The sequence below is a fragment of the Adiantum capillus-veneris genome, chromosome 8, assembly GCF_014529385.1.
Source record: "Adiantum capillus-veneris isolate H3 chromosome 8, ASM1452938v2, whole genome shotgun sequence".
NCBI lineage: Eukaryota > Viridiplantae > Streptophyta > Polypodiopsida > Polypodiales > Pteridaceae > Adiantum > Adiantum capillus-veneris.
Genome location: NC_140938.1, coordinates 93,617,212 through 93,689,300, shown reverse-complemented (window position 1 = coordinate 93,689,300; position 72,089 = coordinate 93,617,212). Strand labels below are relative to the sequence as shown.

The 72,089-nt window shown below is 41.6% G+C and overlaps 3 protein-coding genes across 3 annotated transcripts; all 3 read left to right on the top strand.

The window, feature by feature from the left end:
- The first annotated feature begins 29,852 nt into the window (after positions 1-29,852).
- Positions 29,853-35,846, top strand: LOC147452568 (uncharacterized). Its single transcript, XM_086518201.1, has 8 exons — positions 29,853-30,741; positions 31,410-31,712; positions 32,323-32,577; positions 32,656-32,998; positions 33,843-33,893; positions 34,046-34,178; positions 34,933-35,600; positions 35,708-35,846. The coding sequence occupies exons 1-7, from the start codon at positions 29,853-29,855 to the stop codon at positions 35,545-35,547; spliced, it is 2,589 nt and encodes an 862-aa protein (XP_086374327.1). The 3' UTR covers positions 35,548-35,600; positions 35,708-35,846.
- A 481-nt stretch (positions 35,847-36,327) lies between these two features.
- LOC147452567 (uncharacterized) lies at positions 36,328-37,382 on the top strand. The gene has a single exon (XM_086518202.1). The coding sequence runs from the start codon at positions 36,471-36,473 to the stop codon at positions 37,380-37,382; it is 912 nt and encodes a 303-aa protein (XP_086374328.1). The 5' UTR covers positions 36,328-36,470.
- Positions 37,380-38,756, top strand: LOC147452566 (uncharacterized). The gene is made up of 2 exons (XM_086518203.1): positions 37,380-37,876; positions 37,993-38,756. Exons 1-2 carry the CDS (start codon positions 37,466-37,468, stop codon positions 38,224-38,226), a joined length of 645 nt encoding a protein of 214 aa, XP_086374329.1. The 5' UTR covers positions 37,380-37,465; the 3' UTR covers positions 38,227-38,756.
- Positions 38,757-72,089: the final 33,333 nt, after the last annotated feature.

The following is a 72,089-nucleotide window of genomic DNA, read 5'->3' as shown; positions in this document are numbered from 1 at the left end:
CACACACACACAAGCTCCCTTTACACAAAGGGAATGAGGGACACATGTCAGCTCCCTAGTCCAGATGCCCACAACGTGTACCCAAATCCTATTGGATGGCCATGGAGGTGGACCAATGAGAATTAGGCTAGAAAAAATCTAGTTTAATTAATTTAAAAACACTTAATAAAAGAACCAATAGGAATAAATCTCTCTAGAAGACTGTTGAACAGTCTCCCAGGGGTCCAATGAGCATTCAGCAGCCCAATGGCTTGCCTGATTCCTATTGGCCAGGAGACAAAGTTGTCCAATGAGAGTTTAGTTGCATTAATTAATTATCTAAATCTCTCACAAAAGGGGAAAGAGGGACACATGTCAGAAGACTATCACTTATGCTACTTAACTTTCATTGTCTAAGCTGGGAGAGATCCAATGAGGTGCTAGCAAGAGCAAATAGCAAGAGAGGTCGACCAAGAGAGAGAGAGAGGGGCGTGATTTTTCAAAGGCAATTATCACACACACTCACACAAGTCTATGTGTGAAGCAAGAGGAAACTCTCTCTCCTTCTCCAGCTTTAATGGAAAGCTTATCACCTAGTCCAAGCTTGTGAGAAGGGAGGCCTACACCAACAACTCTTGGCTTTGTGATACAAATCCAACCAAGACCCAAGCTTCATGCATGCTCATCTCCTCTACCATGCTAATTACTAAGCTAAGCTATGCTAATATGAGTGATTATGTGAGGAGATGTATATCTTTCTCGTAAGACTACTCCTTATTCCTCTCAATCTACTCTCATACCCCGCTAGCTCTTACCATCTTCGAAGGTGTGTGAGGTCTTGGTTATGAGACCGTGAGGGAATTTATGTTGTGTTTAATAAGTGTTTTGCTTAGTGCTTGATGTTTCCATTTTCATTGCACTAGCTAGTATTGTAGGAACACAAAGAATTGTATTGTAAAATGTCTCTCTTGATGGGAGAAACCAGAATGCAAAGCCTTTTGGAGGGGGGACTAGCTCCATGCAAATCTGGTCCTCAATTGTTGTCAATAGGTTAATTTCTCTCTCTTTTGAATTATTCTTCATGCTATCTAACTAGGTGTTATACTTTATGTTGCTCTCTCCACCCAAGCACTCTTGTCATTCTCATTAGGAATCTATTCTAATGAAATGCTCACTATGTTCATGCTATTTTCTGCTACACACAAGTTACTAGGACATTAAATGTTACATTGGTATCAGAGCACAAGGTTTCTCTTTTCTTGCTCAAGAAGGGAGGTCCTCAAGCTAGCTATAAATGGTTGGTATTATTAATTGCATGTGAGTAAGTAGAATAGGGATTTTTCAACTTTGTAGTGCACCTGTATTTGTGCAGATAACAGGGCATCACCGTCGAGAGCTATGGTCTTAATAGTGGAGTCCTACGGGGCTTGCATACGGCTTAACCACTATTGAGCTATTAGAAGCTTGACAGGAGCCGGTGCTATTTTGGTGTTGAAAAATCCTCTCTTCTATTCCTTGGAATTAATGGTATTAGAGCCACGGGTATAGTAGCTTGAGAGCTTTTTCTAAAGGGGTAAAGAGGAGTAGCAACTAGGGCTTGAAGTTTTAAAGTACACCTAAAAGTTGCTAGAATTGCTAACAATAGTAAAGAGAGTGAAATTAATGTTGATAACTTTGATTTTGCTAATGAGCAGGCTACTAGTGATGCCCCTATGCTTGTTAACTACCTTGTTTCTAGGCTTCAACAAGCCATGGGCAATCCATCCCTCCAAAGTGAAGTGCAATGGCAGGTTCGTGCTCATGGGATTCTTAAAGCTCCCCACCATGACCAGAGAGCACCTAGGAAGCCTCCTTGTGAGACTTCCAAAAGAGGCCTTTCTCCGATTGGGGAAAAAGAAGAGGATCCATACGAAGGGCTCAAAAACTTGTTCCTTGATGATGCATCTCCTTCCCAAAGGAGAAATCAAGAGCCTCCACCGAAGGAACAAGAAAGAAGTGAGTCTCTTGCCACCTTGGCGGAGATGGCTCCACAAAGACGGCGGGCTAAACGCTCTCCATCACCTCCAAAACAGAGAAGACCATCACACACTTCTCCACAACATACTTCAAAGAGGGATGACAAAAAGAAAGAGAAGAAAAAGGCGAGAAAGAGGACACCCTCTTCTCCATCTTCTTCATCCTCTTCCTCTTATGAAAGTGATGGTGCAGACAAAGAAGATCAAGGCAAGAAAAAGGCGAGAAATAGGTCACCCTCTTCTCCATTTTCCTCACATTCTTCATCTTTTGAAGAAAGTCATGGTGCAACTTTTGAACCATAAAAAAGAAGAGGCCATAGGAAATCCTATGCCATGTGTAAGAGGTTGTCCAAGCTCAAGAAGTTCAAAGAGGGAGGGAAGAGCATCTCTTTCCTTACCTACGATGGCACCTTTGGTGCTACGGACAAAGTCTTGGCCTTTATCCAATAGTTCGATGCAGCGTTTGGAGATGAGGGCTTCAGTGAGTCCTCTAAGCTACGCCAGTGAGTCATAATCCGGGTATGGCCTGATGCCAATAGTTGGATGAGAAGGTTATATTTAGGGAGGATGATGTGAATTTAATTAAGGAAATTTGTTCGACTTGGTTGCTTAAAAAGGAACTGGAAAGGCTAGGAATATAGGGGCTATCATGTGCATCTGTCTCCAGATGGTGCTATACCTCTCGAAATAAAATGCTTAGGAAGGAATGATTAAATTACTTGATGAGCCTTTCCCAAACACTTAATTTTGGGAAAATATTATGAAAGTGTTGCCATTTTGATAGCTTGTAACCGATTATCTTGGTCTGAATGGGGAGGCAAGATGAATTGGTTCAAACTAAATCTGTTGCATGATTAGTTAGGAAACTAGTTACAAGCTAATTATAGCAGATAAAGAAAAGAAAATGAACTAAAAGTTTCTAAATAAAGATCTCGTGGGAACAACCAGACGAATTTCCTTGAACGAGGGTATGCAACAGATTGCATGTTGCTTGTTGTTTGATGATGTTTTCTAGACTACTGTCTTCCTGATTTTGTAGTAGTTAAGTACTACCTCGGGAAGGGATTTTCATGAAATGGTTCGGTGGGTGGGCGGATCCGTAGGGTCAGATGGCTGGATATTGATTTAAAACTTTTATGTTAAACACTAGGACTACGTGGGATAAAAATGGGTAATCGGGGACGAGCGAGACCAGGTAGGATTGCAAGATCCCTCTTCTTAGGGGAAAGTGATAATTGTCGTGCCTGCTTGTCAGGAAAATTGGGTTATCGCCATGAACTAAGGGAGAACAAGAAAGCAAGAGCAGATCCTCAAGTTAAAAGATCAAGAGAAACAAGACTAAGGACCACGATTTTGGGTGCGAAAAGCTGTCAAGGACAGATTGATTATGAGAAGCGGATAGAATCATTGAATGAAGGGAAGTACCCCCTTGGGTTGGCATTTGAGATAGACCGGAGTCTTGTCCTAGTGTCAGTCCCAAGTGGGAGGGATACTTGCAAATAGATCTACGTCATTACCTGGAACGGTCTGGAGGACTGAGAGGTGAGTAGGGTCGAGTCTGGGTATGGTCCTCACAAGTGGTATCAGGAAAGTACCCCCTTGGATTGGCATTCGAGATAAACCGGAGTCTTGTCTGAGTGTCGGTCCCAAGTGAGAGGGATACTTGCAGATAGATCTACGTCATTCCCTGGAACGGTCTGGAGGACTGAGGGAGGTGAGTAGGGTGGCCCTCACAAGTGGTATCAGAGCCTAATTTTTAATCTTGGACCTTGGAATTTCGGATTAATGTATGAGGGAAAAACAACTCAGTCTATTCTACACCCAAATTTCAATAATATATTACAAAAGGAAGTCTTGATGTTCCAATAAATTATTCAAAAAATTTCAAGAGGGCTTGGGATCTGCCAGAAGAAATTCAACGGATTATCTATGAGAGGATGGAAATTGCGATGCTAGAGCGAAGGCTCGCTATGCTGGAACATTTTAGGAAGCTCATAAATGAGAGATTTATGAAGGTTGGAATTTATCAGCATTGGAAGATTGCATGGAATGGCAAGGATGACATTTTTGTTTACATCAATACAATGAAAAATTGAGTACTTATTCACTGAATTGAAGAAGTCTTGTTGAGCGTAAGAGTTGCGGATTTTCCAAGTTTCTATAGTTAGGACTTCATGAGAATTCAAGATTACTGTAAATCGTACCAAGATAATCTTCAGACATAAGGATTTTTTTGATTAAGTGAAGAATTGGATTGCCAAATTGCAAGTCATAAGAAAGAATCTTAAGGGTGCAAGTGATGACCAAGTGTGTTTTTTTAAGTCCGACCAAAAGAAATCCCTTAAAGATGGGAAGGTGCAAGAGATAAGCTCACAAATTCTGCGGATCCTTCAAAGACTTGAGAAGAATAAGAAAGCAAACTTATAAGTTAACCAAGAACTTTAAAGTGGGAATCTTTACTCAAGACTATTGTAGACGAAAGACCATTTGCAGAAATTAAAAGTACACAGTAAAGAGAGGTCATTAAAAAAAAAAATCATTAGCAATTGAAGAAGACAGACTGACATTTGAAGAAAAGGAAATACTGACAATACTCAATTTTTTCAAAAAGGGTTATTTCTTCAATTAAAGCCAAAAAGGATTACAAGGGAGATAGGAAGTAATTAGGAAGAGGCAAGAAAGTCTACAACTCATGAAGATCCTCTAATATATGGTCACATAACCAAGTATCGCAAGCGCCACACATGTTAGGATGCTCACCCTCTGGAATGGTTCTATGAGAAATAGCTTGAGCAATTTCTCGGGTATGAGCTGAGAAAAGAAAAGGACCTCTAAGAGGAAGACTCCAGATGGTATCTAGGAAAATCTTAGAATGGGGGATAAACTGCATAAGCAAGAAGAACCTTACGGAGAATCCAGGATCTCGTATCCTTTTGATGCAATAGTATCGAGGGCCAAGTCCCAGAGCCTCTGTAACCATAGCAAGTCGGGTATTGTTGCGAAAATGATCTCTACCCCAGAGAGTCACTCTTGTGAGATGTCGCCATGTTTTCCATATCGTCTGGCCAACACAAGAATTTGGCTGAGGAAAGCGGAGATCTTTGTATCGCTCTAAGAACTGTCTTTTAACTGTCTCGTCTGCACTCTGCAAGTGAGAGATGCATACAGAAAGAACCAAGTCTTCTTGCCAAGATGCCATCAGATAAGAAAATGACTAAGTTACAAGAGAGTGAAGATCGCAAAAATAAGAGGATAACAAGTGTTGATAAAGAAGATATTACCAATAGCTTATAAAGAAGAAGTAGCGTATGGAAGAAGCCACAAACGCGATGACTTATTCAAGAAGATGGCTTATTAAGAAAGATTTTCTATGACTCCAATATTATATTAGCAGATTTTTGGGGATGAAGAAGTGTAAGAGAGAAGTCAAGTTGAAAGCATTAACAAGAAGTTAAGTTGCAAGACGTATCCAAGAAGCTTTGTCAATTACGTATTTTATTGGAGTTGAGGACAGCTCTTTCTTTGTTGGGGAGAGATGCTGCCTTCAATAGACTCAAAGACTTCTTGACCAAGAGTCCTGTCCTCATCAACCCTGACTAATTCACTCCTTAGCTCTTCTTTATCCGAGGAAGTTCAACAACAAATTTAGGTAGACCCCTATTTTAGACTTTTTTTGCAAGAGATTCAAGCTCAGAACCAGAGGGAACACTTAACTGACTATACCTTAGCAGATGGTCTTCTTTACTACCTGGAAAGCTTCAGCCCCTAGATATTCCTCAGATGAAGTGGGAATTGTCTGAGTGTGGACTTTGTCACTCGTCTTCCAAAGACAACTGGAAATTATGATTCTAATTTTGTCGTAGTAGATAAGCTCACTAAGGTGTCTCATCTAATTCCAGTCAAGCAAACAACCACCATCATCGACATAGCCCAAGTATTTGTCAAAGAGGTAGTAAGATTACATGGAATCCCTACAAGAATCACCAGCAAAATTTACTTCTAAGTTTTGGCAAGCTATGTTTCGATCTCTGGATATCGAACTAAATCTCAACTCAGCTTATCATCCAGAGACTGATGGTCAAATTGAGCGAGGGAATCAAGTCATTGAAGATATGCTTCAAGCATACTACAACCAACAGCCCCATCAATGGATGAAGTTTCTTCCCCTAGTTGAGTTTGCTTATTGCAGCCTCAAAATGTCACCCTTTAAAGCATTGTATGGTCAGGAATGTTTAGTCCCTCTTCGATTAGCTGACCCAGCTCTTCATGTTCCTGCCGCTAAGTCTACCTTGGAAGAGATGGATCATCAACTTCTAGTCATTAGAGACAACCTAAAGAGAGCTAGTGATAGGAAGAAGAGCTACGCTGATCTTCACCACTCAGCTAGAAACTTTAGCAAAGACGAACAAGTTCTCCTCAGAGTCAAACCCAAACGAAACTCCTTAAAGCTAGGGAAATTGCGTAAGCTTGCATTCAAATATTGTGGGCCTTTGGAATCAAACCAATATCTCCCTTTTGTCCAAACCCTTGATCATATTTTTGGTTGGTTCTTCGGAACAACTTATAATTATTCTTCAAGATATCGATGGCACTTTTGATGAAATTTTTATGCGGATGTAATCAATCATCATATTTATGGAATTCAAGCATCTCTAGTTAGTCAATTCTTTTGAGATTCAAATTGTCTATGGTGTTTTACAATTCTAGTTGTTATGATACGTGAAATAACTGATTACCAAGTGAAATATGAGCCAGTAAGCTATAGACATAAGAGAAATAAGGATGGAGAAAATAAATTGGGTACACAAGGGAGGAGATATTGCAAGATTTAATTGAAAGATCAGTATGAAATCCTTTAACTGTCAAGAACATGGTATTAGTTGGATGATATCAATAGAGAAATGAGTCAACTCTCAAAACGGAGAAAAGGTTAAAGTTTAGGTAAGAATGGTAAGCGTATTAAGGCTAGACAGAGAGCGAAGTGAAGAAATGATCTTCATACCTAACAAGAGAAACACAATCCGGTCACACCAAAGGAAAAATACCTAGTTGAGTAAGATCACACTCAGTAATTAAAGTAACCCCGAGTCATTAAGACTTCTTTATGATTAAGACTTTTCAGACAGTGCTAAAAATAGGTCTATACCCGCTTCACTGTCCTTAAATCTAAATACCCTAAAGTTACTGACCATCTTCAATCATAATTTGACCGAAGATTGAGTCTGACTACTCTCTAAAGCATGTCCCGAGCTGAGGACAGCTCTTTCTTTTTGTTGGGGAGTTTGTAAGGTCCCTCCCTAAACCCTAGAGTCATTAGAAACTTTTTTCAACCTAGGAAATAGTTTAGAAAAGGCAAGACTGACAAAGAAGTCATGCAAACAACGAGACTTTACTCCAGAATGAAAAGACAAGGATATTTTGGATAAGAAATTACGTCGTCCCTATAGTTTTCCAAAAAGATTAAGATTATGTTTTCGTGAAGATCCGCGTGGGAACTGATCTAGATCGAGAACTAGGAGAAAAAGTGACTAACTTAATTGAAAGGTAAAGTTAAGAGATAAGAACTAAGGAGAAAATTGGGGTCCAATAGCATTTGAGAAGAGAAATGGGGTCCAATAGCATTTAAGAAGAGAAATAGGGTCCAATAGCATTTGAGAAGAGAATTTGGGGTCCAATAGGAATGGAGAAGAGAATTGGGGTCCAATAGGAATTGAGAAGAGAATTCCACCCACCATGTCCTATATAAGCATCCCCTCTCCTTTGTATTTTTAGATACACATATATTGCTAAGCTACTTGCATACTTGCCATGCTCAAGACTATGCTTAAGTAAATCAAGGTTTCCAAAAAACCTTGCTCTTGCTCTCTCTCTCTCTCTCTTGAAGGCCAAACCCTCAACTCTCTTCCTCTCTTGAAGGCCAAACCCTTGAGGGTTTTGTGACGAAGCTCCTCTCTCCTTCCTCTTCATCCTAAATCCCTTTCCTTCCTCCTTGAGCCTCACATCTCTTCAAGAAAGACTTCAACCCCACTTCCCTCTTGTTTGGAGGAGGTAATCTTCATTTCTAGTAGGATTAATTAATCCATGTGTTTTAATACTAGGAAGGTTTATGTGCATCATTTTAGGTTTAAGCTTTAATGGTAACCTTGGAATTAGGGTTAAGTATTAATGGTAGCTATGCATCATAAAGTTAAGCTTTAAAGGTAGATTTACTCTCGTAAGCTAAGCTTTAATGGTAACTTCGCACTTAGGTGTAAGCCTTAGTGACTACCTTCTATTTTGAGGTTTTAAGCTTTAATGGAAACCTTGCAATTAGGATCAAGTGATAAGAGTATCTATGCATCATAAAGTTAAGCTTCAAAGGTAGATTTACTCTCGTAAGCTAAGCTTTAATGGTAACTTTGCACTTAGATGTAAGCTTTAGTGATTACCTTGCATTTTTAGATTTTAAGCTTTAATGGAAACCTTGCAATTAGGGTCAAGTGATAAGAGTATCTATGCATCATAAAGTTAAGCTTCAAAGGTAAATTTGCACTCATAAGCTAAGTTTTAATGGTAACTTTGCACTTAGATGTAAGCTTTAGTGATTACCTTGCATTTTTAGGTTTTAAGCTTTAATGGAAACCTTGCAATTAGGGTTAAGTGATAAAGAGTATCTACGCATAATAAAGTTAAGCTTCAAAGGTAGATTTTCTCTCGTAAGCTAAGCTTTAATGGTAACTTTGTACTTAGATGTAAGCTTTAGGGACTACCTTGCATTTTTAATGGAAACCTTGCAATTAGGGTCAAGTGATAAGAGTATCTATGCATCATAAAGTTAAGCTTCAAAGGTAAATTTGCACTCATAAGCTAAGTTTTAATGGTAACTTTGCACTTAGATGTAAGCTTTAGTGATTACCTTGCATTTTTAGGTTTTAAGCTTTAATGGAAACCTTGCAATTAGGGTTAAGTGATAAAGAGTATCTACGCATAATAAAGTTAAGCTTCAAAGGTAGATTTTCTCTCGTAAGCTAAGCTTTAATGGTAACTTTGTACTTAGATGTAAGCTTTAGGGACTACCTTGCATTTTTAGGTTTAAGCTTTAATGGAAACCTCGCAAATAGGTTAAGTGCTAAGAGTATCTATACATCATTAAGTTAAGTTTCAAAGGTAGATTTGCACTCTTAAGCTAAGCATTAATGGTAACTTTGCACTTAAGTGTAAGCTTTAGTGACTACCTTGTATTTTCGGGGCAGTCACTTTTTAGAATGTGTATGATATCATGTGAGTTAACTGGAGAGGATTATTAAAAGACCAAAATGTATAAAAATGTATACTTTTATGTATACATTAGAGGGGGGTGGGGGTTTTTTAAATAGGTTCACAGTGTAAGTATAGTATGTATATTGGGTCTACGCCTTTCAATTAAGTGGAATCTGCATAGATTCCGTGTCCCATTTCTCTCTTGCTTAGCTGGCAAAACCATCGCGTCCTCTCTCCCCTGTTCCCACGGACCCATAGAGCTCCCTTTACCTCTCCGCAGGTGACCCCCCGCCACCAAGATCGCCCTTCTCAAGACCACGGAGAAGCTCCACCCCCCAGCTCACCTTGCCTGCTACAGCTGCCTCACTCGCACACCTGTCGTGGCCTGCACTCTCTCTCCCTGTCTCATCCATCTGCACGGGATGGCACAAATCCATCTCTCTGATCGCCCTCGCCTCCTTGAAATCCGTCGAATACACTCCCGTGAACTCCTTTGTCTCCTCTCACGCTGCTATAGTCTCTGTTGTACAGACGATGACGATTTCTCCTCCTCGCGGTCCTGTAATCTCCCTTGTGCGGCCTGGCAAGACGACCCTGTCCCCAATCGCCAAAAAGAATTAAGATAAGAAAATCTCCAACAATTCTCTCTCTCTCTCTCTCTCTCTCTCACTCTCTCTCCACCTGTCATCTCTTGATATCTTTCCCTTTTTATCAACTTTCGCCCTTAAGCTTCCCCTTGGGAGGATCTTTCTAGATTCCCCTTAATCACCTGCTTCACAGAATTGGGCACGCATACTGGGGTATTATTAATTACCTCTTGAACGCACGTGATATAGGGATCTTTTGATAAGTGACTGCCCCGGGCTTGTATTTTAGGTTTAAACTTTAATGGAAAGCTCGAAAATTCATAAATTATAGGATGACCTTCTAACTTCCTAAAATGGAAAGATAGGTACCATAAGAAAAGAGTAGTTGTCTAAGCTCGATAGAAGTAGTTCAATTTTTGGTATTGAAGAGTATTTCTAAAGTTTTCAATTTCAAGTTTGTTTGTAAATACGGGATGGGGGAGATAGGGGATAACTTCGTGGAATTGATCTCCGTGTTGTTTGAACCGAAAACTCTACCAGCTTCCATGGAGATTCCCCATGGATGGCAAAGGATTGCAAAAACTTGGGAATCGAAAAAAAACGGGGATTGAACTTAAAAAGTTGGCATTTCCAAAGAGACATTAACCATCAAATGCCTATGGCAAAAACTCGCTTGTATTTTCTAAATAAACTTGGCTGGTAGATAATTAATGAAAGTAGGAATTAAGGTTGATAAATGAATGAACCTGGAAATTACCAACTAGGAGTTAAAAAGGAATCTCGAGAGGTGATAGGGATAGCCCATTGCAAAACATAGATTTAACTAGGAGTTTTGAAGATTGCCTGGAAATGACCGGGAACCAAGATGAATCTTCTTGGGGTCAATTTGATTGAAAGGCCGGCCCATTGAGAGGATTATCTTGGGGAACTTGTCGGAGATTGGTCCTTTTCGGCTAGCGCAACGTAACCGGCAAGTTGTTATACCTAGGTCATTCATGTACGAGGGATAAGGCATGAATAGGTTTGTTTTATTTTTGCCTAGCTGGGTGAAGTACCCGTGTATCTTATTGGAAATCGGCCATAATCCGAGTATGGCCTGATACCAATAGTTGGATGAGAAGGTTATATTCAGGGAGGATGATGTGAATTTAATTAAGGAAATTTGTTCGACTTGGTTGCTTAAAAAGGAACCGAAAAGGCTAGGAATATAGGGGCTATCCTGTGCATCTGTCTCCAGATGGTGCTATATCTCTCGAAATAAAATGCTTAGGAAGCAATGATTAAATTACTTGATGAGCCTTTCCCAAACACTTAATTCTGGGAAAATGTTGTGAAGGTGTTGCCATTTTGATGGCTTGTAACCGATTATCTTGGCCTGAATGGGGAGGCAAGATGAATTGGTTCAAACTAAATGTGTTGCATGATTAGTTAGGAAACTAGTTACAAGCTAATTATATCAGATAAAGAAAAGAAAATGAACTAAAAGTTTCTAAATAAAGATCTGGTGGGAACAACGAGATGAATTTCCCTGAACGAGGGTATGCAACAGATTACATGCTGCTTGTTGTTTGATGATGTCTGATAGACTACTGTCTTCCTGATTTTGTAGTAGTTAAGTACTACCTCGGGAAGGGATTTTCATGAAATGGTTCGGTGGGTGGGCGGATCCGGAGGGTCAGATGGCCGTATGTTGATTTAAAATTTTTATGTTAAACGCTAGGACTACGTGGGATAAAAATGGGTAATCGGGGACGAGTGAGACCAGGTAGGATTGCAAGATCCCTCTTCTTAGGGGAAAGTGATAACTGTCGTGCTTGCTTGTCAGGAAAATTGGGTTATCGCCATGAACCAAAGGAGAACAAGAAAGCAAGAGCAGATCCTTAAGTTAAAAGATCAAGAGAATCAAGACTAAGGACCACGATTTTGGGTGCGGAAAGCTGTCAAGGACAGATTGATTATGAGAAGCGGATAGAATCATTGAATGAAGGGAAGTAACCCCTTGGGTTGGCATTAGAGATAGACTGGAGTCCTGTTCGAGTGTCGATCCCAAGTGGGAGGGATACTTGCAGATAGCTCTACATCATTCCCTCGAACGGTCTCGAGGACCGAGGGAGGTGAGTAGGGTCGAGTCTGGGTATGGCCCTCACAAGTGGTATTAGGGAAGTACCCCCTTGGGTTGGCATTCGAGATAGACCGAAGTCTTGTCTGAGTGTCGGTCCCAAGTGGGAGGGATACTTGCAGATAGATCTACGTCATTCCCTGGAACGGTCTGGAGTACTGAGGGAGGTGAGTAGGGTCGAGTATGGGTATGGACTTCACACTACGGTGGCTTCTCGAATTAATTTCCAAACAGGGATAAGAGAAATTCTAAGCCTATGAAAAACAAGGGTTCCAATGAGCCTAAGGGGAAGGACAATGTCCAAAAGACTCCTAAGGGCAATTCCAATAACCACAAAGCTAAGGAGAAGGGAGTTTACAAAGGCAAAACCAAACTCTCTCCAGAAGATCTTGAGCGTTATCGCAAGGATAACCGTTGTTTCAAGTGCGGCGAGCAAGGGCCTGCGTACCACGCTTGTCCCCAAAAGAACAACCACCATAAGCCTCCTAGAGCTACCTTGGTTGAAATCCAAGAGAAGGAAACTCACCATAAAGGATCTCCTCTATGCCATGCTTGGGGAAAGGTAAGATAACATGATTCTTTTATTCTCTTTGACCCTGGTTCTACTCACAATTTCATATGCATAGAGTTGGCCACCAAGCTAGGCATACAAGCCTACGACATGGGAGATGTCCTACCCGCAGATGTTGCTTTCAAGGGGCAAGAAGGTTCAGCCACTCCCTTAATCGGGAAATTGAGGCTCCATGTCCAAAGCTATGTGGACAAAGAAGACTTATTTATCTCTCCTCTCAAGCATGAGGATGTAATCCTAGGGGCGCCATGGTTTGATTGCATGGCTGCGAATGTTAAATTCCCTGAAAGGAAAATCTACTTTAAGTACAAGGAAAAAGATATGTACATAGATGCTAAGGAAATGGGTAACACCATACCCATTGTACATACGCAAGCTTTCAATAAGTCAATAAAGAGCTCTATTTCCATGTACATGATTTTTGTTAAAGATTCTCAAAATGAGCCTAATGCTTTAGCAAAAGAAAAGATAAACAACCACAAGGAATTAGAGTTATCCAATTTTCTCAAGGGGTTTCAAGATGTCTTTATTGACGACATCCCTTGTGAACTACTTCTACATGAGGCAATGATGACCATGCAATTGAACTTCTTCCAGGAAGTTCGCCACCTAATAAACCTCCTATAGAGTTTCTCAAGCTCAACAAGAGGAGATTATGTGCATGAGTTAGTTGAGAAGGGCATGGTTAGGCCTAGATCATATCCATTTTGCTCACCTGTGCTATTAGTGAAAAAGGAAGACGGCACATATCGTATGTGAGCACTAAATAGGATCACTATCAAGAATAGGTTTCCCATTCCACGGGTAGAAGACCTATTTGATAAGCTTCAAGGGTCCACCTACTTCAGTAGGATTGACCTAAAAAGTGGCTATCATCAAATAAGGATAGTTGATCAAGACATTGTAAAGACCACATTTCATACTACGTTTGGTCTTTATAAGTACATTGTCATGCCTTTTGGCGTGACCAATGCACCAGCACATTCAACCGCTTGATGGAGAAGCTATTCAGGCCTCAACAAACCTTTACTAGATTGTTCGTTGATGATATTATCATCTACTCTAATTCACTAGATGAACACAAGCAACACCTCCAGGTAATATTTCAAGTTCTAAGAGAGAATAAACTTTATGTTAACCGAAAGAAAAGTGAATTTTTCTTGCAAGAGATTCAGTATTAGGTCACATTATCTCTCAAGATCGCATCCAAATGGATCCATCAAAGTTAGAGGTAATAAAAGGATGGCCTAAACCAAGGAATCTTCATGAACTAAGAAGGTTTGTAGGTATGTGTGCATACTATAGACTCTTCATAGAAAAGTTCTCACAAATCGTGGGACAATTACATGACCTAACAAAGAAAATTGTTAGGTATACATGGTCTGCCAAGGAGAACAATGCTTTTGAAAATCTTAAAGCAAAGCTTATCTCTCAACCTGTGCTTACATTGCCGGATCTCTCAAAGCCATTTGAGGTCCAATGTGACGCTCGTGGTGATTGCCTTGGAGTTGTCTTGCTCCAAGAAGGGCACGCCATAACCTATCAAAGTTGCAGGCTTGACCCTGTTGAGAAAGCTCTAGGCATATATGAAAAGGAACTCCTCGTAGTTCTACATGCCTTAGACTAATGGAAGCACTATTTATTGAGGACTCCTTTCATTCTGCGAACGGATCACCAAAGTCTTAAGTACTTCATGACGTAGCCCAAGATCTCTGACAAACAAATGAGGTGGGAAAATTTCCTTTCGCAATTTCATTTTCATATTGCTCACATTGCTGGTAAGCATAATCAAGTAGCCGATGCACTCTCAAGACGGCCGGGAGTGAATGCGGTTTACATACCAACTCACAATGATCTATCTTCTACGATAGATGAGTATGCTATTGATCCTGAGTTTAGAGATGTGATTTCAACCCTTGCATTAGGGAAGAAAGAGGAACCATTTACTCTACAAGATGGTTATCTTCTCTATGGCAATAGACTATGCATTACTAACCCACTACATGAGAAAGTAATGTATGAATCTCATGCTCCTCCTTATGCGGGGCATAGAGGGATTCAGTCTACCCTAAAAGGGATTGAAACATATTTCTATTGGCCTACCATGAAAGCAAACATACAAGAGTATGTTTCTAAATGTGTGGTATGCCAAAAGACGAAGTTTTATAGCGGGAAGCAACTTGGACTGAAGTTCAACCTTTGCCAATCCCTAATTCACCATGGGAGAGCATATCCATGGATTTTATCTTTGGAGTGCCTAAGTCTATCCATGGGAATACGGGAATATGGACGATAGTAGACAGGTTCAGTAAACAAGCTCATTTTATACCTGTCAAAAAGACTATCAAAGCCCATCAAATGGCAACCCTCTTCATTTCATAAATATTCAAGTATCATGGCTTGCCAATGTCCATAGTGTCGGATAGAGATCCTAGAATGACCAGTAATTTTTGGAAGGGTCTCTTTGAGAATTTAGGGACAAGGCTAAACTTCTCTTCGGCCTATCACCCGCAAACGCATGGCCAAAGTGAAATAGCTAACCTGACAATTCTTAATCTACTAAAAGCCTATTTAATGGAAGTATATCAAAGATCCCAATGGGAGAAGTACTTACCCTTAGTGGGGTATGTCATAATAATCAATATCTAATTCTCCTAAATGATTTTCTCATATTAAACTGATCATTTAATGTGGGGAAGTGCCAGGGGAGAAAAAGCTAGAATATTAGTTAAGCTAGCAGACCGGCCACAATAGGGATCCAAAGGAGGGAAAATAGGGATCCAAAGGGGGGTCCATCTGCAAAAGATCCATGTGCAACAATGGGCTAAAAAGACCCTAAGGTTCATCCCATTAAGACTTCCAAAATGCTAAGGTTCCAAAATTCAAAGGTTGTGTCCAAAGGTCAACCCTAGGGGAAATTGGATGCTTTGTGTGTAACTAAAAAGTCTTTGCATATCCCTATATGGGAGGGGGCGAGCCCTTCTTCTAGGGGATGAGAGAGAAAGTCACACACACACACACACACACACACACAGGCTCCCTTTACACAAAGGGAATTAGGGACACATGTCAGCTCCCTAGCCCAGATGCCCACAAGGTGTGCCCAATTCCTATTAGATGGCCTTGGAGGTGGACCAATGAGAATTAGGCTAGAGTAAATCTAGTTTAATTAGTTTAAAACGCTTAATAAAAGAACCAATGAGAATTAAGTCTCCTAGAAGACTATTAGACAGTCTCCCAAGGGGTCCAATGAGCATTCAGGAGCCCAATGGCTTGCCTGATTCCTATTGGCCAGGAGGCTAAGGGGTCCAATGAGAGTTTAGTTTAATTATTAAATTACCTAAAGCTCTCACAAAAGGGGAAAGGGGGACACATGTCAAAAGGCTATCACTTATGCTGCTTAATGGTCATTGGCTTGACTTGGGGAGGGCCAATGAGGCTGGAGCAAGAGCAAATAGCAAGAGGGCTCGCCCAAGAGAGAGGGGGGGCTGATTTTTGCAAGGCATTATCACACACACACACACACACACTCACACACAGTCTATGTGTGAAGCAAAGAAGACTATCTCTTCCCAAGCTTTAACGGAGAGCTCATCACCTACTCCAAGCTTGTGAGATAGAAGCCTACATCGACACACTCTTGGCTTGTGGATGCAAATCCAACAAAGAGCCAAGCTTCAATGCATGCTCATCTCCTCTACCAAGCTAATTACTAAGCTAAAGCTATGCTAATATGAGTGATTATGTGAGGAGATGTACATCTTTCTCGTAAGATACTCCTTCTTCCTCTCAATCTACTCTCATACCCTGCTAGCTCTCACCATCTTTGAAGGTGTGTGAGGTCTTGGGTCTGAGAACGGGGATAATTAAAGTTGTGTTTGTTAAGTGTTTTGCTTAGTGCATGAAGCTTTCATCTTCATTGCACTAGCTAGTCTTGAAGGAACACAAAGAATTGTATTGTACAATGTCTCTCTTGATGGGAGAAACCATAATACAAAGCCTTTTGGAGGGGGGACCGGCTCCATGCAAATCCGGTCCTCAACTGTTGTCAATAGCTTAATTTCTCTCTCTTTTGAAAGTATTGTTGATGCTATCTAACTAGGTGTTATGCTTTTTGTTGCTCTCTCCACCCAAGCACTCTTGTAATTCTCATTAGGAATCTATTCTAATGAAATGCTCACTATGTTCATGCTAATTTCCGCTACACATAAGTTTTTAGGCCATTAAATGTTTCAGAGTATGCCTACAATAACATTGTACATACTTCCACGAGAAAAGCACATTTCGAGGTAATTGAGTGAAGATCAAAAGTCTCTTGTTACTTAAGGTACACGGTAAGAGCTTCGTTGCAGATGAGTATAGCCGAGACGTACAAGAATCTTTCCAAAAGATTAAGGATACTATCTCTATCTCATAGCAAAGGCGAAAGGCTGCTGCTGATAAGCACAAAAGAGCCCAAGTCTTTAAAGAAAATGATTGGGTCTTACTCAAATTTCCCAAGGCTCGATAAAGGCACACGACGGGCAAGAATCCTACGGGACACCAAAAGTACTATGCTAAGTTAGAAAAAAGGTAATATGGTCCCTTCCAGATTCTTAGGCCAATCAATGACTTGGCCAATCAACTCAAGTTGCCCAGCCATTGGCTCATACACAATGCTTTCCATGTGAGCCTACTAAAGCCTTACAAAGGAGAGCCACCTCAAGAACCAACGATTGAAGACCCACCGAAGATCGAGGACCAAGAAGAGGTGATGTAGCCCGAGTCCATTCTCCGACATGAAGACGAGGTATTAAGAGGCGGTAAGACTATCCGATGATATCTTATTAAGTTTAAGAATTATCCCTATGAAGATGCTAGATGGATGCAAGGCATACAATTAAAGGATAACCTAAACCTTGTCAATGATTACAATGCTACCCTAGAGTAAGCAAATGTACAAATGTTTAAAATGAACAAAGTTTTTGTTTTATAGGACTCTCTTTTTCTTTATTGTGCACAAAAATGAAGTAGTATGCATGATTAGATCAATTTTGCAGAGACGACGTCTCCCAAATACCAAGTAGAGCTTGCCACTCTACTATGGAAGATTGATAGGATTAATGTGCAGACATGCTTGCGGAAGCTTAGGCTCTCAAGCGCCAAATGGACTAGTCATCCATTCTGGAACGATGTCGTAGGGTAACATAGGGATCCTCTAATCGCTAGGAAAAGGACTAATGAATATTCTTTATCATCTCTACCACATATTCAAGGACGACTATGATTTCAAGAGAGAGATAATTTCATAATAACTAATATCTAATTCTCCTAAATGATTTTCTCATGTTAAACTGGTCATTTAATATGGGGAAGTACCAGGGGAAAAAAACTAGAATATTGGTTAAGCTGACAGACCGGCCACAGTAGGGATCCAAAGGAGGCAAAACAGGGATCCAAAGGGGGGGGCATCTGCAAAAGAGCAATGTGCAACAATGTGCTTAAAAGACCCTAAGGTTCAGCACATTAAGACTTCCAAAATGCTAAGGTTTCAAAATTCAAAGGTTGTGTCCAATGGTCAAAAGCTTAGGAAATTTGGATGCTTTGTATGTGTGTAAAAAAGTCTTCCCAAGTCCTACAAAGGAGGGGCGAGCCCAAGAAGTAGGGGATGAGAGAGAAACTCACACACACACACACACACACACACACACACACACACACACACACAAGCTCCCTTTACACAAAGGGAATGAGGGACACATGTCAGCTCCCTAGTCCAGATGCCCACAAGGTGTACCCAAATCCTATTGGATGGCCATGGAGGTGGACCAATGAGAATTAGGCTAGAGTAAATCTAGTTTAATTAATTGAAAAACACTTAATAAAAGAACCAATAGGAATTAAACTCTCTAGAAGACTATTGGACAGTCTCCCAAGGGGTCCAATGAGCATTCAACAACCCAATGGCTTACATGATTCCTATTGGCCAGGAGACAAAGGGGTCCAATGAGAGTTTACTTGCATTAATTAATTATTTAAAGCTCTCACAAAAGGGGAAAGGGGGACACATGTCAGAAGACTATCACTTATGCTACTTAACTTTCATTGACTAAGCTGGGAGAGGTCCAATGAGGTGCTAGCAAGAGCAAATAGCAAGAGGGGTCGACCAAGAGAGAGAGGGGGATTGATTTTTTGAAGGCAATTATCACACACACTCACACACAAGTCTATGTGTGAAGCAAGAAGACTCTCTCTCCTTCTCAAGCTTTAATGGAAAGCTTATCACCTACTCCAAGCTTGTGAGAAGGGAGGCCTACACCAACAACTCTTGGCTTTGTGATACAAATCCAACCAAGACCCAAGATTCAGTGCATGCTCATCTCCTCTACCATGCTAATTACTAAGCTAATCTATGCTAATATGAGTGATTATGTGAGGAGATGTACATCTTTCTCGTAAGACTACTCCTTCTTCCTCTCAATCTACTCTCATACCCCGCTAGCTCTCACCATCTTCGAAGGTGTGTGAGGTCTTGGGTCTGAGACCGTGAGGGAATTGATGTCGTGTTTAATAAGTGTTTTGCTTAGTGCTTGAAGTTTCCATCTTCATTGCACTAGCTAGTATTGTAGGAACACAAAAAATTGTATTGTAAAATGTCTCTCTTGATGGGAGAAACCATAATACAAAGCCCTTTGGAGGGGGGACCGGCTCCATGTAAATCTGGTCCTCAATTGTTGTCAATAGCTTAATTTCTCTCTCTTTTGAAGTATTCTTCATGCTATCTAACTAGGTGTTATACTTTATGTTGCTCTCTCTACCCAAGCACTCTTGTCATTCTCATTAGGAATCTATTCTAATGAAATGCTCACTATGTTCATGCTATTTTCCGCTACACACAAGTTACTAGGCCATCAAATGTTATAGCAAAGGGCCATGGGCTCTCCTATAATAGGTTGGATGGGAGGAGGATCGAGGATTCAGTCTCCCCTCGGCCTTTCACTGGTGTGAGGAGCGAGAAAATCCACAATAGTCTTCCCATCCTAACACACTTGATACACACTAATTCTTCAATCTTAAGGGTGGGTTCAGATTGTCCCAAGACCTTGAGCGTTGCTAACCTCGTGCAGTTCACACAACAAATAAAATATACAATATTCTACTAGCTTAGCAAGAAAACTATTGAATCGACATATATGTTGTGGGCTCAAAACCCAAATCTGTAGATGTCACCCTCTTTTGCAGTGGCCATGGCTTGGGCGGCCTCAACTAGCTCGTTTCAAACTTTCAGTGACCAGTCTACATTGATCCCCCCCCCCCCCCCCCCCCCCCAACACACACACACACACACACGATCATCTCCTCCTGCTGCTCTCTTCTGTCTCTCACTACAAGAGGTTGTGTGCTCTTGTGACGCTGTTAGCGACGGAAATACACTGGGTTTTTATAAACCCCGGCGTCGCTAAAACCGTCGCTAATAGCGTCGCTACGAGAGCGTCGCTATATGCGACGCTATAGGCGTCGCTATAAGCGTCGCTATATAGAGATGCTCATAGCGACGGTTATAGCGACGTTTACACAGAAGTCTATAGCGATGCTCATAGCGACGCTACAGAGCCATAAATAACGACGGTTATAGCGACGCCCGAGAGAATTTTTTTTTGGTGACAGGGCATTGAATGCCCTGCCACCCATCAACCATATTGTACTTGATTCACTTTTTTAAAAAAGTGCAAGGGTAGATAATAGACCCAAAATAGTCACCCACAAGACGCATTGTTTGCAAAATTGACAAGCATAAAATTGACAATTGTACACATCATAGGCAAAATGAATTGATTGGCAAATGTAATAATGACAATTGTACAACATCATAGGCATAAAGAATTGATTGGCAAAATGAACTGCGGTGATAAATGTAATAATATACATGGTTCAAAAAGACGTATAAAATCCGTTTCATGATACATGAGAAACCCTAAACTAATGCTATCTAGCTACGGCTAAACTGACGTCGTCTAGTCAGACGTCTCATCGCGTCCAAGCGGCGTATCTGTCGGATTCTGCAAAAAAAGACAATAAGACAGCTTTCAGTAAGTATAAACATATAACGACATTTATAAAACAATACAAAAAATAGAAAAGAGTAAACCCTAATACTAACCATGCCGCTGCGAGAACTGAGAATGTCCATCAGGGCGTTTAAGCCCTTCCTGCCTGCGTACTCACGCTCGTACGGTGTGGGATCACATCCTGTCATCGACCACTGTCAAAAAATACAAAGAATTCATTATGTTAGAATTAAAAAACTCATAAACCCTAAACTATCGAACATAAAGAGCAATGCAAAAACACTTACAAAATCGGCCTCAAATGATGCCCATCCACCGCTCCCCAAGTGGTGCGAGCTCCCTGCCTCTACTCGCGCTCTGGCTGCATCCTTTTGTTGCTTCCACTTGTCGGGATTCTAGCGCGCTGCTTTCTTCGCATTCTTCCAATCTTCTTTGGCCAGCCAATCAGGCCTGTTCCACCCATGCTTGATTGCTTTTTGCACTTCGGAACGCTTGTGTTTGCAGTATTCGCGCATTCGAATCTTCATCAGGTCTTCATTGAAGCGTTGATCCCATGTTGGAACGGGAAACTCATCATAAAGTATGCTGATGACTCTATTTTTTAAATCACTTGGTACTTCACTCCATTTGTTTAGTATGTAGTGTCTAAACAGCTGAGAGCAAAGACCATGCATGCGCGAGACCACCTTCTTGCCGTCATCATCCATGATGATGCCGCCGCTGAAGTCGACGGAGTAAGGCAAGCCCTCTGGCCGGTGACGCGTGAACCTGGGTGTCGCGGCAGGGGTCTCTAGCGGCGTGTCAATGGGGGTACGGACGTCAGGTGTCTCCACCGGCGTCTGGGCCCCGAAGCGAGGAGTGTCGAGTGGGGTGGCTCCTGGCGGAGTAGGTAGAGGCGTGTAGCTGCTAGGAACAGTCAGCCGTGCAAAACCTGGCATAGATGGCGATGCTGTGGCTGGTGTGGGGGCGGGCAAAGAAGGGGAGGGTAAAGAGCCTCGTCGAACACGAGGCGGTGTGGAGGCATCGGTGGCGGAATCCCCACAACAACCGCCACCGCCACCACTAGAGCGCCGGTGTCTAGACGAGTGTGAAGCTCGTCTCGTCGACGCCGAAGCTTCGGAGCGCGCCGAATGCTCCGAAAGAGAGGGAGATGCGGATGGAGTAGGAACGCGCGATGATGCGCCAGAGCGATGACGCTCCACGTACCACTGTCTCTGCTGCGGTGACAAAGAAGAAAGAAACTCCTCATCATCCATACCTGCATTAAACACACGAATATTTAAACTTAATATTGAATGAATAGAGTAGACAATGACACAAAGACCATTAAATACAATGACGTAATGACGCATATAAATACAATGATGCAATGAATTGAGTGATAGAAGAGGCAAGTCGAAAACTCAGAATTTTCAATCAAAAGATGTGAGCGCGAGTAGAAAAGAGCGTTATACACCATGGAAGGTACTTAGAGAGCCAGAGCTTTTACAACACGGAGCAAAATTGTTCAAATACAATATTTGTGGCTTTAAGAGATCTCTCTCTCATCCTCGCATAACTCAGCATAACTTCCTATATCTATATAGAGCTCTCCGTTTAAACACATATCCTCTGTTTCATTTTGTAGCTCCTCTGCATGCACCCCATATAGAGTAGTAGCATCTTGATGCTCGTCTGGCACCACCGCAGCGGCTTCTGATTGAGCATCTTCTCTAATCTCCTCCATTGATGCCGTTGTGATTGGCACATGGTAGCCTTCATACGTCCTTGCACTATGAGGGGCTACCTCTATGACGTACCACCAGTTTGATGTAGACTTTGTAGGATGAAATATTACCTGCCAGAGCCACATAACTTACATGAGAGATTTCAAGCACATAACTTGTAAAAGGGGGATGTTAACTATTTACATACTTACTTGTTCACAATGCTCGGGTAGTACGAAAGTGTCTCTTAGGTCAGTCCATTTCTTAGTAGAATCCACCTCAAGAAAACCAGACTCTCCTCTACGCACAGTAGCGTTGCGACCCTCCATGATTATCTTGAACCATTGCACGTCGAACAAGTCGACAAAAAATCCTCTGTAATTGATCCTCAAAATCTCTTGCAGCGTGCCGAAGTAAGTGAGTTCCGCCACCACAGGATCTGCATCAGAGGAACGTCGTCGACTAGACTGTTCAAATTTTGCCATGATTCCACAATCTTGAGTAAAACGCTTTTTGTCGATTCGTTCCACCCTAAAATGTCGACCTTTACACCATGCTGCTGTGTATGAGTTATACTACAACGAACAAAGATTATGAGTGGCCGTTCAAACGTTTAGAAATAAAGTCACTAGCTAGTCGTACATTGCAAACTTACCTTGGTCGCGTAACCCCAAGAGTACTCCCACTCTTCCTCAGTCACTTCGTCACCGCATTGTTGTGCGCTTTTCAATTGGTTGTGCAACCATCTTAAGCTCATGAAGGTTGGTAGGCTCTCCAGAACCGTCGGATAGTGCATCGGTGGTCATCTTCCCCGTCTCCACTCGATTCGTGCCCTTTTGTCGCTCTTGCTTTGCATCCTCATATTGTGAAATCCACTTTTGCATCACTGGATTGTGAAGCATGCAAAATCGGTTGATTTTAGCCTCTATCTTCCGTCATCTTCTTCTCAACACCGAGATTGCACATGACAATCCCAGATATGCGCTCATCATCTATGGTTCGCCATAGCGTGTCCCGGGCTTTATCAAATCCGTCTAGCCACTCTCCAATGTACACTAGGGACTCTGATACCAACCAACCTTCTGCCATGCTACCCTCCGGATGTGCCTTTTGACGCACGTATCCCTTAAGCGTTTTCATGAAACGTTCTAAGAAGAACATCCATCTGGAATGAACTGTGCCAGCTATTTCCACCTCATCAACTATGTGAACAAGAAGATGCACCTGAATGGTTAGCATGGTAGTAGGAAAATGTTTCTCAAACATGCACACAAGCTCCGCAGCATTTAGTTTGGCGAATGGTATGGAGTCTACGTTGATCTCCTTTTGTGAGATCCATTGCACCAGCTTTGCAAGTTTGTAGATTGTGTTACGGATGTCGAGAGACAAACATCCCTCAATGGCAACCGGTAAAATAAACTGTAAAGTATGTGCAGCAATGATATTAAAGTCCACATTTTATGCAATGATATTAAAGTCCACTATGAACGTACCTGACACATTTTATGCCAATCGTGTGACTTCAAACCGGTAAGCTTTCCTTCTTTAGTAAAACACGTTCGGAGCGAGTGCATTACGCCAGTGGGGGTCCGCAAAGATCGAATGGTCTCTTTTACTTTGCGTTCTTGGGCTCCTGTGAAAATCCATGGTGCTTTAGGGAGTTTTATCGATCCATCAGACGCTGTTTGCGGCCAATATTGCTCCATACGATCCACATTTCTAAGGTCAACTCTGGCTCCCAAAGTATCTTTCTTGCCGGTCAGATGGTCCCATAGTAGATTACCCACATTCTTGAATATGTGCATTGGATCGAGCAAGTGATTGATCATGAGTTGGGGCCAGTATGGTAACTCGTACCATAGAGATAGTCTCTTCATCCCTGGAGGCAATCCGTCATCGCACATCTCCTTCTGCTCTAACCATGCTTGTGCAGACATCCTTGGTGGCTCTCTTCCCAAAAAGCTGTCGCGTAACAGATGATTCTCTGGAAGATACGCTTGATGACCTTCGTAGATTTGCTTCTTCAATGAGGGCGCCCTACGTGCATTCAGTCTAGGTCCACACGTGACACATGCTCTGTATCCGCTTGTTTGAAGCCCTACATGTATACACATGATAATAGATCAACTATGGGAAAAAACAAGATTTACAGTGTCTGAGTGAGGAGTGTCAATAGATCACCTGAGCATTCTGTTAGCCCCGGATAGTCATGCATGGTCCACATTAGAATGCTTCTGATCAAAGCATTCCGTCGTCCTATGTGTCGGCTCATATCCACCACCTCTATGCCAATCCACAATTGTTGTAGCTCTTCCAATAGTGGACGAAGATACACATCCATATTCCCCACTTTATATCGCCTTGGCACAATCAAGCTTAGCCATAGGTGCCCCTTCTTCGTAGTCAACCACGGGGGAATGTTGTAGTTGATCTTTGACCAAATGGATTTACGCCATCCATAGCCAGGCCTAAGCGCAAATTTCGAGCTTCCCTGGCAAAATCCGACCATGTTCCATCTATATGTTTCCAGGCTGCGCAATCTGCAGGAATTCGTAGGACACCATCCAAAGATTTATTCTCCTCATGCCATGATGCTAGGGCGGCCATGGACTTACATTCGAAGAAATGCTTGATGCGAGGAAGAAGAGGAAAATGTCGCAAAACCTTTTGTGGAATTTTTGTCCCGTGGAGATCTACTCGATATCTTTCGGAATCACATTTCGGACACTTCTCCATGTCTATGTATTCCCCTTTGAAAAGAATGCAGTCATTAGGACAAGCGTGGATAGAATTGTAATCCATCCCCAAGTTTCGCAAAATCTTTCTTGCTTCATCTCGGGAATCTGGCATCACATTGTCAGCTGGTAGTATGTGCTCTTTAAGCAATCTACACGACATAAAAATACGATACAGTCGTGTAAAAATCTATCAGATCATTATACATTTAGAGTTTTATTAAAGTAAACTAATTGTAATAGATCACCTGAAAAGCGCTGTGACGCTAGTGTCACTCCATCCAAACTTTGCCTGCATGTTGAGAAGAACCAGGAGTGCTATCAATCTAGACATACGTGCTCCATTATACAATGGCGTATCGGCTTCACTTTTCATATCATCATAGATAAGCCTTTTTGAATCCATGATCGTCTCGATCATTTCATCAATCTCGGGCTCAAACACTGCCTCGTTGGGAATGTGCTCTGCATGATCATCCCCCGAGATGTCAGAGGCTACATCTTGTGGCCTCACATATGCTGCTTGACCAAAGCGCCTGCGAACACGTCTATTGGGTTGCAAGACTGCTGCTTGTTGGCCAGCGTCAGAGTCCGACGAGTTATAATTGGCAACAACTCGATCTATAATAGATGGATCGAACTCGCCAAATTCGCGAACGGGCTGCAAAGAAACACGTCTTGTCCGTCGCATAGCATGCTTGCATTGATTACAAGGACATAAGACCCTCGTTGAGAGATAGGTGTTTCGGTTGGACGGTCCCACATCCTCGTCACTACTCATAATGAGGATAAAAATCTTATAACCTGGACAACAAATTTAATATTCTATTGGCATTCTTCGTCTTATCTCTCTCTCTCTCTCTCTCTCTCTCTCTCTCTCTCTCTCTTTACCTCACATTCTCTAGTCATGTCCAATTCCCGCACACCTCGGTCTAGAGGTGCACGGAGATCAGAACCACCGGGTTATAATCTCGTCTTTATTGGTCAATACCTATATTTGTGGGTACAAGAAATCTACAGACCCACGTCTACATGATACTGCATGTAGTGGACAAAACCCCTTTGCCTCTTCTCTAGCTGTAGCACTTCACAGCATCTTAACATCTTTTCACAGTAGATCTTTTCACTGTTCGTCTAACTCTAAACCCTAAACCGTAAGTAATTCTTGTGTGGACTCGATCTAACGTGTAACATTTAATGGCCTATAATCTTATGTGTAGCGGAAATTAGCATGAACATAGTGGGCATTTCATTAGAATAGATTCCTAATGAGAATTACAAGAGTGCTTGGGTGGAGAGAGCAACAAAAAACATAACACCTAGTTAGATAGCATCGACAATACTTTCAAAAGAGAGAGAAATTAAGCTATTGACAACAGTTGAGGACCGGATTTGCATGGAGCCGGTCCCCCCCTCCAAAAGGCTTTGTATTATGGTTTCTCCCATCAAGAGAGACATTGTACAATACAATTCTTTGTGTTCCTTCAAGACTAGCTAGTGCAATGAAGATGGAAGCTTCATACACCAAGCCTAACACTTAATCAAACACAACTTGAATTATCCCCGTTCTCAGACCCAAGACCTCACACACCTTCGAAGATGGTGAGAGCTAGCAGGGTATGAGAGTAGATTGAGAAGAAAAAGAAGTATCTTACGAGAAAGATGTACATCTCCTCACATAATCACTCATATTAGCATAGCTTAGCTTAGTAATTAGCTTGGTAGAGAAGATGAGCATGCATTGAAGCTTGGCTCTTGGTTGGATTTGCATCCATATGCCAAGAGAGTGTTGATGTAGGCTTCTATCTCACAAGCTTGGAGTAGGTGATGAGCTCTCCATTAAAGCTTGGGAGGAGATAGAGTATTTTCCCTTCACACATGGTCAAGTGTGAGAGTGTGTGTGTCAATGCCAAGCAAAAATCAGCCCCCCCTCTCTCTTGGGCGAGCCCTAGCTGCTAATTACGTCTGCCTTTTGCCTCATTGGACCTCCCCAGGTCAAGCCAATAGGAATTAAGCAGCATAAGTGATAGCCTTCTGACATGTGTCCCCCTTTCCCCTTTTGTGAGAGCTTTAGGTAATTAAATAATTAAACTAAACTCTCATTGGACCCCTTTGCCTCCTGGCCAATAGGAATCAGGCAAGCCATGGGGCTCCTGAATGCTCATTGGACCCCTTGGGAGACTGCCCAATAGTCTTCTAGGAGACTTAATTCTCATTGGTTTCTTTTATTAAATGTTTTTAAATTAATTAAACTAGATTTACTCTAGATTAATTCTCATTGGTCCACTTCAAGGGTCTTCCAATAGGAACTGGGCACACCTTGTGGGCATCTGGCCTAGGGAGCTGACATGTGTCCCTCATTCCCTTTGTGTAAAGAGAGCCTGTGTGTGTGTGTGTGTGTGGCTTTCTCTCTCATCCCCTAGCTTTGGGGCTCGCCCCCTCCCATGTAGGGATGTGCAAAGACTTTTAGGGCACACACAAAGCATCCAATTTTTCCTAGGGTTGACCTTTGGACACAACCTTTGAATTTTGGAACCTTAGCATTTTGGAAGTCTTAATGGGCTGAACCTTAGGGTCTTTTTGGCCCATTGTTTCACATGGCTCTTTTGCAGATGGCCCCCCCTTTGGGTCCCTATTTTCCCTCCTTTGGATCCCTACTGTGGCCGGTCTGCTAGCTTAACCAATATTCTAGCTTTTTCTCCCTTGGCACTTCCCCACATTAAATGATCAGTTTAATATGAGAAAATCATTTAGGAGAATTAGATATTGATTATTATGACATTAACGTAAATAAGCGTAAATCTAAATAAATGTAAATCTAACTAAAAATAAACCTAAATCTAATTTAACGTAAGTCTACATCTAACCTAATCTTTAACGTCTTTTGGGATAGTTTCCTACGACGTTAAAACTCTCTTCTTCTTGTGTGTGTGTGTGTGTGTGTGTGGGGGTAAACCTAAATAAACCTAAATAAACCTAAGTCTAATCTAATATAACATAAATCTAAATCTAACGTAAATTATGTTATATTGAAAACAAAGAACTAAACTAACAGGGATTATAAGAACCTTAAAACTGATTTAACACATAATTTTTCACATAACTCGGCAAGAGTTGGCATTCTCATCACTAAAGATGTGAGAGTTAACTTCCGGCGGTGACGCTGCCTCATCTCCATCGACATCTGACGACAGCAATTGGCGCTTTAGACCGTTCTTGCTCTTGTTACTAACTTTGAAGTTGCTGTTGAATGACTAGAGATTGTCTAGATGGTCATTGTGTCGGGGATGTAGTGACTCTTGCCGCCCTGAAGATCCACCTTCTTCCCTATCTTCTGAAGACATTTCACCAGTATTTTTGGATCGACGGAGCCCACCATGAGTGAAGGCAGCAATACCCTTTATTCCATTGAGAGCTTTCTTCACCCGCTTCATGCAGGCATCGCAGTCTATGGAGACCTAAATCTAATCTAATATAACGTAAAGCTAAATCTAGCGTAACTAAACGTAAATCTAATTAAAAATAAACCTAAATCTAATCTAATGTAACTTAAATAAACCTAAATTTAATTTAACGTAAGTCTACATCTAACCTAATCTTTAACGTCTTTTAGGATAGTTTCCTACGACGTTATAACTCTCTTCTTCTTGTGTGTGTGCGCGTGTGTGGATGTGTATGCCAATAAAAAGAGATAAATGGTATAACCTTTCTATCACCCATGCCAAGTATGATAGATTGGTTATGCCATTTCCCTCTTGAATAATAGGTCTTGAGTTCAACTCCTCGTCGGCTAGATCTTTAGGTCTTTTAATTTTAATTAGTTTCCTACGACGTTAAATTAGTTTCTCTCTCTTTCTCTCTCAATGTGTGCGTTTTTTTGTTTATGCATGTTTTCTCTCTCTTTTCCTCTCTCAATGTGTGCGTTTTTTGTTTATGCATGTTCTCTCTCTCTTTTCCTCTCTCAATGTGTGCGTTTTTTGTTTATGCATGCTCTCTCTCTCTTTTCCTCTCTCAATGTGTGTGTGCATTCTTTGTTTATGTATGTGTGTGCGTTTTTGTTTATATTTGTACTCTCTCTCTCTCTCTCTCAAAAACACTATGTGTGTGTGTATGTGTGTGTGAGAGAGAGAGAGAGAGGGAGAGAGAAAGAGGGGAAGGGAACATGAGAGCGAGGAGAGGGAAGGAGCATACCTGGCTCTCCTTCCTCTCCTCGTGTGTGTGTGTGTGTGTGTGTGTGTGTGGAGAAGAAAGAAAGAGAGAGAGAGAGAGAGAGCGTTACCTGCTCCTTGCTTGAGGGCGCCGAAAAACTCAAATCTGAGATCTGAGTTTTTGGGTGCTCTCTGTTATTTTTTTAGCCCAGTCGGCGTCGCTATGAGCGTCGCAAATTTACAAGTAAATTTGCGACGCTCATAGCGACGCCGGGAAATTTTTTTTTGAGCGTCGCTGTGTGAGCGTCGCTAATATGAATAGCCTCTTGTAGTGTCTCTCTCACTTTGCCTCCCCCTCTCTGTCTCTCTCTCAATAGATGGGGGATTGTTGGATGATTAATCCATGTCATCACACAAGTCAGCAACCCACGCAGCACACACGTGGTCATATGCCAAACGGCGCCATGCACCTCAATGAATCGCATGAACGTGTAACTGTCTCCATAATTGTATAAAACCACTACCTTGGCAATAGAAAATATATCTCATTCTAGCCTATCGCCTTCTTGGGTGCCTCAGTCTTAACACCCTCCTTCTTTCTCTTTCTTGCTCACGCCTCTGCGTGCTCTCTTTCTCTATTCCTTTCTCTCACATGGTATCAGAGCAGCAGACGACCCTGGCTGCCCTGTCCCAAACCCCACCAACATGCCTCCTGCGCATACCTTGCAGCTATGGCGAAGAGCCTCATGGCTGGCTCTCCTCGCAGCCCTGCGGCAAGCATGCATACCTCCTGCTACGCAACCTCTGCTATGGCAAAGCGCCACACTCCCAACCCGGCCCGACGGTGATGCTACCATCATTGACATTTTCCTTGGGAACTTGGATGTCGAAGACCCTATAACTGCAGACGATGACCCTGCTGAAGACGAAGACTCTCATGTAGATGACGACCTGCATGCTACAAAAGCAGATGTTGTTGCCGCTGGTGCCGCCACCCTTGCGGCCATGCCATTCGTCAACCATGCTGAAGATGACGCTGCAGCTGCCGTAGGTCCTACCTCAACACCTTCAGACGCTGATGCTGCCGCAACCGTACCTGCCACCCTTGATGCAACCGCTGCAGACGAAGTGCGGGCAGCTAGCGATGCAACTATGACTGACGTCACGCCTGCGGCACAACCTGCAGACGAGCCTACTGCGGTCAATATTGCCATCACCCCTCTCGAATTACCAACTGCTACGGCCAAGAAGGATGCCCTTGTTGTTGCGGTTACTACAAGTGTAGCCATCATAGCAACCATTGTTGTCGTTGCGAACCTCGTTGCCATCAAAACTGATGGCACTCACGTTGCTGTCGCCCTTGTAGCAATCCCTGCAGAAGCACCAACGGCAGACGAAGTCAACCCTGCTGCAATTGAAGAAGCAGTTGCAGTCGGCAACCTTGCTGTCGACAACGACCCTGATGCAAAGGCCCTGGCAGACGGACCTCGTGGAGACAAACCTACTGCGGCCAAGATTGCCGCCTCCCTTGCAGAAGAGGACGAGGCAACCCAAGACGCCGCTGAAATTGTCGCTGCTCCCAATCTGGCTATTGGTGAAGCGGCCTGCATGACTCATCCCTTCTGGATGACTGTACCATGCCTCCCCGCTGCTGCTGAAGGTCATCTATGGCACTTTGAACCTCAAGTCACTTATCTTGAGGCTCACCTCCCTAAAGCCAACGCCCGCAGGACTTCAGCCTTGAGGACTTCAGCCTCGCGGTCTCCTCCAGCTTGCAACACTGCACTCTCCCACCCTCTTCATGCTGCTTCTTATTCATGGAATGCTCCTGTAGCGCCCAAACTTGCTATGCACACCACCTTGCCTTGCAATTGCAATGGACACAATGCAGATGACCATTCAACTTCCTCGGCCTCACTCCCGGCTGCCAGCCCAGTTTCTGGAGTCCCTCCAGGCAAAGAAACCACCATGCTCCATTACCATGAAGCAATCTACCAAGCTCCATTTGAGGCTGTCAGCTCAGCATGCAATGCTGATCCGAACGCTGCTCCAACTTTCCTTCAAGCTACCTTGAATGCTTCTTCCAATCCAGCATCCATATTGGATTTACTTGATGCTTATATTGTTGTCCTCTTTCACCTGAGCATCATTTCCACCCTCTACCCATTGAGAGACCCCTCCACACCAACACTCAGGGCGCTGATACAAGCATGTATACCTTTCCTTCGACACTTACCAAAGCCATTCATCTTTCACTGACAGACAGAGTGCTGCAAGGTCACTTGCAAACAACACAGGTTTTCCTAACATCATGGCCTTCCATTGCCTTTGATCCCGGCGGACATGTTGACGCAACCTCTCGTCCCGAGCTACTCTCTTCAAACTATCACCTTACCATGCAAGAGATGCTAACAACCTTCCTTGACAGCCTACAGCAGGCTGTTTGCCTCAACGCTCTAGTCCTACCCATCTCCATTCTCATATATCAAGTGGCCAACCTCTACAATCTACTCTACTACCAGTACACCTTATCCTCGACATTGACTAACACTCCCAAAGATGGATGTATGCTTTCATTTCGCTTGTGGGGGCGAATATGTGGTGTTCAAGCTCTTGAAGGCATACATGTCGCGGACCAGAAAGAACCAATTAAAGCCCGTATAAAACGAAGATCCGAGTTGCTGGATTTCTTCATGGAAAAGTCAACAATTGATCCAGGCCAATCAATTTGCAGTTGAGATGTCAAAATTGCATCATGTAAATTTTGCATAAGCATGATGTACAAACCTCACGCATGTAGCCTTGCATTCACCATGAATCTGTATCGCATGGATGCCCTTGTATGACGACATGTCTTATGGGGGCGTGTTGGATGATTAATCCATGTTATCACACAAGTCAGCAACCTACGCACCACACACGTGGTCAGATGCCAAACAGCATGCACCTCAATGAATCGCATGAACGTGTAACTGTCTCCATAACTGTATAAAACCACTACCTTGACAATAGAAAATATATCTCATTCTGGCCTATCGCCTTCTTGGGTACCTCAGGCTTAACAGCTTCCTTCTCTCTCTTTCTTGCTCACGCCTCTGCGTGCTCTCTTTCTCTATTCCTTTCTCTCATAGGGATGTCCGTTCGCTCTTTTGCAATACTCGAGATGCCCAATTAGGCGCACAAGATAGTGATGCACAGAAGGATCTAGATGAGAAGAGCAGCTTAAGAATATCTGCACAGCAGCGCCGTGATGAGACCCATGTCCCTCACGACATTTTTCTTTCCCACAGTGGAGCGCAGAAAGGTTTCGTTAAGGATCTCTACGAAGAGCTGAGGCGGAATACCTTCACCACCTTCTTGGATATAGAGTACCATAGCTTGCCCCCCGGAGAGCATTTTCCCGAACACATCTTGAAGGCCGCAAAGAGCTGTACGCTTGCATTGGTAATCCTGTCAGAGGAGTTTCTGTGCTCCAAATGGCCAATGACTGAGTTGTGTACCTTTGTAGATGCCATGGCCAGCTGCTCCTCCGATAGCTTAAGGCTCTTTCCCCTCTTCTTCAAGCTCGGCCCTAGGAATCTCAAGTGTACGAGAAATCTTGAGAGATGGCGGGAGGCGTGGAGAGCCCATGCTGAGCAAGATAGCAAGCACCGCATCGATGTCTCCAAGTGGGAGGATGCTTTGGAAAAGCTGTGCTCACAGAATGGCATCTCCTTTGAGCAAGCGTCCGAGGGCGAGCAAAGGGCGAGCAAACTTACATCGACAAGATTGTGTCTGCAGTCTCTGAAATCGTACCTCCTGCTTTCATCTTCGATTCAACCTTCATTGCTGGCAAAGACCGCCTGTGTCAGGTGAGAATTAGCCAACTAATTGGTCTTTCCATTAATCTAACAATTGTGTCATCAATATGGATGAAGCTGGGCGTGATCTCTTTCTTCCAGTGAAAGACCATAGGAAGATAGACATGCTCATAACCACCCAACTTGCCTATATATAGGCCCCTGGTCCTCTGGCTCTTAACTACATATAGCCCTTGTACTACATATGTATCTGTCGGCCCTTGGCCTAGGCCATGCCCTCCTATAGTCTTCCCCTTGACATGACATTACTCCCCCCTTGGAGAAGATCGACCTGAACAAGGCGTCACTTGAGAAAACATCAGTGCTCTTAAGAAGAAGTTTCCCAGTTTTGTTTTCGAGAACGAAAACTTTTTCTTGCGGGGGGAGTAATGTCAGGACAAGGGTCACGGACCTAAGGGGCACGGACCTAAGGACTTAGGGCAGTCACGGACTACGGCCAGGCGATTGGACTAGGCAGTGTAGACAGGGGATCCGTCTAGGACAAGAGGCTAGGAGCCCACTTATATAATGGGATGTTGGGAGGAGGATCCTAAGGTCTAGCATCCCTAGTTTTTACACAGTAGGGCCGTGCCTTCCTATAGTCCTCCCCTTGGCATGACATCCAGCTTGTTTCCTTCTACTTAAATGCAGCCTCATGCGTTTCCAGTGCTTGAAACTTCTGTCAGGTTTCCATTGATCTCACAACTGCATCATCATGCATGAAGGGGCTGATCTCTTTCCTCCTTGTTTCCTTCAGCTACTTATGTGCAGCATCATGCGTTTATAGATGCTTAAAACCTGGGAAAATATTAGACCACTAGCAACTACAACATGATGGACTGCGTGATTTGTGTAGGTCGTTTTGGATAAATTTGAGCATATGGAATGCCATCATCAGAGAAGCAGAGTAACTATCTCTAGTCTCGAGTCCGCATGTGCTTCCCCAACAAGTTCACCACGCAAGGTCACTTGTCTACTGGGTTTGTATGGGCTTCCAGGAAGTGGTAAGTCCACATTGTGTAATCGTTTGATAGACCACTTCCGACCCTTGTTCGGCAGCAGAAAGACTCTCTACTTGGAATTCTCTTCTACTCCATCGGAGGCAGAGGTGGTGAACAAACTTAAGGGGCTCCTCCGTCTCATCAAGTTCCGAGATAGAGTTGAGCTTGATGGAGCTTCAAAATTAGAAAATGTACGTCTCTCATCTCTTGCTATCTTCAGTTTCTCTCTTCTTGTACTAGGGAACACATCTAATAATTGTCAACTAAATGCAGCACTATATGTTAACATTATTGTTTGAAAGATTAGCACGCTGCACCACATAGCATGGGTGACGTATTCTAGTGATAGTTGTGCATGACAATTATCTTACAAATGCGACCTCATCAGCTCTCTTCCTCTTCGTAACGTGACATCGAGTTCAAGAAGCACTTGATCAACGTCTATGAGAGACAAACGTGCTCTAGTCTCTAATCTCTTGCCGCGGGGGGGGGGGGGGGGGGGGGGGGGGGGGGGGTAGTATTACTTTTCGGCAATTCAATGTAGTCACAGAATCAACAGTAATATTGAACAGACCTCAAGTGCTTGATAGACATTGATTGAAAAATCAGCTGAAGATGATCATGGAGAGTTGTAACTTTGGCATAATATTGACATTCTTCTTCTTTTGAACCATCCAATTTGACATTTGAGTTGTTTGTCACATCTTCAAACAGAGATCTAGTAATAATCATCTGTGAAGCAAACACCATTGCTCTTTTGTGAATTAATATCCCCCTCATGAGGCATTGCAAAACCTGACAGGTTTCCAGAAATGATCACTGGCAGTCAAACTTTGTGCTCATGTCTTTTTAGTGCAATTCTCTTGCGTACTTAAAGAGGTTAATTCATTAGAGCTTTAACAACAAAATTTCGACTTACGCAGCTCATACTTTGTTATTCTGCAGGTGGAGTCTCTCCTCAAAGGATGTCGCTTATCTAGTTGCACAGTGTTTTTAATTGTGGATAATATATCTGACAACACTTGGGAAGCAGTACAAAGGATTCTTCATCTGGGTTTCGGTCATGGTAGTAAAATAATTATTATATCGCACACTTCTAAAGTCCTACGCAGGACTCTTGATTCACTCAGAGATGGGCTGCATTGGGCTTGCGATAGTATGGCCGTCCCAAGCATCAACGAGACGGAAGCCAGTGAAATCCTCATGCGGACTACAAGATGCTGCTATGGAGCAGCTTTTACCTTATTTAAGAGTCTTACCCTTAAACAAATGGGAACTGTCAAGCGCCTTGTACACATGTGCAGACATGAAGATGTGTGGCTACCCGTGGTCATGAAGGCTGTGGGTGCTAGGCTGCTTAAGTACGAAACCGGAGATCTGGAAGAGTGGGAAAGAGATTTAGAAAGCTTCTGGACAAGGGTGAAGACATATGAACAGAGTGCTGTGATTGAAGCGCTACTTGGGGACAATTTCAAGGCACTAGCCAATGAGCACCGCCAGCTCTTATTTTTGGATGTGGCTCTATTCATCTTGCATTTGAAGAGAATATTGATGCAGTGAGCGAAGCGTTAAGTATGATGCATGAATTCAGCATTTCGACATTGAAATCGATGGTATGTTTATTTTTCTTTTGTCCCTCTTTGTAAGTATGAATGAGAAATGGGGAGTTTCAGAGCTGACTAGCTTGTTATTTGCTTTGTTGGGTTTTTGCCTCCTGCAGATACAAGATCTAGAGAGGCATTGCTTCTTGACTGTTTCCGAAGATGGTATAGTCAGTGTTCATGATGTGTATCTAAAGTTTGCCAAGGGTATTCAGGATGATCCCTCCAAATATATCAGCACTTCGAGAAGCTGGCACTGGAAAGAAATCCAAAGTGCAGACGCCAATCAGTCGGTACGGAGTTGGGAAGCTAGAGGTACGCTAAGGGCCTTGGTCTTGGAAGTGGGAGAAAGCTGTAAGAGGGTGGATCTACAGGGATACTCAGGCCTGAAAGCTGTGGGTTTGACAGACTGCAAGTCATTGGCAGTGCTTGGACTGACAGGCTTGAGCTCACTTAGGACCTTAGAAATCAGGAACTGTGCTAGTTTCAGGCGCTTGGAGTGCCATGATAGTGACTTTGCTTCTCTGAGAAATGTAGGGAGATTTAGCTTCAAAAATGGGAGTACTAGTGCGACAGAGCAAGATGATCAGGAGAGGGAGCAGCTGGTGTCGTATTATTGGCAGCCCATGATGGTTGCCAAAATGGTGAAGAGAGTGATTGGCCCCTTGATTAGACAGCCTCATTCGCTTGAAGTGGGGGCCATGCTAAGCCAAATGAGAAGCCTGCAGGTTCTCAACTTGGAGAACACGGGCATTGCTAGGTTGGAGTGCGTTGGCAGCATGCGGCCTCAACTCCGAGCTCTGACTGTTATCGAACAACTCCTAGAGAGGTTGGAGTTGGGGTGCCTGCCAAAACTTGAACAGTTCCACTTTTGTGACGTTGATGAATGGAGGTACCTCCTGGTACTCTATTGATATTTGGGGAATGGAAAAAAATCCATTGCCAAGCAGATCATCAAAAATTTGGAGACGCAAGGAAGGAGATGAGAGGTATGTATTGCCAGGTAAGGACTTGTTGCTGAGATGCCCACAGTTGAAACAAGTGACGCTGCAGTCCTCTTTTTTCAGGCAGGGACAGCTGGGCTCTCTGCCTGCTGGCCTTGTGACTTTGAAACTACATCACTTTTACACAGCCACAGAGCTTCCAGATCTTTCGTCATCAGCACACACACTACAAGGCCTGGATGTCTTTGACTGTGAGAAGCTAGAGAGAGTGAATCTTGACACTAGGTACCTTAAAAGCCTCAGAACCCTCGAGTTGTGCGCCTGTCATAATCTGGTGGAAGTAAACGGGCTTGGGTCCCCTCCCAGCCTTCGTGTCTTGAAAGTTTGTGAGTGCAGGAAGCTTGAGAGTGTGAAAGGCTTCGAAAACTCAGAAATGCTGGAGGAACTCAGTCTTTGTGGGTTGGCAGAGTTGAGGGAGATTTCAGACTTCATGAGGTCGTTGGGGGCGTTGCGTGAATTAGGTCTAGGATCCTGTCCCAAATTGGCGACCTTAGTAGCTGGTGAATATGATCATTTGGAAAAGCTCACAGAGTGTCGGGTTCCTTATAATAATATGGCCTTGGCTCATTACTTGTGTGGTATGGGATCGAAGCTCAAAACGTGTGTGGTTAGCATAGTCGAATATGGTGGCAACTGCTGTTTCGACCTTTCCAACTGTAAGGAGCTCCAAAAGTTTGTGATGCAGTATTACGGTAATCATGCAAGCTGTGCTAGGGCGAATGGCCAAGTGAAGGTGGAGGGCGTGGACAAGCTTGAAAAGCTTCAGGAACTTCGGTGTCATCAATGGTAAGCATAGCATTTGGGTCTTTCAGTTTCGATCTCTCATCGACGGGGAGGGACTCGTTCTTCAACCTCAAGTATTTTGGGAACGATATGCTAGGATTACAGTTGTGGGGTTGTGATGTCCTCGACAACCTGGAAGGCATCGTAGATGGTCTCGTCTTTCTGGGCGTTTTCTATCTCGAGGATCTTTGTAGTTTGAGAAGCTTGCGAGGTGTAGAATCTCTCGAATCTCTCATCCAACTTCGACATCTATATGTTCTTAACTGCTCAGTGTTGGAAGAGTTTCCTTCCCTGCATGCCCTGGTGCATAGCATGGAAAGGCTTCCACTCAGCAACTTTGACAGCTTAGAGTTTATATCTTTTCGGGGCTGCAAATTCGCAAGCGATGTGCAGAAGATGGCAGCATGGGCAATGGACGAGGCGGCATGTCCATGTCTTCGTGCGGAAGCGTTGTGTTCCTTGGTGGAGCTATACTACCAGTTGGACAGACACATTAATAAGGTATTTAAAGCCGATTCTCATGTTCATCATGTAGGCCTTGCCATTTATATGATTTTGTCTCGAGGAAAGCTAGTTAGTGATGGAGTGGATGGTACTGCGGGTTGATATGGATGCAGGAGAAACAGCAGCTGATAGTAGAGGTCTTGTGGTGGAGCATGGTGAGGTGGATGCCTTCCAATAATGACAGCTGCCTGGATTTCTCACGGCTCGAGCGAGCGTGGGTTAAGGAAATAACATGGCGTTGGAAAGCATCCAAGGAGGAGGAGCCATTTCTCAAGGCGGCGGTCCAGGAGTTGGGCAGTTGTATGCAAAGGGGGCATTCTCCCCATCTTCATCCGCTTCCTCAATAACACCCATGTTGTCAAGTATAGATGCATGTGGTTACCTAATGCTTTGATACCACGTTCATTTAGGTCCTATTGGGACCCAGTCACATGAAGCTGCCCTACAGGTCTCTTGCTCGGTTTTCGACTCATCTTCAATGGTCATCATTACCAAGAAGTCGTAGGTCAACTGCTTGGGGAGAGGGTCTTGAAAAGGTACGAGCTACACGAGCAGGGCGGCTGCTCTTTCTCACCCATGATGGTCATAGATGAATCAAAACATCCCATGACTTTTGAGGAAATGCTTCCAAAATGTTTCATCTTTCGAGGTGATGTGACCAACGTTGGACGACCTATGATGAGAATCTTTCCTCTCTAAGTTAGTAACCTATGGAATGGCAGGATAGCACACAACACGACCAGGCTTTTAATTATAATTTGCGAATTGTAACCCAAGAGCTCAGATGACTTCTAGCTATTGATGTGTGTTTCGTGCAATATGCTATGATTATATTCTACAAGAATAATCTCAATTAAACATAGACAACTTCCTTCCTTATAGTGCAAGCTTGTTGTTTAAAAGCAATTGCTCTAATAATTAGGCTTGTCAATGCTTGAAATTGAAGACTACATGGTCGCTTTTGGACAAGAGAGATGCAAAAAACGCTCACGCATGCCTAGTTCGGCAAAAGACCCCTAACCTTTCAGTGAAGTGCTATACCACCAAAACATGGCATTGTGTTGCAATTATCCCAAAGCTTCAACTTATCTTTGTTTTTGAGCTTTGGTCCCTAGTAAAAGTTGTAGCATACCTACTTGAAGATTTGTCGTTTTGCTCATTGCCAAATTCATGACACTACTATTCTTGAACCTAGGTAAATAGTTTTCTCTAGAGAAAAGTATCAATGTAATTCCTTTTAGTGATGACGCTTTTTCAAAGGTAGCTAATGCCATACTTGAGCCCATGCCTATCTTTGCAACAAATTGGATTAATTCATTGAATTGCTTTCATGGTAAAGCCTTCTTTCAAGTAGTCAATGTCATATTTGAGCCCATTTGTGTCTTTGTAGAGAATTCATCACTTACTAGGAATATAATTTTCCATTAATAAAGTTAATGGTAAAGCCTTTTGTAGCTACTTGTTGCCATCTATAAAGCTAAAATTTTAGAATAAGTACAGCTACGTGAAATAGAATGTCAAATGAGAAGTTTGGTTTGGGTGACATCTTTAAATGTTAACACGGGTGTCTTAAGATGAGATCTATGAGAACAAAAGTGAGATGTGAAACAAATGGGTAAAAGCTCATTCATTTTCTCGTACTAGTATAAATAAAGATTGTGAAGGCATGACCTATCAAATGTTAGCCTTTCAGAATCTAAAGTTGGAATGATCTTTGAAACTACTACTTAATCAATCAACTAGAGACCAGGTGCATACATTTATGATTTGCAACATTGGGGACATCAAGGATGTTGATAATGGAACAAGTAAATCTTATGTTATGCAACATGTGTGATAATGTTCATGATCCGTTTAGCCTAGAATCTCACCTCTATCTTTCTCACCTCATCTATTTGAAGAAGCATGGGTAGAGCCTCGTCTCCAACTAACAAAGTAAGAAAATAGTGTTGAAAGTATGGTATTTTAGCTACAACAAGTCCCCACTTATTATTTTACATCTCTCAAGTAATTTCACAAAGCAGGGAGTAGAGTGAAGCTCACCACGGTCTTCTTCCTTGTTGCATTTTCCAGGCGTGTTCCCTTAATTGTGTTTTCTTGAAATCAACAATTACCCAAACCGTTCCTTGTTTTTCACATCACCCTACCCTACCTTCCGCAAGCGAACTCCACAAAAAATGTCAAGGTAGCTCAAAGGTAGCACCCCCCTATGTGTGTGTGTGAATGTGTGTGCTTCTCCTCTATTGGTCCCTTAAAACATTTGGAGATACTATTTTTTTGATTTTGGTTTGGTTCCTTTTGGATTTTTCCTTCTCTTGTTTCCATATCTCTTGATTATTCCATCTCTTCTTGAGACTCCTCATGCTCCAATGCTCAAGGGATCTTCTCCAATTTCTTTATGTGTTTTTAACTCTCATTTTGAAAATCCAATTTTATGAGTCCCTTCTTGTTTGTTCCTCACTGTGTGTGAAAGCCAAAACCAAAATGGAATTCCCTACATCTTGTACATCTTCTATTAACCTACACTAAGATCAATCACACACTGCATATTGAGATTGAGTGCACATGACCCTTCTTGTCTTTCTTTAAATAATGGGCATTTATCAAATAGTGTTCCAATTCTTCTCTTCCATTTCCATTAGAATTACATTATGCTACATCGTATGGTATTCATGTTATCCTTATTGATGGGAGTTCCCCTTTCTTCATGGGAAAGCCCTTGCCTTCATAGGGTTTACTCCATACTTCACAATTGGGTCTTTTTGTATGTATATCCTTGTCACAATATGTGCACTTAAAAATCCCCATTTGTCTAAAGAGATGATGTTGGATACTACATGCCAATTTGGCCTTGGTTGATTTGCCACAAATCTTATGAATGACCTTATCCATGGCATTATTGGAACTGCTTGCCTCATGTCTACTACGAAATGACTTGTGTCTTGCCTAATCCCTGTTGGTATTTATACCCCTATACCAACAATTAGCAATAAGATGTTCTTATGTTGCATACATATGACAGATAGGATTCTTTTTTTGGTCGGTGATAGCAACAAAGTAGAGTTATTTCAAGAATTTCTCCCCCCCCCCCCCCCCCCCCCCCCCCCTTCCCCGGTTTTCCCTTCTTGCCATTGGTGGTCTTTGATTTCCCCTCCTTACTTTTTGATTCTAAGATTAAACCTTACAAGTAAATTTTCTCTTCTTTCTCACTATGCGAATTAGAGTGGAGATCTCATCATTGTCTGAATCTAGTTATTGTTTAGAATTTTTGTTTTTGCCATAATAGAACATATTGCAAATATGATCTCATCCATTCAATGAAATAACTCGTCAACATCTAAACATGTGCAGATTCTCTATGAGGGAGCTGAAGTCTCCATGAAATTAGGTTGAGGGTGAATTAACGGAGGAAGAAGTTCACTAGTGAAAACCAAATAACGTGTAAAGACCTATGGTAAAGTAAAATAAAAATTATGTACATTGAATTACATCATGTCATCTTGGTCTCATCTGTTACCATATACATGTGGTAGTGATGTGTGTGAACACACTAGGACCGCCGGGGCATTTTTTCCCTCTTTAGGAGGTTTTTTCCCTCGTGCATTGTATATATGCCCATCACTCTAGGGCTATCTATCTTTCCATTGCATACTAAGAAACACGCTCTCTATTGTGTGCCTTGAGCTTCCTTCGTCTTCTCCAAGCTGTGTGCATTTCTCTGCAACCCTAATTCCAACAATTGGTATCAGAGCAGGTCACGTCCTCCCGGGCTTAGTCGCCAGTTGCTCCAGCACACGCCTGCTCACTTTCTCCGATTTCAGTGAGCTTTGGCGAGCGTTCGCAGGTCGACAAACTTTTTGGGAGATCTCGGAGAGCTTAGACTGCTCAGAATTTTGATTTGGGCTCATTTCGGCCTCCGTTTCCACTATAGACAGTACTGCACAGGCTATTTCGTCATTTTGTGCAAAATTTCCGTCAGTGCCGTTTTCTGCATAACAGGTGCCTTACAGTCTTCTACGGTTTGTGCTATATAGCACAGGTTGTTCCCACTCCGTTTCTCATATTTTCGGGCAGTTTTCACATCAGGTGCAGCATTTACCATGGCTGACAACAACAACATAGATGTGTTCAAGATGTTTGCTGCTGAGGATAGGTTGGATGGGGACAACTACCCTATGTGGGCTTATATTATGCAACATGTTCTTCTGTCAAAGGGTGTCTGGAACATTGTGCAAGGCATTGATGTACGTCCTGGTTCTGAGGATGTAGGCGATGTTGAGGATGTTGCAGGTCTTGCTGCAAGGATTGCATCTGTTAGAGTTGTTTTGCCTACGACAGAACAAGCTCGTTGGGATATTAAGGATGTGCAGGCTCATGCATTGACTGCGTTGTCTGTGAAGCGCACCATTGTTCCTCACATCCGTTCAGCAAAATCAGCAAAACAGGCTTGGGATATTTTAGCAGGTCTTTATGCAAGCCGCAATGAGGCTAAAATTGCTTTGCTGCGTAAAGAGCTGGAGTCGAAGATTATGCATGAGGAAGATGATATGGACACTTTCCTTGCTAGTGTCAGGGATATCAATGAGCAGCTTATTTCTGCAGGTGAAGTCATTTCAGACAGTTCCCTTGTGTAGACTGTTCTTGATGCCTTACCAGATTCCTACCAGACTTTTGCTAGTACTTGGAGATTGATGACCCAAGGAAATCCTGAAGTTGTCAAGTTTGATGCATTATGCACATTGTTGTTGCAAGAGTCACTTTCCAGAAAAAACAGGACTAGGCAGCGTGCAGTTGAATAGGCTTTTATTGCTTCTCAAAGAAAGGGTGGTAAGAGCAATGCAGCCACTTCTTATGGTTCTGCTGCGAGTCGCAAAAATTATGTTCCTAATGCTTCTGCTGGCAGTACTTCGTCTGTCAATTCTGGTGATAAGGGCAAAAAGAAGATGCGTTGCCATTATTGTAAAGCCAATGATCACTTGATCAAGTCGTGTCCTAAGTTGAAGGCCAAAGAGGCTAAGAAGAAAGAGGGTAGTTCCAATGCAAATGCTGGTTCCACTACAAATGCAGCCATTGCTGAGTCTTCTGTGAAAGGAGACTATGTTGTTGATGTTGATGCAGAATGGGCTTTTAGTGCAGAGTGCACTTACAATCCTGTTGTCCATGATGCATGCTTGTCAGTTGCTGCAGATTCACATGTGTGGTATCTCGACAGTGGTGCTACAAAGCACATTACCTCACATCATGAATTTTTTACCTCTCTCGAGTCTGTCTCTCATGGAAATTGAGTCACTTGTGCCAACAACGCCTCTTATCCAGTTCAGGGAGTTGGAAAGATTGTGCTTACTGCTGCTAATGGCATTTCTTTCACACTTGTTGATGCACTTTATGTACCTGGGATCAAGAAGAATCTCTTGTCTGTATCCGCACTTGCTCGACATGGACTTGTAGTCAAATTTGTGGATGACAGATGTACAGTTCATGATCTCAGTTTTGGTGATGAAATTGTTGCATCTGGGCTTTTGTGCCGTGGGATGTATAAGCTCACTTTGTATGACAAGTGTGGACAAAATTTTGCAAATGCTGTTGCAGATTCAAGGGCTATTTCAGATGCAAAACTTTGGCATGCACGTTTTGGTCATCTGAATTTTGCCAATTTGCTGCGTTTGCAAAAATCTGATATGGTTGCTTCTTTGCCACCTCTTGAAGCACCTGTCAAACATGTTTGTGAAGGCTGTATTTTGGGTAAGATGCAGCGTTCTAAATTTCCAAAGGATGGTTCAGTTCGGGCCACATGCAGGTTGCAGCTTGTGCATAGTGATGTTTGTGGGCCCATGCAAACACCGTCCTTGGGAAATTACCTGTACTTCGTGACTTTCATTGATGATTACTCCAGGCATGCATGGGTATTTCCGCTTAAAGCGAAGTACGAAGTTTTTATGTGCTTCAAATAATTTCTGGGCTATGGCTGAAAATGTCTCGAAATGTACTATGGGCACCCTCCGTTCCGATCGAGGGGGGGAGTACATGTATCATGAATTTAATGCATTTCTGGCTAGTCGTGGGATAAAACACCAATGTACAGTGCCTTATACACCTCAGCAAAATGGTGTTCCTGAGAGGAAATACAGGTCACTGACGGAAATGGCACGATGTATGGTCAAAAGTCAAGCTTTGCCGCATTCTTTTTGGCTTGAGGCCATTATGTGTGCCACTTATGTACTTAACAGGTGTCCTACGAAAGCTTGGCAGTCTATTACTCCATATGAAGCATGGCATGATAGAAAACCTTCTATTGAGCACATGCGTGTTTTTGGCTGTTTGGCATATGCTTTGGTGCCACAAGTGCAGCGCAGAAAATTGGATGATAAGGCTGTCAAATGTATTTTTGTTGGTTATAGTGCTGAAAGAAAAGGTTACAGGTTGTATCATCCGCAAACAAAATGTATTTAGGTTTCTCGGGATGTAGTGTTTGTGGAAGATTCTGTTCAGCCCTTGCTGTCATGTACTAGAGACAGTAATGTAAGCTCACAGGACATTTATGACACTTTGTTGCCTCTTTTCAGTGGTGGAAATACGAATGTAAGTTCCAATGAGGAAAATGTACAGCCTATGGGGGTTTCTGAAAATGTTTTAGATCAGCCTATTACTGATGCAGATGTACATGATGTACTTGATGAGGAAAGGGCTGAAAATGAGCAGGCTAGAGGTATGCCAAAATGGCTGGTGCACACTTTGCGTGACAGTAAATTGGATGCACCTTTGTCTAGTCGTACTCGTTCAGGCTCTCGCCATGCATCTTATGCATCAGATTGTTATGCTTTGGCTGTGTCTAGTTTACATGATGTTGAGGAGCCTCTGTCTTTTGATGAAGCACAGAATTCAGAAAATTGGATGGCTGCCATGCAATCAGAATATGATGCACTTATAGAAAATGACACATGGACTTTATGTGATTTGCCTTCTGGCAAAAAGGCCATTGGTACGAAGTGGGTTTACAAGTTGAAACGCAAGCGGGATGGTGAGATTGATCGCCATAAGGCTCTACTTGTTGCAAAGGGTTATGCACAGCAAAAAGGCATAGATTATGAAGAGACTTTTGCTCCCACTTGTCGTATGACTACTGTGCGTTTTCTATGTGCATTGGCAACTCATTTTGGTTGGGATGTACATCAATCAGACATTGTTACTGCTTTCTTGAATGGTGACATATTTGAGGAAGTTTATGTAACGCAGCCTCGCGGTTTTGTCATAAAAGGAAAAGAGGACAAAGTGTGCAAATGTAACAAGGCTTTGTATGGGTTGAAGCAATCTCCTCGTGCTTGGTATGAGAAAGCTGACACTCATTTGGTCAAACAAGGCTTTCGTAACAGTCCAACAGAAAGCACATTGTATGTAAAGCATGAGGGTGATGTATTTCTCATCGTGGTTCTTTATGTTGATGATTTGCTGATCACTGGACCAAATGAGAGACATATTGCTGAATTTAAGGCTGATTTGAATGCTACTTTCAAGATGAAAGATTTGGGGCTGTTGCATCATTACTTGGGTATACAGTTTAAGCAGTGTGATGGTTGTATTGCCTTGTGTCAGAAAAGTTACATAGAGACATTGCTATGTAAGTTTGGACTTGAGGATTGCAAACCTATTGCCACTCCCATGGAAACAGGTTTGAAGTTGAGTCTACATGATGCTAGCGATCCTGCTGATGTCACTCTTTACCAAACTGCTGTTGGCTGCCTCATTTATGTATGCAACACGAGGCCGGATATTCAGTTTGCAGTCTCACAGGTCAGCAGATTTATGCATAGCCCAGGGTCTAAGCATTGGCAGGCTATCAAGAGGATTTTCCGCTACCTTAGTGGCACTTTACATCTTGGCTTGTTTTATCCCAAGGGGGATCATTGCCGCCAGACTTACATGCTTTTTCGAACTCAGATTGGGCTGGTTGTTTTGACACGTGAGTGTCCACAAGTGGTTTTTGTTTCATGCTTGGCAGTTCATGTATATCATGGTTGAGCAAGAAGCAACCTACTGTGGCCACTTCGAGTTGTGAGGATGAGTACAGGGCAGTCTTCACGGCTACGGTTGAGTGTGTATGGCTCAGACGCCTTATGGATGATTTGGGTGTTGGACAGGACACTACCAAGACTATCTACACTGACAGTCAGAGCGCATTGGCAGTTGCAAGGAAACGAGTTTTTCATGCTCGCACAAAGCACATTGAGGTGCATTACCACTATGTCAGGGAGAGGCTCTCAGTAGGAGAGATCAGTTTGGCTTATGTGCCAACACAGGACAACCTTGCAAATCTTTTCACAAAGGCATTGTCTCGTGAGAAGCTTGAAGCTTTCCGCAAAGCTTTGGGCTTACTCCCCTTTGTGGACTGATCCTGTCCTCAGGGCCCGCCACTTCCCTTTACTCATGTGCCAGCTCTCGTTCACCGCATCACTCCAGGGGGGATTTGTTACCATATACATGTGGTAGTGATGTGTGTGAACACACTAGGACTGCCGGGGCATTTTTTCCCTCTTTAGGAGGTTTTTTCCCCCGTGCATTGTATATATGCCCATCACTCTAGGGCTATCTATCTTTCCATTGCATACTAAGAAACACAGTCTCTATTGTGTGCCTTGAGCTTCCTTCGTCTTCTCCAAGCTGTGTGCATTTCTCTGCAACCCTAATTCCAACATCATCTTGTGCAATTATGTCACAATTGTGCCATAAACTGCAAACATCTCTCCCTGACCTTTACATTAGAGACATTGATACCCCTCCATTATCGTTTTCTTTATGATCTCTCTCTCTCTCTCTCTCTCTCTCTCTCTCTCTCTCTCTTTGTGTGGTAAAGAGTTTATGTATACTATTCACAAAATGGCATTCTCATCATAATGAACAGGTTTTTGTGATGATGCATGCCATACAAGTTAAGTTGGAAACTCCATAGCATATCATTCTATTTTTGAGTCAAATAGATAAAGACATATTATATTGGCCAAGATGGACATATTGGTAAGGGTGAACATGTGGGCCTTGAAAACTATTACACCTTAAATTGAACACAGAAGGAACCCAAAATCTTGTGGATAGATATGATGTTGGAGATACCCTACTGGTTGATGACGCTTTTGAAGTTGTCGGGGATAGCACTGCAAAGGCCCAAATTGCTGGTGGATTTGAGGAGGTTGCAACATCCACTGTGAGTGTGTGTGTGTGTGTGTGGGGGGGTGGGGGGGGGGGGGGGGGGGGGGGGGGTTTGGAGCCTAGCACGTAATTGCTACATTGGTTGTAGAGTGCCGAGTTCCAGGGCAAGCAGCCTCGACGACCAGCGTCATATCCAAGACCCATCGGTGACCACACAAGGAACTTCTTATTCAATTCCTACATAGCAAAAAAAAGACTTTCTTAGATAAAACTTGAACATATGTAGGAAAAGTACAAACTAGTAAAGACGGAACCTTTTATTATATATGTATATGCAGTAAGAATGCCCCACATAATAAAACTGTGTAACTTTTCGACAACACGCATGAAAAGAAAACTATATAGCTTTTTGATCAACATATGCACAAGAAAGAACTACATAGTAATTGGAACGAAAGAAAATCTATATAGTAATATTTACGTTAGTTTTATATACACAGTTTAATACAATAGCTAGACAAAAAGAGTCACATAAGTGAATAACATAAATTTAACTTTTTAATAATTATATAAAAATTTATTAAATTTATAATTAAAATAATAATATTATAATAACAAATCTCACAAATGTGTCGTAGATCTCCATCAAAGAAATCAAATCTTTGATCAAACTCATTATGCATGGGTATTTGGAACAGAGACAAGCTCATAAGAAAAGAACAATGCATAAGAATAACTCACAATAGCTTTTGAAGAATTCAATAAATTTAATAATTGAAAATAGTTGACGCTAGAATGTTCACCCTTTCTTTGGGTCTCAAGATTACATTAAAATAAACAAATCAACATAACATCACTCAACCACAATTACATCATCCACACTTAGTGGAGAAGAGTCACATTTGGAAATTCTAACTTTGTTTGTGGCCAAAAGGTAGACCACAAATGATGAGTGCATTCCATCCACACTTTGCTCTTGACAATATGCTGTGAAATCCGTACTATGCTTTGCTAGATTGAAACTAGCCTTTAGCGTAATATACACTGCATCCACTGTTGGAACCTCCAAAAACTTAATTAAAATTGTCTTTTGATCGTCTTTATCAAAGTTCATATCTTCAATAAAAGTTCAATTGTAAAAAGTCACTACTTAATTGAAAAAGCCTAATCCATGCCAAACGAGGATTACAATTAAAGTCAATCTCCTTACATGTTCATGCCCATTTGAGAGTTCATTGAAGGCTTTTGTGTTTAGAAGAGTAACACTCTTAAGAACATTCTTCAGTACATTGTGCATGCATGGAAAATTGAAAGCATAAAAATTTAGTTAGAGCTCTAGACATGAGCTTTTGGGCAATAGATAACACTTACCTTTTTCTTGGTGCAATCTTTTTTTGCCTTTTTAGTCTGCATCATATCCATCATCTTTTGATTCCATTGCATCAAAAAAGTTAAGCTAGAGCTCAAAGCATTCAAGGCTATGAAATACATAGAAGTTAAAAGAGGTGAATAAACCTTAGGTGCACGCTTGCTCTTTCTAGAGCTCACATCTACTTGATTGTCCTCATGAGAGATCTCAAAATCCATTTGTTCTTTAATGAGATCAACCTTTGCATGCTCTTAGAATAAAACACATTAAATACATAGCTAGTTTAATTATTGTAAAGGACAATCACATAAACATACCTTCGGGACATCTTCAATAAGAGCCAAGAAAGAACCATTTGAAGCTAAAGCCTCATCCTCTTCTTCTACATCCTAATAGTAAATAACTAGATTAAAGAAAGTGTACAAAATAATTTGAGATAGTATAAGTTGAGAAAACATACATCCAGAAGGGCTTCAACTTGCACGCCAGTGAAAATTTTCTATGAATAGTTCTGGTCTTTCTCAAAGTCAATATGAGGATGATACACATCCTCATTGACAGGTTGTAAATAATTTTCCTTAATTTGCAATTGTATAACATTTCTAAATAACTTTAATTTAAAAAAACAAAAATTTAAAAGATGTAGAAACTCCCACAAGCTATTTTTCTTTGTCTTCTACCTTTGCATTCACTAAGTCGGTTCCCTACAATGCACAACTTCACATAATCAATCTTATTATGATAGCTAAAAACTATGAAAGTTTAATGATAATGTGGCTTACATATATTAAATTTGTGGGATTGACCAACGTTGATTTTTTATTTTCATTCTTTCACTTAGCTTGCCTGTGACGCAAGCAAAATGTTTAGATGTCCTCCACTTTCCAATGGTACTCTGCACCACGGAACTTCATCTCCTCAATTTCATCATGGTGCTCTTGAATGAAGCTCACAAGTTCATCCTTCCCCTCTAGATTGTGTTGTAGGTCACAAAGTTTGCTTCATCCAACCTCTAACAGTTCTCAGATTGGAGCAATGGACTTCATATACACTGTCAGTGTAATACTTTGGAAGGATCTCTTTTCCATACAAGAGTGCTGGATCTCTATCACTTTTCTTGAGTGGGAAGCGAAAGAGTTTCTCATATGTCGGAACTGGTTTTTCAACTATGTCTTCCTTTGCAACTTGTATAGCCTTGCTATGCCTTTGAGACAATCTTCCAGCTGCCCTACTATTCTTATGATCAGCCTTAGAGGACTCTCCACCACTTGATTCTAGCTCTTTTACCCTTTTCTCTAGCATTGCTTGTAAAGTGTGAGCTTTGTCCTAAAGTGTGAGTCAAGGAGAGGAGAGTGAATTTATCCCACATGCTGTGGAGCAAGGCTGTAGAGCTACTTAAAGCTCATTTTATGAATGAATGAACAACAACTTTATTTTGCACTACATGCTTGTCCATGGTGAGCTTGTGCTAAGCTAAGTCAATACTGAAGATTGTGTTTATGAGTCCAAGCTAATTCTATCTTGGAACCTAATTCACTTGAGTGATAATCTTGCTTACACACACTCACACATTGACACTATGTTTCTCTTTCATCCACCATAGCTAGCACGATCCAATTCCTAACATTTGGTATCAGAGCTATGGTGTACTAGCTAGGCTATTTACTATGCATTTATTCCGCATTAGTATCTCCAAGCTTAGTTTTTTCACTCTCATTCTCTGGAATTTTCTGCAGAACAGAGCCACAGAGGCACTTTGTGTGTGTGGGGAGGAAGGAGCATTTAATGCATTCATCCATTGTTGGGTTTTTTGAAAAAGAGTCGGTGGGACCATTGCCTAAATCAGGCTAAAGGGAATCGATTTTGGAGTGAGGACGCGCGTGAAGCCAAGCCCTCTCACGAACGTGAATTGCTGCGGTCAATCGCATTGGATGGGAATTTTGGCTCCGAACGGCCGGCCGCCGCAAATCAAGGATACCTCCACTTGACCGGTGACAATTGCGCCTACCCCCCACCTGCCCAATCGGCCGCAACTGACTGCCCTCACCGTCCGGTCACGGGATTCAATGGAGGCGCCAAACTCTTTTTTACATCAGTTTCGGGTCCGCCCCTCTCGGGCCCCCCTTCCCGCGTTGCCTCAAGAAGCCTCAAGAGCTCATCAAACTCCCAACTCCCTCAAGGGGGCAGTCCCACGAACCTGCTGCCTCAAGCCTCGGAGAGCCTAAGAGACCCAAAGCTCCCAAGCTCAAGGCCTTGTTCCCACTGAGTAGCCAGCCCTCCCAAGTCACTTTAACCCCCTCGAACCTCAAAGATTTTCAAAGCTTCTACACCGGACTTCAAAGGCGGTCATCAAACAAAGCATCTTCAAGCCTTTAAAAGGGAGCTCCAAAGGTATTCTAAGCCAACTTCAAAGGCTCATTCCAGTCATCAAAGAAGAACTCAAAGGTTTATGTGAAGGGTGACTTCACCTCGAGTGAAGAGGTACATAGTGCCTCCTCTCCAAAGAGAAAATTTGCAACAAAGAAAGATATTCAAACCCTTGGAGAACCAAGAAATGATCAAGTGGTCAAGGAGGTGATTAGAAGAATTAATCAAGGCTACAAACAAAACTTTAATGAATGACAACAACCCACAAGAAGATGTGACATATGTGGAGGGGTTCATCCAACCCCATGGTGTAACACTTAGCCAAAACCACAATGTATGCTAGGGCAACAACGACCTCTTGTTAATGATGATAGAGTAGTAGTCAACTACACTCAACCAGCATATGTTCCACAACCTGTGAAAAATCAGTACTCTATGGACGTGAACACACTCATGTTCATAGACAATTAAGAGTATGGTTCAAAGACCATCCTAACCAAACAAAAACAACCAACGACGGGATCACTAGCTATGCAACAAAAAGGTCCATGCTATGAATCTGGAGGTAATCAATGGGCACGAGGTTTTCTAAACAAGTGTCAACAAATATGAATCTTTGGAGCCTGTGATGGTTGTGAAAGAGACCATCTACTCCAACACTGTTCTAGGAATCCAGACAACAAGGGGAAAGCAACAATGAGCATCATAGAAGTGATGCCTTTTTCAAGCAGATCCGAGGTAGAACCCATAGTTTTAATAAAGGTAATGCATTAGGAAAAGGATGGGGTCTAGGAGGGACTCTTTATTCTCCATGAGCTTATGGATTTGATTAACATTTTGACGCAAATAGGTGTACGTCATGTGTGCAAGAATGGTGGGTGTGTAAGAGATGTGTAAGAGTGGTCAAAGGATGCACTTTTCCTCCCAAAAAGGAGGTGGACAATTTTATAATTTTTGGCCTTCCATAACTCCCACATATGATCTTTGATTTGAGCGGAGATGATAGATCCGCAATCTACACATCGAGCTCTTTCCATAGATATGCTACATGATATGGTTTTACCACTAGATTTTAAATTCCATTTTGGGGGGCAACTTTGAATTCAAATAAACTAGCCATTTTTCCAGTTTCAATTCAAAAGTTTTCTTTTAATTACTTTCTTAGTACTAAAGGTTTGACTTCCTTAAACTGCCAAATAGAGGCCTTCCTAGACCCCATTTTCTTCCTAATGGACTTGAGCTCAAGCTCAAGAAGATGCCGAAAGTGCAGTTGCTGAGGACGAACCCACATTGCCACCTCAAACAAAATAAAAAACTTAACAGTGAGAACTGGATGAAAACTATGAAAATCCAAATGAGACATATGAAAGAAAAGATATTGAAGGAGAAAAATGCCCTAGAAATTGAGTTGCAACAAGCCAAAAATTAGCTAAAAGAAAAAAAGAAAAATAGAGAACGAATAGAAAAAGCAAAATCATTCAAAATATCATCGAGAGGTTTGGTCTTGGTGGAAAAGGTGAACGAGCAACTAGATGCTATGTTGCAAGCCTATATAGCAAGGCTCAATTGCAACCAAGCTTTAGAACAATGACTACTAACTTATTTGCATCCAAAATTTGAAACAAAATGGATGGAAATGTACAAACAAATCATAGAGAAAGCTCAAGGTCTACTTGAGCCAGAAACATTGAAGTCTGTGCTTGTAAAGGTAAATTCAAGCATCATCAAGGAAAAAAATGCAAGTACACTAAAAGAAAACAAATCAATAGAGCTACCTAAACCAGGGAATGAAAAGCCATTGGATACAAGGGTTGTTTCAAACACAATGGATGAGGCCAAATATCTGAAGATGCTGCCAATTCTTGAGGTAGACAATCCATGGACACAATCCATATTGGAAACGATCAAAAACCACAAAGATGGTAGTGCTACTTTACAATCAGCACCTATCCTTGAAATCAACATGGGTCACGAGTTCTATCCTGAAGATTTACAATCTTTATACGGGGATGCCGGGTCTATCACATCAGAAGAGACCAAACCAGACTCTCTACACACTTTGCCATCTTTCATAGGAGAACACGAAACAAAGTGACATTAGAGTGGTGCCTTCTCAGTGAAAATCCACACCAAGAATGATGGATACCAAAATCTTGTATGAAGTGATGTCATTCTCTATAAGATGCACGATTACTCTTGTAGATTTGCTGAAAATTAGACCGCATCTATGGGGAAAATGTGCAAACACTTGAAAAAAATAGGGTTGAAAACCCCTTCACATGCAAAACCCTCAGATGAAAACATGTGTAAAACTCAACCCCAGAGACCAAATTCATAGCCGGTACCAGTGAATAAGGTGGTGACTATTGTGAAGGAGAATAAGGAAACACCACCTTACTCGTCGAGTACAAAGGAGTAAAAACGATAGCCATACTTGATAGTGGGCTGGAATATCCATTGCTACAAAGGTAATTTGGGAGAAGTGGGGAAGACCAACTCTCAAGAAAATGCGCATGAAATTACAACTAGCAGATGGATATGTAGAGAGACCCTTAGGGATGCTGGATAAAAATATAGTATCCTCTTGTGAAATAGAGTACAACCACACATTTCCTTTAGTTGACTTTGGAAAGGAAACAACTTTGAGTCTATTTTGGGACGGTTGTTCATGTGTCAACTCAAAATGGTTCAAGATTGGGGCTACAACCATCTCTATCTATGGCACAAGGGAATCACAACCAAGGTCAACACCAATGATCACAGTTACAGGGATGTAAATCAAGCCCAATAGAAGAATTTGATGTAACTATGGATGATGGAACACAGTTGCTGCTTGGTTAGTGAAAGATGCACATTTTTGGACGTGCAGAGTATCTGAATGCGAAAGCCTTAGACAGAAGATTGTATCATAGAGAGATCAGTAGAAGATGAGGCTTACATAAAAGGGCCATTTCCTAAAGATTTATTTGAACCCTTTGGATGAGAGAAAATACTGGCTACTCTAGATGTATGTATAAATAAAATAACAAAAACAAATTTCTACGATGAGAATGGCTATAACATAACTCCCTTATTTACGATAAAGGTGCTAAAGGAACCTAATGAGGTTTGTGAGTATGAAAGAAAAAAAGGTGAGACATATAGCTATGTCATGGAGCATGGTGTCAAAGTGCAAATAAGGAAGCAGAGAAACCACAAGGATATATTATCATCAACATACCTGAAGAATCAACAAAGGCTATTTCAAAAAACTCAACTCGAAAAAAAGCCCAAATGAAAGCAGATGGAGGAGCAAAGTTTTCAATTTCAACGTCAAATGTTCAAAAAACACAAGATCAAGAGAAGAACAAGGATAAGGAAGAAGATCAATTGTATCCTATGATTATCAAATTTAGCTTAAGTGGAGAAACATGACTCAAAATTACATGTTGAACTCTGATATATCCTTATGCCACAAAGAATCTATTGTCTTATGGAATGTGGATAATGATGGAAAATCCACCTATCAAAGAGCTAGAAGAAACAATATACACAAATTCAAAAAAGCCAATTTCTAGATTTGACGTGGTAGAAGCCGTACTCAAGTTGGGTATTGGGGAGTTTAAGGATATATTCTACATAATCGACTCCCATCACAAGAGAGTCTGTTCCTGAGAGAAAGCTCGAGAAACATATTCTTTCAACCACAAGGAAAAGCTTCAACAACAACACCATCAAATCCAAAAGCACCTTAGGTCAATGAAAAAAGGAGCAACCAAGCATTGTGGAAAAAGGTAAACCTAAGGTAAACACAAAAGTAGATTGACCTCACAAGATGAATTTACCTTCAATCAGCCTCCATAAAACTTCCTGCATTGCCTCTACATAAGGAGCCACACCATCGACAATGCAATGGAAACCGAAGCAAAAAGTTTATCAAACAAGTTCCATCACTAAAAAGTCACCAAAAAGAATAAACTAAGTGTTAGTATCCAAAGATTACATCAACGTCAATGACCCAATTTGGATACATGAAGCACAAGTTCAACCTCAACAACAAAAGGTAATAAGTGAGTCAATCACTACTCAAGGCTAGTTCCAGGGAAACACCAATGTTTAGGCCAGAAAGACCAAAGTAACATCTTGGACTTACTCACCTCAAGCAAAAAATTCTACAAGGAGGAAGCCGAGCAGTCAATGGAAGACCAAAACCTCATGCAGGAGAAAGAAAAATAACAAAAGGTAGAAGAAAAGACCTTCCAAACTAGCAACATGACAAGTATAGGTGGAGAAGTAAGACCTCAACCAAGCTACCCAATAAAAACAGGGGCAACAACAGATGATTCCAGTGAATCTACTCAAAGCACAAGTGTTTTACAAAGTTAACACTCCAATATGGTTACCCAAAGTTGTAGCTCAACCTCGAACAATGAAGATTAGTCAGGGAATAGAAGGTGCTACCCAAAGGCAAGCAAGAAAAACCAAGAGGTGATAGAATCCAGTCTCAGTTGAGGGTGATGCAACCTCTAGATGGATACGTTGTTTTCAAATACAAAATCAAGGCTTTTACAATGGAAAAAATCAAATATGGATACCAAAGCCTAGTCTCACTCAAGCCAAAGCAGAAGAGCAAGACGGTCACACAACGACCAAAAACAAGGTGGGTTCCAAAATCTCTTGTGGAAAATCACTCACAAAGAACCCACACACATTGACAATTGCTTCACATGGAAGATAAAGCAAAGGCTCCATCAATCCATACTACAACCACAAAGCCCGTTTCAAAAAGTAAGATCAACATTTGGCAAACCATGTAAGAGGAGCCAACATATACCAACCTATTGGACATGGTTGCATCCATATATTAGCACAATGAAAGAGGCCTAAATTTCCAAAAACTTATGGAATTGGGTTTTTGGCCTTGAACAAGTACGTCCAAGTTGCCATTGAAAATACATGGCATAAAAGTGAGATTCGGGAAGCTAAGCCACTAAATGATGAGGCATCAGTCCCAAAGCTTTAAGTAATATTCTCTAGGGCCTAAGCATCTTAGCTATTCTAAGTACTGCTCAAGTTGGAAGAGTTGAATAAAATTATGTTGTGTTTCTCATGCTGGTATAGGTGAGCATAAGAGTCGAAGTCTATGCAAATTATGTGTGGTGAAGTGAAGGAGGAAGTCCAAAAGACACTCACACACTAAACACAGTGAGGTATGAGTGGAGAATCTTCTACATCAAAAACCCTTCTTGGAGATGTGGAAGCTATTGCAATGTCCTTTGATGTCACATGTGCTACATTTATTCCTTGAAGCACCCATCAACTCCATCTTTCACATAGAATGCTTTTGTTTGACAAAATTCTCATATGCATATAGAGTGTCCCATAGTTGGAACTTGCATTAGGAAATCTTTCTTTGTTTCACCCAAGCACTCACCTTGCATGATAGGTACTTCAAGTGGAATTGCTTAATTCCAATAAGAGCGTATACCAAAGTCACTTTTTTCCCATAGGGTTTTTTCTCTTTGATCATCTAGGTTTTAGACCCTAATCCATAGAGATCTGTCACCATCCTCTTGTATATATTTCTTCTAGATCAACAATAAGGAAATGGATACCCATATAAATCAACAACTCATCAACAACAACTTGGAGATACAATTGCAGATTCAACATACTTATCAAGAGCAAATATTACATTCAAGGAAAACAACCAAGCTTCATTAAACACAGGCAAAACATAGAATGGCATACAAAGACAACGGACAAACAATGACAACTTCAAAACAAAGCTCTCAACAACAAGCATAAGGAGCTCAATAGTAGTGAAGTCGGTGTAGTATTGCAAGATACCAAGAGCAAGCCCATCAATGATCCAAAGAAGCTTAGTTCCCACAACTAAAGGCACATCAAAATAAATCTTCCCAAAAGAACAATGCACAACAAGGTGCAAAATTGCCTTGTCAATTGAACTCCAACACATGCATTAAACAGACCACATGATATATGATGCACTCAAGGAAGGAAGGAGCGTCGTCAACAACAAAGCATACAACACTAACAACTGGCCTTGAAGACAAAACTAAAGATTCCAAAACATGCATTGTGTTCCTCTCTCTTTGAATTTTCATTCAAGCATTGCCAGTTTTGTTGAGGTTTGGAATTACACATTAGTGAGCCTAATCTTCTATTTTGAGTGCTTAAATCATTATTTTTTAATGTTTTGACCATAGGAGTGTCTTACTAAAAGATAGGGCGACCTATTTGGATAATTTTATTGCAATATTTAGGACATTATTTTATGATGGATTGTGGTTTTGATACCTTGTTGGATTGTGATCAGACTTGGTAGGGTAGTGTCCCTAGATGTATTAGACCTCTTCCTAAAGTTTCATTGCATTTGGAGCCCGTTCCAGTGCCAAAATGGTGTCATGACCTAGAGCGGTGAGAGAAGGACAAAGGCATATTTTCCAATCATTGAGTGGTGGTTTTCTTGTTGAGTTGTTGTGTTAGCTTGATAGGTTCACTTCTTGAGGATTGACAACCTTAAAGAGTCTTCGTGCCCTATTCGAGTCACTTACGTGAGTATTGACATTATGATGGACTGACCAAACAGGTCCCCATGTGGATGGCCATATGGCCAAACACCACATTTTTACTCTGTTATTTTTTTGAGAAAGTATAACTACTGTGTGTGTAATTCCTAATTCCAGAGTAGCAGGTCAATTGCCTGAGTTATAACTCTTGCATGATATGTGTAAAGGACCATGTGAGCTGGCTGTAGAAGGAGAGGAAAGTCCCAACATGCAAGAACTACTCCTTAGAAGGCCCACTAATGGGAATTGCTACAGCGATAGTAATTTGATAGTAATTACAGTAGTTACCATAGTAACTTTGTGAGCCTATAATAGGACCCACTACAATGTCTCCAGGACTTTTGGGCTTTTTCGTCTCTTGGCTTATGGGCTCTTGCTTCTAGACTTTTAGCTTCATAAGATTTTGGCTTTCAACTCTGTTATCACTTACTCCTGTAATCAATCATCAGACTTCATCTGAGCTCAAGCATGTTGTACACTGAACTGATTATCTTGGTACTACTAATTTGAATCTATGATACTATTCCCAGTCCTCCAATTTGTGTCTTCCATTTCAATACCTTGTTCCAATTCAGTTCTTTATTTCAGTCCAATACTTATTTCAAGTCCTCACTAACTGAACCACCTAGATAATTAGTAGCTCTAAACTCTAACACCGGAATAGCTGTCTGAAGAGACCAGCTCTCATTCTAATTTTGCAATCACGGTGGCTAGAGATGATTTCTCTTAGACCAACGAGCTCTGTCTCCCAGTTAGAATTATTAGCTACAAACATGCCACTTAGAGTCAGTTGTGGTAAAAAATCATCAACCCGTTTTTGCACTGATCCCACACGAGTCAACCCTATTCCAAAAGTGCGAGAAAGAGAGGGACCCCGAGAGTGAGATTGAGGTTTAGGAGGAGTAGAGTAATTTTGAAGAGGCCAGAGACTCTTAGCATTCCAGTCACTCAAGGAGGAGGAGGGTTGAGAGTGAGGAACGCAAAACCAAGACTCAAGGTTCTCGATCCACACAGAAGACAACTGAGGCCAAGGGTAGCAAAGGGAGCCATCATAGTAGAATCAAAAAGGCCAAGGTAGAGACTAAGATTGAAATTGAAAAGGAAATTCATTGGGATGCTGACATTGATCATTATAGGAAGTCATCCAGACACAGTCAGGCTACCAAGACTAGAGGAACCAGAGATGATATAGACATGCATGATTACACTGCTTCGTTAAAGATCTCTTTTCCAGTGTTCAAAGGTTGGAAAAAAGACGATCCTGATGTCCACATTCAAGCCTTTGCGCAATATATTGACTTAAAGCATATTGATGAAGATGACTGGGGAGAGTATTTTCCTCAAACACTAAAGGATGCGGCAGGAAAATGGTATTACCACTATCCAGATTGCCAGCTCAAGTCTTACAATAAACTGATCAAGGCTTTCAGGCTTGATTACTTAGACACAGAGGCGATGAAGACATTCCCTGTGAGCCGGACAAGATCAGGCAAGAAAAATTGTCAGTAAGAAGCTATGTGAAAAAGATCAAAGAGTTGACTAGACAGTTGCAAGAACCACCTTCAAAGAAAAGACTGCGTGCATGGTTTCTAAATGGCTTTTGCAGCAAGAAGCTGAGAGAGCAATAGGTGCCTACATCCATGAAGAAGTTTAATGACTTGGTGATTTTTATGGTTCATGGATGGTGGCCGTGCCTCTTAAGCGTGGGGAAAAAGGCGTTGTTTATGGATTCTAAATATGTCAATGAGATTTTATCTTTATGTTAGGAAACAGCTTCATTAGAATCCTAGAGTTATTGATCTGGCTTGTGGCGTATGACCCTTATAACCACGTAAACGATGGATAGAGGACTTCCTCTCTTCTGTTGCTTATATCTCTACTTTGTGGAAAGAGAGTAGGGTGTCGTTAATGAAAAAGGAGAATAAAGGAAGCCCATCTATCAAGTCGCCCCAATCTTCTCGGGGTTGGGGACCTCACACACCTGGTCGGACACATAGCCGAATACCACATTTGAAATCTATTATTTTTTTGAGCTAGTGTAGTGATACTCTGTGTAAATCATGATTCCAGAGTAGCTGATTGATTTGTGTAAAGGTCAATAGCTTTAATGTGAAAGGGGAGAGGCTTATCTTGAGAAGAAGAAAGAGCTCTGATGTACATACACTCAAGCTACAAAGATGCTCCAACTTGTAATCAACTTTTCTAACGATTGGTTAATCTTTTTTTGGTTTCGAAACTTGCATTGTGTTCCTCTTTCCTTGCTTTTTCATTCAAGTGTAATCATTGTCAGTTTTGTTGAGGTTCGACTGATTTGTTATAGATTTAGGACCTTTTCCATGATGGATTGTGATCTTGTTACCTTGTCAGATTGCGACCAGAGTTGGTAGGATAGTGCCCCTAGGTGTCCTACACCTCCTCCTAAAGTTCCGTTGCATTTTGAGTCTGTTCGAGTGCCAAAATGGCATGATGACCTAGAGCGATCAGAAAGGACATGCAAATTTCCCTTATCATTGAGTGATTAATTTTCCTGTCGAGTTGTCGTGTTAGCTTGTTAGGTTCACTTCTTGAGATTGACAACCTCAAAGAGCCTCCGTGTCCCATCTGAGTCACTTCCCTAAGTATTGAAATTATGTTAGTGCCCGATAGCTATGCTACAGATGTCCATCACAGCGACCCGCTAACATTGGCACTATTGCGGGGGATATGATCCGTAGATAGTGAGTGACCTAGTGCATATTTAGAGCGTTCTTTTTTGAAGATTTTTCTTCCATTCCATTTGCACTTAAGCAGTGAAGCAGCTAGACACGAGGTTTAGTGCTTGGCAGAGTCTAGTTATCGAGGACTTGCTAGATCTATTCTTAAGAGGTAAAAAGGTTGTGGGTGACCTAGCCAAAAGCGTTTCATTCTTCATTTTTTTCTATGATTTTAGAGTGATGTTCCGTTTTCTGTTGCGACTTTATTTTTCAGCGTTCTGTTTGTTTTTATTTCATGTTTTATTTCAATACTTAGGAGTAGGGTAAGTAGAAACTACCACCATCAAATTTGGGCTAAAAGATTGAGGGAAAAAAAAGGTGAAAATCATATTTTGGCCGAAATGACGATAACTCTGAAATTTTGAAAATTTGATGGTAGAGAGTTGAAAAGTGATCCAGTTTCAAAAATTTGTGGATCAAGGGCATCAACATACTCTCTAGAAGCAATTTGAAAAGTTTGGCCATATTCTGTGGAGGAACATGGATCGCGATCCATATACCCCAGAGACCATTTTGGCAGAAAAGAACAATGAGACTGCGCATTAGTGGGAAACTTCTCTGATCAAGTTTGCTTGAAAGAAAAACTCAAAAATCACATCAAAATTGGATGAGAGAGTAAAAACAGGAAAACTAGCATATCATACACAAAATTTGGGGTTTGTCAACTTTTTGGGATCCAAATTAAAAAAGGGGGTGAGATTTGGCTACTATAGGAAATAGAGAACTAGCAGAACAAAATTCATGAAAAATGCTTTCAAATATGGATTGCGATCCATGTACCTTTTGACATTTGGGGTTGATATTTGACAAGCACATCCCTGATAACTAGTGGAACAATTTCCCAAAAGACACAATGCCAAAAAATTGAAAAAGTTGGTCAAAAGAGCCAAAAACAAAACATTCTCCAAACTGCCACAATAGACTGTAGAAGTCAGTTTTAGTTGGGCAAAATTGATCCAAATTAAAAAAAAATTGGACGATCAGGCTACCAAGATCATAAGCTAGCAGCACACAAACATCAAGTTCAAAAGTGATGGAACATGGATCGCGATCCATGCACCTCATGAGGAATTTTTGGACAGAAACTTTACCAGCTTGTAGCAGAGACCATAGTGAACAAAGGTCCCCAAAAGAGTTTTGTCAAAAAAGTTCAAAAAGTGGGTCAAAAGGGTCAAAAATAGTTCAAGTTTAAAACCCTAAAAATGACCTAGGGATTGACTTTTGCCTGACCTACACAAGTCCAAATCATACAAAAACCATATAGCAGGGATCAGTGTACCAAGGACAAGCTTTGTGCCAAGTTTTAGTGCGATATGACACAAGGGTACATGGATCGCGATCCATGTTTCTCTGTCACCCATAGACTGATTCCAAACTTGCACCATAGCTAGAGGACATCACAAGGAATCTAGTGGTCTTTTCAAAAGTGAAGTTGGATATCAAAAACCAAGCCAAAATCCTAGAACAGCCAAGTATTCTGACCAGGTGCTAGAATTGACCTAATCCTCAATCCAGAGGTCCATTTTAAAAAAATTGTGATGCTATAAGACCTACTAATCATGCTAATTTTGATGGTACCAAGAAAAATAAATTTGGCCTCCAAACATGGATCACGATCTATGTACCCATAGTAATAGCTTGACCTAAAAGTTTCCAGATCAATAGTGCATACACAAGGAAACATATCCCCAAGCCTAGTTGTGAAAACATTTGAGAAAATTTGGGTCAAAAGGGGGAAAAATAGGTGACAAATTGAAAACCGTAGTGTAGACATATTGTTGGACATTAGACTTGTCAAAACAAGTCCAAATCTGAAAGGATTTGAGATTTAGCTTGTCAACATAGTTAGGAACTATCTCCTAAGAGATCAAGTCCACATGTGGTTGAACATGGATCACGATCCATGTACCTCAACCTAAAAATTTGATGAAAATTGGTACAGAGCCTGCATACGACCTTGTTTATATATTGTCAAAATTTGGAGATTTTTTTTGACAAGGGAACATGTATCGCGATCCATGTACCTCAGCATAGTGGGAGAATCTGAGTTGATGATCTTGTAAACATTCTTGAGTACATCTCAAATCTCAAGTTTGAGCCAAAAATACCATCTGGAGACCAAGATACAGGCCAAAGTTCCCGTGTTCTTGTCTTGAGACGGTATTGAGTGCTATTTTAAGTGTAGCTCACTAAAATTGCTCTAACTTTTGATAGACAACTCCAAATTGAGTCAGGTATAGCTAGGAAGAAACTTGTGGGTAATAGGACACATCTAGACCTAATTCCAAACTTTAAGGGTACCCCAAGACCAATTTCTAGAGACCAAAGTCAAAAATTCTTGAGTTTTGAGAGACCTGATCAAGGGCAAAAAAGGGAAAAGTTACACTAAGCCAAAGAGGACTTCTTAGAGATTATCTTGAGTTTTGAGTGAACTTTAACCATGACAAATCATCCACCACCAAGGTTTTCTACTCCACTCAGAGACATGAAAAATGCAAGAAATGTTGCAATGCCTTTGAGAGTGAGATTCATTGAAGAATATCTAAAGGAGACTCATCATTTGATCAACAAACCAAACGTGAGATTCATCAAAACCAACAAAGCCATGAGAGTCCTCATGGATTATGATCATGAGAGATTGTACAGGTTCACAAATGGAGATCCATATATATTCTACAACTGTGGGGAACCTAATGCTAGGGAGTTGACCACCCACAAGAACCTCTATTCATTCACATATACAGATGCTCACAGACTGCAAGTTTTGATGGTAGATAAGTATGGATGTGAGTACATACTTGTAGATCCAATCAACTTAGAACAATACACATATAAGGGTACTCCAATCTCTACTGACTTCCAACCAAAAACAATGCCAGAGCACATGTCACAGAGGATTCCATCGGGATTTTCTCCAAGAGAGAAGAGGAGAGAACAAGAGGCATCTTTCCAAGAGACCACGAATTGATTAGAGTACTGACTGGAACAAAACAATTAAGACCATATCAAGTGGCCCAATGTGTCAAGACAAAGTACAATGGGTCAAGGGATCCATATGCTCATGTCTCCCTCTTTAAACAAGTGTTGAGAGATGAACAAATTGTAGATTTCCATACTTAGTATGAGGGATTTGGGTTGACATTGGAAGGAACAACCTTGATTTGGTTCCTGTTGGGAATTGGATCATGCTAGCTAGGGTGGATGAAAGGGAAACATATTGCAAGCGTGTGTGTAAGCAAGATTATCACTCAAGGGAATTAGGTTCCAAGATAGAATTAGCTTGGACTCATAAACACAATCTTGAGTATTGACTTAGCTTAGCACAGGCTCACCATAGACAAGCATGTTGTGAAAAATAGAGTTGTGTTTATTCATTCATGAAATGAGCTTTAAGTAGCTCTACAGCCTTGCTCCATAACATGTGGGATAATTCCACTCTTCTCTCCTTGAATCACATATTAGGACAAATCTCACACTTTACAATCCTCCCTTTGAGGTTTGGACTATGAAAAAATAATGAAGATGCATGATCCGCATAGGATGATTAGCTGGTATCCACACAGGATGGTAAAATCCAACAGGCTGACAAAATCCACACAGGATGATAATATCCACACAGGAAAATAAAAGTCTTCCCCTACAAGTAGAGAGGCTGCATCTTCAAATTACGTCTTCATAAAAGACAAGGTTGGTCTCTCCTTTGTCTTCTTCATCTTCTACCATGTGAGCTGATCCTTTGTTAGGTCTTTTGTCTTTGTTGCTTCTGTTGTTGCTTCTACTACTACTGCTTTCTCCACTGCTACTGCCTCCATTTGAGTAGCATCAAGAAGGTGGGTGTCTCTTCTTACCACATTTGTTGCAAGGATTGTTTGTGTAGCAGTCTTTTGCTACATGTCCCATTCTTCCACATTCATAACACTTTCTTTTGGTTGATGATGTCGATGGCGAATATCTTCCCCTTGAGGATGTTGTGACAAAGGCCCCTCCTGATGGATTTAATGAACCTCTTTGCTCTCTTTCTTCTGCTTGGATTGAGTTGATGACATCTTGAAAAGGTAGAGCCGGTTCTTTTTCTTCAAGAATTGTGACTAAGTGGTCATAAGAAGGTGGAAGTGCACTTAATAGTATGGCCACTTTGTTGTCTTCTGGTACATTGACCTGGATGTAAGTGAGATGCGTGACAATGCTCTTAAGCCTATTCACTAGGCTAGCAATGTCCTCCCCTTCAATCATGGTGATCTTGTAAATTTGTCTTTTGAGACTAACTTTACTTCTTTTGGCCCTGGCTCCAAAATTTCTTTCTAAAGCATGCCAAGCATCATGTGCATGCGTGCATTCGTCTATGAAATGCATATAATTGTCATGCAAGGAGGTGATGATGATTCCTAACTATTGTTTGTCTTTGGCCAAATTCTGTGCACTTGCTATGAGTGTAGATGCCCTAATGTGCACTCCATCGGGTTCAACTTGTTGCTCTAAGGCAGTGCTGATGACAAACCACAATTTTTTTTTCATAAGGTAACCTCTTAACTTTGTTTTCCAGGTGTGAAACCCTTCGCCGTTGAATTTTTCTATTCCCTTGTCCCCCATTTGTGTTAATAGAGGGGTCTTAGCTTAGGAGACTCTCCTAACCAGTGTCTACCTCTTTACACGGTGCACAAGAATTTGAAAAAAATTATTTGAAGTTGTGCTCGGCTGGGTTCATTTCATTGCAATTTAACAGAGAGAGGGAGAGAGAGAAATCCCTTTGTGAAGCTCCTCTTCATCGGAGTGAAGCTCCTCTTCACAAGGAAAAACAAATGTATTCTTTAATTGCTTGGAAGTCCCGTCTTGAAGCTCCATGAAGTTTGATAGTTTTCTTAAACCGCCTTTGAATGCTTTGGAAACCCTTTTGAATCCCTCTTGAAGGGAGGTAGGGTAGGTTCAATACAACTTCGATGATTTGGCTTTAAAAAATGATGCCAAGCATCTCCTTTTCTGCTACAGGTGGGAAAGGGCTCTAAAGGAGGACCTTTTGCACGGGGTGGTCACCTAATAAAAATGTAACCTATCACGTGAGTTCAACAGAAGGGTATTTAAAGTTCTTGAAACTTACAGAAATATATATTTAGAAGGGCATTATTTTTTCAAATTTGGAAAAAACTTATAGATTTTAAAAGAAAAGGGTACATTATATTCCTAACAAACTTCAGAGATAAGGGGTTTTACAAACATGTCTTGAACGCACGTGATATGGTAGTTTTACACATAGTGAACCCCCCGAGACCTTTTGAAAGGCCTTATAGAAACCTCCCCTTGTGGTGCTCGGGGCCGTGTGAGCCAGTGCTTGTGCCAACGGGTTGTCTAGACGGGCATGGTCAGGTTTTGGCAACACAGGCAAGGCCGGCAGGGTCGGATAGTTGGGGCAGGCGCGGGCAGCAGGGCAGCTTGTCAAGCAGGCGTGGGAGGTAGCGGACGATTTCATGTGCGTGCAGCCATTTGCCAACGGGTGTGCAGGAAACAAGGGCCGTCGGACGTTAATTTCGACTTGCAGTCAGTCGGTGGCGGATCTGAAATCTCACCTCAATTCAGTTTACCGCAAGGCTGAGGTTCCCCACCAGTGGGCGCCGTTGCCTTTTGTGGTATGACCCCTCAAAGAAAGATGGTCAACTCCTACAAATAGGAGGTTCACACGGTTTTGTTGGCTGATTTGCCTTCCCAAGACAAAAAAGGAGAAAAAATTCCTCTTTGGCATTAAATTCACCACACCACACACATTAAACAAGACTTCTAAAAATTGTTCTGCAGAAAATCTAGAGAGTGGAAGTGTGTAAGAGAAAAATCAATCAAGCTCTAGAATGAGTAAATGAGGGCAATTTGATCATGGATCGGCTTGATGGAAAGCACTTGAATGGGGCTACGTACACACACCAAATTGAAAATGCCAATTTGCTAAATAATGAGCAGCTATTGAATGCAAGATGCAAGTTCTTGATGGAAAATTAATGCATTCTAATGCTAATTAGGCTTCCAATTGGCCAGTGAGTAGTGACCCAAGAGTCTTTAACACAAGAACATGCTCATGCTAGACAATGTAATACTAATTAGGCATGAGATATGCAATAGAAGAGCATACCTAATGGATCTAGCTAATGATTACTACTGAATGCTAATCGTACAAACATGCAAGTGCATAATAGCAAACCTAGTTAGCATAACCGTGGCTCTGATACTAATTGTTGGGAATTGGATCATGCTAGCTAGGGTGGATGAAAGGGAAACGTAGTGCAAGCATGTGTGTAAGCAAGATTATCACTCAAGTGAATTAGGTTCCAATATAGAATTAGCTTGGACTCATAAACACAATCTTGAGTATTGACTTAGCTTAGCACATGCTCACCATAGACAAGCATGTAGTGCAAAATAGAGTTGTGGTTTATTCATTCATGAAATGAGCTTTAAGTAGCCCTACAGCCTTGATCCACAGCATGTGGGATAATTCCATTCTTCTCTGCTTGACTCACACTTTAGGACAAAGCTCACACTTTACGGCTCCACCAACTAAATAAAGATGATTTTCCTAACATAGCACAAGTCTTGCAATAATTCGCAGAGGAGTTCTCAAAAAGGGAATCAAACACGACACAGTTTCTCAGATCTACACTTCAAATAGAAAAAGAACAAGAGAGCGAAGAAAGCTCTCCTTTGCTTCAAACAATACATAGAGAGATTTCATGTGAGAGGGTTACCACGAGATGAGAGATTATCAGCTCTCTTCATAGAGGGATTGAGAAATGAAACTCTTAAAAAGGACCTACATTTGAAAGGATGCACGACATTTGAGCAAGTCACTAGAGAAGCTCTATATCTGGTTGACAATTCCAAGACCTATGGAGAGGTGACGTACGATGTAGAAAGCGTGACTAGTAGTGCCTCTTCTCCATAGAGTGAATTTTCAATAAAGCAAGATGTTCAAACTCCTACGACGCAGAGCTTTGACCAAGTGGTCGAAGAGGTGATTAGAAGGATAATTGAAGTCTACATACAAAACCTGAATGTACGACAACCTCAATTTAGGAGATGTAATACTTGTGGAGGAAATCACTCCACTCCATGGTGTAGCACTCAACCAAAGCCACAACAAATACTAGGGCAACAACCACCTCTTTTGAATGATGGTAGATTAGTAGTCAACTACACTCAGCCAATGCATGTGTCCCAACCCATGAAAAACCAGTACTCCATGGATGCAAATACCCTCATGTTCATAGCCAATCATGAGTATGGTTCAAAGAACATTTTCAGCAGACAAGAACAACCAACAACTAGATCACCAACTATGCAATAAGATCTAGAAAGGAAAACAAGGGGCAAAGGGAAAGCTAAAATGGATGAAGAGGAGACTAAGAAGAGGCCACATCCTACAACACCAATAGAGGAGCCTATTCAGAAAGCAAGGGTAGAAAGTGAAGACGCCTCTTTTGAACTTGAAAGATGACTCAAATGAAATTTTGAAATGAAATGGAAACCCTCACCCAAGAAATTCAAAGTTTGAACAAAAAATCCCATGTACAATTTGCATGGTGATCCTATGGCAGGATTGAAATATCTCTATCAAAGAGAGGAGAGACAAAGAAATAGGCAATGGCACAAGAAGAAGAGTCAACACCACCCAAAGACGAATTGCATGCACAGGAACAAGTGCATAGTGACGAAGTTCCACACTCAACTCCTCCAAGTGAGCAATCCCAATAAGACGCAAGTGCCCCAAATGTAGAAAATTTAAAAGAACAGGTGGAATTTCTCGAGAAACCTACAAAGAACAAGCCGACAAGCCAAATAAAGAACTCCTGACAGAAGCTCAAGATACACAATTGAAAAAAAGAGATTTATGCTCACAATCAGTAGCTTCACAACTTGTATCAACGACTTGAGTACTAAAATGAAAGGCTCGACTTGGCAAAGTCTTTTCATGAGCATTCAAAGAAGCCATGGAAATTAAAAAAATCAATTGGACGCACTAACCGCAAAGTCCAAAGCGGAATTGGAAGTCAAAAGAGCAAAGAACCAGCAATAAGAGCAGCAGAGGTTTATAAGCTACTCAGCAGTCAAGTAGAGGAACAAAAATACCATGCAATTCATGTCCACTGCAGATAAAGAGCTTTGCTTAAAGTATCAACAAGGCTTGGAACATCATGCAAAGCGGACTGAAGCCAAAAAGCCCGAACACTACTTAGCACCCTAAGGAGCTATGTTGCGGACGATATAGTCAAGGAGGGGAGGAATGTTAGCTACTCAGCTAACAAAAGGACATCATTCTTATTTTTACCCTCATTGATTGTATCACAAATTGGTGTATTAATGAGAAATCTTGTAAAAGTCCAAAGCCATTGTATTATCATTGACTGTCAAAGAGTGTCAAGGGGACGAGTGTAAGATCCCCAATTTCTGGGTCTCTTCTAAAAATAAGAAAAATAACTTTCAATATCCATTTTGCCAAATTTTGACTTAAGATGCTTGATTGACAGTATTGGAAGATTCTAAAGTAAAAAAAAGGACGTTTCCATGTTTCAGTAGGTTAAACAGACGTTTGGTTCAATTTTCAAAAAATCCGCTATTTTTAGCTTTTCATGCTTTTAGGTGCTTTTTTGCAAAAGGCAAGGTCAGATCCTTAATCTACGTGTCCTAGGGAAGCTATGGTTCAATTTTGTAAAATCTACTTTTGAAGTGCTTTTCACTCTATTTTTAGCTTTTCATGATTTTTAGTGAAAAGCGAGTCCGCTTTCTTATTCCAGTTGGACGAGGGGAACTCGTGGTTCAATTTTATATTTTTTTTTCTTTTTACGCTATCATTTTTGAAAAGCAATGTGTTTTTTATTATGACCTAAACATAAAAATATTGATTTTAGTCTCCATCGAATTTAAAATTGATCACCCGGACCAAAAACAAGACCAAACGGGATGTTTATGAGAATTATTTTTATAAAAAGACGTACCGTAAATACACCGGGCAGTACGAAGAAGTCATAATTATGTCGAGACATTACGGTGCGGCATAGCCTAGCTACGGTTTCCATTAGTTGGCCGGATACTATTGAGATGGCGAATTTTGATGTAAAACTTGAATGGTAAGTGGGAGAGTTGACCACCAAAAGTTGTGCCATGTTTTTAGAAAAGACTAGAGTCTTTTCCCAAAAGTGAGAGGCTAATTCAAGCTGAGAAGCAGAACCTATAAATTGGCATAGAGTGCTCAGTTTTCAGTGCCGTCTGTTGTGTCTACTACCGCAAGGCTATACGTATCTATTATACGGAGTGGTGCAAGCTCTTCATCACCATCTCCATAAGATCTTGTCTCTTGAGAAGAAGAAGAAGAAGAAGGACACACTCTCTCTCTACTTTCTTACTATCTTCTCTCTCGTTTCACGGTGTACGCGCTCTTCGGAAGCTTTTGCGGTGAATACCTCTACGTAGCTCTCATCAGCGTTGTCTTGCGGCAAAGCAAGAAGCCTTTTGACAGCCCCTAATCAATTTTAAATCACGGTGAGAAGATCTAAACTCCATTGCCATCATCTCTCTCTCTCTCTCTCTCTCTCTCTCTCTCTCTCTCTCTCTCTCTCTCTCTCTCTCTCTCTCATCTTTCTGAGTAGTCACCCTCTCGGTGATTTTTTCGCATACGAGTGTATGTATGGATTAATCGAGTACGTATGAAGTTTCCCCATTATTATTCATCATTTTTAACACGTTGATTTATGTACGTGATGCGTTTATGATCACGTACATGCATAAAAAGAGCTTTTCGTTTCACGTCATAGAGACGGTAGGAACACTGTTTTGGTCATAAATCACAAACCGCTATGAATCAGTCCGAACCCTTCAAACCAAAGATAAAACATCATTTATAACATTTTCTCTCTTTGGTGTCATATGAAAAACACGCAAGAGCTAAGAGATATGGTCAAAAAACAGCTTGTTGCCCACTGCCCAACCAATTTGTTTGTACTCCAGGCTCCTTGGAGAACCACTACATAGATTCACCGGATGGGCAAACCCACTTAACCAATTGAAAATCTTGATGAAACTTGATGATGAATGAATTTAGGTCTCCGTTATCACCTCATAAATGCGAGTTATTAATCGTTCTATAACCGGTTTTATCTACTCGTGTAGGGGTGCTACCAAGGGGGGGTACCATATGATGTGTGTTAACCAAGATATTTTTATATGTTTTATGGTTTGTTTTGGTGAGTTGATTCCAACTATTAGATGGCCATAAAGTGATGTGAGAGTATATGGTTAAACATCCCGAATCGCATAGGTAGATATGATTAAAGTGGCTTTCTTTTGGGGTTACCGTTTGTTCTGTGAGTACCATATGGGCGAAGTGATGTGATAGAGTGATAGTATATATTATGGAGTTGATCTTGATGCATTGGTTTGAGGTCAAAAACTTTCAATTGCATGTTTTGTCTACTCCCGCAAATGCCAAAAAATCGTTTTTTGCATACGTGTGAAGTTATGGTTTATGGTTGACCTAAAGGCCGGAGCTGTTTTGGATCATGTTTATGGTGATGGAATGTTTTCATATGATGTATTGGGACTCATGGATTGATGTGGATGCCTCATGTGCATGGTTATGATTGCTTTCCACATTCCTAGGTCAAAACTAGCTCTATGTGCTAGGGAGGTGAAGTGCAGATGTGATGCATCAACTTTGCATGGTTGGATGTTTTCAAAGTTGGATTTTTATATCATGATAGGTTTCTGGTTAGACTTTTCTTATGCATGAAAGAATCACATATTAAGAGTCACATGTGTGTGGACTCTAATTGATTGTAAGAGATGTGTTAAACTCCAAGTGTGGGAGTTGGTTCAGTGAGATTATGATTTATCGTTAAGAGCTAAGATTCTCTCATGGATTATGGTTGTGATTTTTTGGGTGGAAGCCGGTGTGGCTCATGTTTTTTTTCTAGATATTGGTTATGCTACCAAAATGCTGGCAAAATTTTTGCAGCCATGCTATGTTCTAAAAGTGGTTATGCAAGATTGGTCGTGCCTCACCAAGTTGGGTGGAGTGCTCACCCATGTGATATGATTGGATTATGATTTATTGTTTTGGGATTGGATCAGGAAGTGATCTGGATGGTTTACGATAGACTTGTAAGGATAGAGACCCTGTACAGTCTAACTGCTTGGAAAAGATTGTTTGTGCATATGGAAAGTGCTATTGTGATTGAGCTCACGTGTTATGTTTCTCATGGCAGCGTTGCTACAAGACTAGGATCACCTTGATCACTTAGCCTTAGACTAAAGGGTCATTGACCTGGGGCTTTGCTGGATCGAGGGTGTTGCCTAGGTCTTCGTCTTTTTGTTGGGCTCATCTACATGGTTAGTGCATCGGAGGTTGAATGACCTACATGGCTAACGCGTCGAGGATTTTGCCTTAGCCTTGCCTAAACACCTAATGCTGGGCATCGAAGAGGCATGGCGCCTAAACTGGTATGCTTCGTGTTGATACCCTACCACCTACTGGTACTTGGGATCCTTTCAAAGCTCGGGTTCATGGAGGGAGGCGAAGCGCGGCCTCAGCCTATGTCTGGCTCAGGTAGGTTGGAGGTGTTCTGGCTTGCTCCTGACAAAGTGAAATTCTCTCTGTCCGTAATAGAGAGGAAGTGGATGGGTGGACAGGTTGATCCCTACACAGGGTCCAGTGCTCTGCTAGTTATTTTTTCATAAACTTTTTGATGTTATGGTATACCCAGATTTTATCATTGCATTAATACATGGTTGCATGTTTCATTTAGAGGGGACATTTAAATATTCTCCGTTGTCATTTTCTCATGTCTTTGTGCACTCTATTTGACTCTCCACTATATTCTCTCTCTCTCTGTTCCCGCAATGTGGTGTACACATATATTCACCCTCCACAATGTTATATTTTCTTGAGTACGCTTTCATTCATAACACCCATTCAAAGGTAGCACTAGTTGCTAGGTACCTCTGGATGCAGTCTGGCTCATGGCCTAAACTCC

What these genes read in the sequence shown, in the direction of transcription:
- LOC147452568 (XM_086518201.1), top strand. Translation starts at nt 29,853, where the DNA reads ATGCCTCCTGCGCATACCTTGCAGCTATGGCGAAGAGCCTCATGGCTG. An exon ending in TGCTCCCAATCTGGCTATTG is followed by an intron (nt 30,742 to 31,409) that starts GTGAAGCGGCCT and finishes TTTCACTGACAG; the next exon opens with ACAGAGTGCTGCAAGGTCAC. An exon ending in GCAAAGACCGCCTGTGTCAG is followed by an intron (nt 32,999 to 33,842) that starts GTGAGAATTAGC and finishes TGATTTGTGTAG; the next exon opens with GTCGTTTTGGATAAATTTGA.
- LOC147452567 (XM_086518202.1), top strand. Translation starts at nt 36,471, where the DNA reads ATGAATGGAGGTACCTCCTGGTACTCTATTGATATTTGGGGAATGGAA.
- LOC147452566 (XM_086518203.1), top strand. Translation starts at nt 37,466, where the DNA reads ATGCTAGGATTACAGTTGTGGGGTTGTGATGTCCTCGACAACCTGGAA. An exon ending in TGGACAGACACATTAATAAG is followed by an intron (nt 37,877 to 37,992) that starts GTATTTAAAGCC and finishes ATATGGATGCAG; the next exon opens with GAGAAACAGCAGCTGATAGT.